We start from the raw sequence: 72,089 nt of genomic DNA, 5'->3' as shown, positions 1-72,089 counted from the left end.
AATTGATTGCCAGGAGTTCTAGAACCAACAAATTGATTTTTTTTCTCACAATACATGATCCACTTGTGGAACTCTCTGCCACAGGACGTGGTGACAGCCAACAACCTGGATGGCTTCAAGAAGGGTTTGGACAACTTCATGGAGGAGAGGTCCATCAATGGCTACTAGTTGGAGGGCTGTGGGCCACCTCCAGTCTCAAAGGCAGGATGCCTCTGAGAACCAGTTGCAGGGGTGTAACAGCAGGAGAGAGGGCATGCCCTCACCTCCTGCCTGTGGCTTCGAGAGGCATCTGGTGGGCCACTGTGTGAAATAGGATGCTGGACTAGATGGGCTTGGGCCTGATCCAGCAGGGCTGTTCTTATGTTCTTAACAGTGGTGGATTAACGGAGAGGCAGAGTAGGCATTTGCCTATGGCGGCAAAATTTGAGAAGCAGAAAATGTTGCCTCTCCTCAAATTTGGCCATCCCTCTCTGTGGGCAGTGGTGGCTGCTGCAAGGGTGGAGTGGGCGAGGAGAAAGTCTCCCCTTTTACCTTAAACAAAAAAGGGAAACCTTTTTTGTTTAAGGAAAATGGGCTGCAAAAGCCTTTTTGCCTATGGGTGGCAAAAAGCTTAATCCACCCCTGAGTAGGAACACAGTGAAATCATGTTATGTGCCAGTTTCCCCCAGGCCTTTTGGCAGATAAAGAGAAGAGAGATGGGTCACAGTCCTTCCGAAGGCCACACCCTCCTCGTACCTTCTAGTGTGAGCCTGTCAGGGTCCTTTATATTAGTACTACTCATGGGAACATGCAAATAACATTCGGGTGCAGCCTTCTTTAAAGGGAAGTTGCAAGTTGACACTAGAGTGTTCAAAATCTTTGGTGAGATCCAGTTGTCCTTCAGGTGTTGGGAGCTGTTACCAACTATTATCGTCATGGAACCGAGGCTCTGGATAAGTTTCCTTTTGGTCTTCCCTACTTGTAAGAGAAATTCCAATTTCCCTCATATAGATAATCCAGTTGGTCCTGTATATTTTTCTTATGTTGTCTCCTTATTTTTGCCCCTTTTCTCTTCTTTTTTGACAAATGCAGGCATTTCCTCCCAGATTACTCTTCAAGAATGGGGTGGAGGCATTAAGAAGCCTGGAGAAACTCTACAACTGACCTGTGCAGTGTATGGATATTCTCTAACAAGCTATGGCACTGGCTGGGTCCGTCAGCCTCCAGGAAAGGGGCTGGAGTGGACGGGAGTTATCTGGGGTAATGGGGGCACAGCTTACAACCCTGCTCTCCAAAGTCGAATCACCATCACAAGAGACACCTCGAAAAGCCAAGTGTCCTTGCAAGTGAGAGGTCTGAAGCCTGAAGACACGGCCATGTATTACTGTGCAAGATGCACAGTGAGGAAAACTCTCTCAAAGGCAGCACAAAAACTCCCCTTCCAGAAAACCAAGCATCCTTCGTGCATGTTTGTGTACTGCAGAGGGAAACCGCCGGGCCCTCTGTCATCATCCTCTCAGTTTCCTGAATCACTCGTGCAGAGCATTAAAAAGATTCATAATCCAGCATTCGTCCTGTGTGCACTGGAAACTGCAAATATATCACTCTTGTATTATCGTGACTTTCAGAGGAAAGGAGGGGAAGTTGTTTAATCCCCACCTCCCCGCTCAGTGATAGAAAGGACTCAATCCTACTCATTACTGATCCAGCACAGGACTAATTGTGGTCTGGTTTGGAGGTTCCAGTGCCAGCACAGCTGTCTCACTAGCAGGGCTGTCCTTACGGGATGGCAAGCAGGGTGACCACCCCGGGCCCCACTCTTTTAACCTTTTAGAATTCATTGGAAGGGGCCCCAGGCCCCGCAACCCTGCCAGGGCTCTCATGACTTGTCCCTTTAGCTAAGCAGCATCTGCCCTGGTTGCTTATGAATGGGAGACTAGAAGTGTGAGCACTGGAAGATATTCCCCTTAGGGGATGGAACCACTCTGGGAAGAGTAGACGCTTCCAAGTTCCTTCCCTGGCATCTCCAAGATAGGGCTGAGAAAGATTCCTGCCTGCAACCTTGGAGAAGCCACTGCCAGTTTGTGAAAACAATACTGAGCTAGATAGCTCAATGGTCTGACTCAGTATATGGCAGCTTCCTATGTTCCTATGTAAGGACAGCCCTGCTCACTAGTGAACCTGCTGTCAACCATGTTGCTCAATAAGCAGGGTTGCTAATACCTTGTTCCAGACATCCGCCCCATATCCGTATTGGCCTCCACAAGACCTAGAAATATGGGTGGGTTAAAAAATGTGTTGTCTTCTACACTGTAAGCTCCTTGGGCCAGAGAGCTGTTCTCTCAGCTGTTGTAAATTAGTGTGCACATTATCCGGCAGCAGATGTATTTCTTTTTAAAACCAGAATGTATGCTACTGGCACTCCTGGCTTTCTCACTCTTTTTATTTATACAATACACATATGCTGAAACAAATGTCTTTCTCCTCCACACATCATATATTTAGGTGTGCACTTAAAAGGGGGATCTAAGCTCATTTCAGATGAAAGATGAGCCAGCATGGCATAGTGGTTAGAGTGTTGGACTAGGACTGGGAAGACCCGAGTTTGAAATCCCATTCAACCATGAAACTCACTGCGTGACTCTGGGCCAGTCATGTAACTCTCAACCTAGCCTACCTCACAGGTTTGTTGTGAGGATGAAAATAAGCATGTACTGAGCTCCTCGGAGGAACAGTGGGATACAAATCTAAAAAACGAAAATGAAAATATGAAACCCGAGGTCCGTTCAGCTCCAGTTTCACTGGCCAGATGTTCAAACCCGGGAACTACAGTTAAAAGAAAAAATGGACCCGCAGTTTCCCTCCCCTAACTCTATTTTGTACCTTCAATTTGCATTAAGGCACACCGCCATAAGCTGTGTTTCAGTGGCAACCGAGGTCCATCTGAGCTGGGGATTAGAGTCAGCCTTGCCAGCTCCTCCCTCGCTCTGGCTCCTATTGGTTGTGCGGGCTGTCCTTCAGGAAAGAAGGAAGCTCCCCTGCCTCTATGCAGTCTAGTTGACTACAAAGAGACTGTTCTCCAGTACATCTGTGCAGCGGTTGCTGGCACACTTGGGAGGGGAGGGGAAATCCCTCTAATGCACCATGCACATGCGTGGTGCATTATTTGGGCTCCAGGGAGTGGGGTGACATGTGGTGGCATGTCCCAGCACCCCGACACATGGAGCTCCCAGGAGAGATGCAGTTAATTCACTGCTCATCTGGGTGGGCCATCAGCCCACCCAGAAATGGACAGTAAATCGTCTGCAGGGAGGGTAAGCGAAACCCACTTTCCCCACAGACTTCCATGGAGCTCTTCTCACAGATCATGAGACAAGCTCTAACATCTGAAGAAGGCCTTGCTTTTTATGTGTTGGCCTGCTGTTAAAGGCAGAAGAACATTTCCGCTTTCAGGTTGCAATGAAAGGCGGAAGAGCCATTTAGTGCCTGCATTCGGACTCCATTGCTTCCCAGCTGCTACACCACCATTTCATTCACGGAACATGGTTTGAATGGACCATTCAAGAGCAAAGAGGATAGATCTTCCTGGCAAATCAACAGTGGTCATGCCTATTTTCTCGGCTGTAGCAGCCCCTAAAGGCAAGGCTAAACCAGGCCATAGGAACTATCTGGCAGCCAGCCGTCTGGCTGGTTCAGTTTGAAACCGGAGTGGATTCAAACTGACTTGGCCCAGTCTGGGCTCAGGCTAGTCTTAACCTGATCTGGGTCAGATCCGCCATCAAACTGGGTTGAAGCAGTTTGCGTGCTGGCTCGAATATCCTTGTAAAGGGGAGTTCTTGAGGATGCAGAAGTAAAGAAAAGTGCGGGAAAGGGATTTCTATGGTTCTAGAGACGGGTGTGAGTGGTGGGAATTGAGAAGAAAGAAGCTGGGTCTGATCAAGCCCTAGGAAAACTTCTTTATCAAGAAGAAGAACCACTTTAACAAGAATCTTGATGAATAACGGTGGAGGTAATAGTCATCACTGTAACAGTAATTGCATTTCTGTAGCATTCTCCATTGTTCAAATTGCATTCACTGCTGATTGCAGGGGCCAGGGAAACCCAGAGAGGAATGGTGTCAGGTCACCCATGTGACTTCAGTAGACAAGGGTGGGAAGATGAGGGGAAATGATACAAAACTGCTGCTCACAGTAGTGGCCACTCATTCTTCAGGCATCCAGCTGGAGCACGTACAGATCTCTTATATGAGAGATAGCCATGATCTCATGCAAATGACTTGCTAGCATGGCCTTATTTAAAAGGAAGCTACAGGTAGAGGGCACATAATTCAAGATCCTTACAAGAAGCCAGATCAACTCGTCCTGGAGTTGGTTGTTGACATATCTAAGTCATGGAACGGAGCCTCCTGATCATTTTCTTACTGTTCTTCCTTGCATGTAAGAAAGGTTCCCACCCTGCCTGTTGTGCAGACAACATCTTGGATTCTGTGCAGTTGTTTCTGTTAACATTTCAACCTTCCTTTTGTACCATGCAGGTGTTTCTTCACAGACCCTTGTAGAGACTGGTGGTGGAGCAAAAAGGCCTGGAGAGACACTACAGCTGACCTGTACAGTGTCTGGATTTTCACTCTCTGGCTACAATGTGCACTGGCTCTTTCTGCCAATGGAAAAAGGACTGGAATGGGTTGGGATTATCTGGGCCAATGGAGCCACTGCGTATAACAGTCATCTCCAAAATCGAGTCAGCATCACAAGAGACCCTTCCAAAAGCCAAGTCTTTTTGCAACTGAATGCACTGAAGCCTGAAGACACTGGCATATATTACTGTGCAAGAGAAGTAGTCCACACTGAAGGGAATGCATTCAGAAGCAGGACAAAAACTCCCCTTCCAGGAAACCAGCCACCAGTCATCCAATTTTTGTGTGTGCAGCAACTGGAAACGGGGCTTGAATATTTCCTGCCCACTTCCTCAGTCAGGAGGTCACACATCTGTCTTCCTGCACTATTAAATCTTGTCTGAAAAGCTCAAATTGAAAACATATTCCCTAACGTGCCATTAAAGTAAAGTCTGCCGTTGAGTCAGTGTTGACTCTTGGTAACCACAGAGCCCTGTGGTTGTCTTTGGTAGAATACAGGAGGGGTTTACCATGGCCATCTCCTGTGCAGTATGTGGGATGCATTTCAGCATCTTCTGATATCGCTACTGCCTGATATAGATGTTTCCCTTCTGGGAAACATACCAGCGGGGATTTGAACCAGCAACCTCTGGCTTGCTAGTCAAGTCATTTCCCTGCTGCACCATTAGGTGGCTGTCTGGTGTTCCTAAATTCCTGATCTTATCCACTAGTGTTCACGTTTACAATAGCATGGGATTAGGTTCTGGAGTTCCATTTCCACCACAGCCACATCACTAGCAATTTTACCACGCCATTAGGTCTCCTCTTGAGGGTCGCTGCCACCATGAGAGGCAGTGAGTAGGGCAAGGGTGAAGCCACAGTTGGGTAGATGTGTTCAATGAGAATGAGCCACCTAAAAAGAGGGGCTTTGAGGGGCTGACTGAGAAAGGGGCACAGAGGGCAGAGGGCCAAGGGGAGGCAGGACGGACTGTGGTGGACTCCAAAGCATGCTTCCACATTGGGCACATGCTGAACATAGAGAGGAGAGCTGGTCTTGTGGTACCAAGCATGACTTGTCTCCTTAGCTAAGCAGGGTCTGCCTTGGTGGCATATGAATGGGAGACTAGAAGTGTGAGCATTGTAAGATATTCTCCTCAGGGGGATGGAGCTGCTCTGGGAAGAGCAGAAAGTTTCAAGTTCCATCCCTGGCTTCTCCAAGATAGGACTGAGAGAGATTCCTGACTGCAACTTTGGAGAAGCCGCTGCCAGTCTGTGAAGACAATCCTGAGCTAGATAGACCAATGGTCTGACTCAGTATATGGCAGCTTCCTATGTTCCTAACATCTGCTTGCCCAGCTACAGATTTATGGCCCATGCAGTCATCAGCACTTCAGAAGGTGGAGCTTTGGCATGTGACTGTGAGGGGAGAGCTAGTCTTGTGGTAGCAAGCATGAATTGTCCCCTTTGCTAAACAGGGTGCACCCTGGTTTGGATTTGAATGGGAGACATTTGTGAGCACTTTATGATATTCCTCTTAGGGGATGGGGCCGCTCTGGGAGGAGCATCTGCACACTTTCATGCTGAAGGTTCCAAGTTCCCTCCCTAGCATCTCCAAGATAGAGAGACTCCTGCCTGCAACCTGCCTGCAACCTTGGAGAAGCCACTGTCAGTGTGTGTAAACAATACTGAGCTAGAGGGATCAATGGTCTGACTCAATATATGGCAGTTTCATATGTACCTATGATTCCATGGAACCTTCCCACTACAGTGAGTACTACCTTGAAGGGGGGGGGGGACAGATTTGGCAGTGGCAATGTTGATGAAAAATGAGAGGAAAAAGAGGCCTGATATTCCCAAGCTGGACATGGGCCCCTTCTGACCCTGTTATGCCTCTGGATTAGGGTTTTCCTAGCTGCAGTTGTGCAAGACTGCAATTTTATTTAAGCAGTTCTCTGAAGAAAATACCAGACAGCAGCAAAATGTGTGGTAGCCGCACTCTTGCAAGCATAATTTAACTCTTTTTCTACACTATTCGTCAGAAATCCCTTGTCTTAGGAAGTATGAATCAACACTCTATTTGTACGCACTTCTCAGGGTGTTGTTGGCTTCCTTTTCATGGCAGCACCTGCCAGCCAGATCCATGAATAAAGGTAGCAATCAGTCCGAATGAATGAATGAATGAATGAATGAATGAAATTGATCCCTGTCCATAAAGTGCTCACAATACAGAGCTGGCCAGCAATGCAAGAGTTGGCCAGCAGGTGCTTCTGAGGAAATCATGCTAGGATCCTGAATTGCAAAAAACAAATGGTTTTGCTTTTGGACCATTTCTTTCCATTAAGAGTTGTTCTCATCAGTACAATGAATCCTTATTCATATATTCATCCATAGTCAATGAATCCATATTCCTCAGCACCACTACTATGAAGCAGGCAGATGTTGAGGTGACTGTGTCCCCTGCAGACTTCTCACTTGACCAGCATCTTCCACAGCCACTCTAGCCTACCTAGGAATGAGTGTCGATTCACACTTCCTAAGACTATGGAAGTCTGCAGAATGGTGTAGAGAGAGAGTGAACCTGCACTTTCAAAAGTCCTGTTCCAGCATGTCTTAGTGCTGCCTGGAAGAACCCTGGCAGTCTGGCAAATGTTTTGTTTCGTATGAGCAGAAGGAGGCAGGGAGAAGAGGGGAGGTGGGAGTGATGTGTTGCACCTGCTGTGGAAGATTGAAGTGGCTGGCCAAGTGAAGCGTCAACAGGGGACAGAATCACCTCAACAGCTGTTGCTTCTGCAGACCTGAAGAAGACCGGCTTGCCTCATGATTGGACTGTCCATGTATTCATTTTAGTGTTGAGAATAAATCTTAATTGGGGGGGGGGATGACATCCAAAAGTAAATGAAACTATTTTTCTTTCTCTGTTAATTAGATGTCTTAGAGCAGGCTGCCCTGGTCAAAGAAGGGTTTCAAGGGGTTAAGGGAGCAGTGAAATGGACAGATTGAAGTTACCGAATATGTAGTAAAAACAGACGGACAGAAAACAGGCAGACAATCCCACCATAGCAACTGTTTTCACTTGGTGTCTGAGACACGAGCGTTGCTCACACTCACACAGAAGTACGGAAAAAAGTGGGAAAGTGTCTTAAAGGAATTTGTAGAGCTTAAAGGCTCTAGAGACTGGTGCGGGCAGTCGGGAGTGGAATGACAGAAGCTAGGCCCGATCAATAGCTAGGAAAGCTTCTTCAACCAGCTCAGCACTTCAACAAGAGTCTTGATGGGTAATAGTGTTAATAGTAGACATCATGGTAACATTAATTACATTTCTATAGTGCTCATTGGTGTTAAAAATGGTAAGTATTATTGACTGCTGACAGGAAAACCCAGGGAGTATTGCTGTCAGGTCAGCCATGTGATTTCAGTAGACGTGAGTGGATAGACGAAGGATAAAAATACAGCCCACAAAAATGTCTTGCTTATAATAAAGTTAGCCATAATTTCATGCAAATGACTTCCGGGCGTGAGCTTCTTTAAAGGGAAGTTACCAGTAGAGGAATTCAGAGATAAATTATTTCTCTTGGAAGTTCTGGGGTACATGAAGACCATCAAAGTCATGGAATGGAGTCTCCTGATCAGTTTCTTAATGCTCTTCCCTGCATGTAAGAAAGGTTCCCTCTCTGTTTGTTGTGCAGAAGGCATCTTGGATTCTGTGCAGTTTTTTCCTCCCACACATCTGTTAAGGTTTCTGCCTTCCTTTTGTACTATGCAGGTATTTCTTCACAGACCCTTGTAGAGACTGGTGGTGGAATGAAAAATCCTGGAGAGACACTACGGCTGACCTGTACAGTGTCTGGATTTTCACTGTCTGACTACCATGTGCACTGGGTCCTTCAGCCAATGGGGAAAGTACCGGAATGGATTGGAGTATTCTGGAATCATGGGGTCACTGCATATAACAATAGTTTGCAAAATCGAATCAGCTTCACAAGAGACACCTCCCAAAGCCAGGTATTCCTGCAACTGAATGGTCTGAAGCTTGAAGACACTGCCAAGTATTACTGTGTAAGAGAGCCACCCCACAGTGAGGGAAATGCTTTCAGAGGCAGCACAAAAACTCCCTTTCCAGAAAAGCAGCCACAAACTACAAATGTGTTTATGTGCAGCAGTTGGAAGCAGGACTTCCATTACTTCCTGCCCACTTCCTCAACCAGGAGGTCACACATCTGTCATTCTGCACCATTAATCCTTGCCTAAAAAGCTCAAAGTAGAAACATATTTCTCTAAGGATTTTCTAACATGCCACTGGAGAGGAAATATCAGTCTGCTGCTCTTAAGGCCCCAATCTTATCCATTAAGGATCAATCATACAACTCCATGGGATTGGCTTTTGGTGTTCCATTTCCACCTCAGTAGTGTTACTTTGGAGTTCTCCTGTTGAAGGTCTGCAGTTGTGCAGCACTGCACAATTATTTAAGCAGTTTTGGGGGGGGCACTTCCAGACATTGTGGGAAATGCCACACACAACAGCACATTTACAAACACAATTTAACTCTCTTTCAACACAGTTCCACAAACATCCATAGTCTTAGCAACCATGAATGAATACTACTACTACTACTATAATATTTATATACCGCTCATCAACCAAAGTTCTCACAGCAGTTTACATAGAGAAATGAATAATACATCGAGAAGATGGTCCCCTGTCCACAAAGGGCTCACAATCTAAAAAGAAACATAAGGCAGAAACCAGCAAGACCACTGGAGGGATGCTGTGCTGGAGTTGGATATGGCCAGTTGCTCTCCCCCTGCAAAATTTAAGAGAATCACCACTTGAAAGATGTCTCTTTGCTTAGTTAGCTAGCAATGGTGAACTAAATACTCTCTTCATATGCACTTGTAAGGGTCCTAGTGCAATTTTCTCAGTGCTAGGTTCTGGCCAGCTCTTGCATTCTACAAAGAACCACCACTCACCACAAAGGTAGTAATCAGTTATGCACGGAATACAAAAGGTGTCAAGCTACCTGTGCAATTTCACCAGGCATTGGTGGGCAGACACAGGAAAGAGATACAAGATGGCTACTTTTAGATGAAGTCACTCCTCAGGAAGTCATTTGCATGAGATCATGGCTACCTCATGCAATCTAGTTGGAGCTCATATATTAGAGGTAGCCATGATCTCATGCAAATGACTTCCTGGTGTGGCCTTCTTTAGATGGAAGTTACCAGCAGAGTACCAACAATTCAAGATCCTTATGAGAAGGTTCTCTTTCAGGTCCTGAGGTTGGTGTCGACCATCCAAGTCATGGAACTGATAAGTTTCTTGATGCTCTTCCCTGTATGTAAGAAAGGTTCCCAGAAGACATCATGAATTCCATTTAATGTTTTCCTCCCATGCATCTTTAAAAGTTTCTATATTCCTTTTGTACCATGCAGCTATTTCTTCACAGACCCTTGTAGAGACTGGCGGTGGGTTGAAAACTCCTGGAGAGACACTACAGTTGACCTGTACAGTGTCTGAATTTTCACTTTCTAGCTGGCATATGCACTGGGTCTGTCAGACTCTGGAAAAAGGACTGGAATGGATTGGAATTATCTGGAACAATGGAAACACTATATATAATAGTAATTTCCAAAACTGAACCAGCATCACAAGAGACACCTCTAAAAGACAAGTTTTCCTGCAACTGGATGATCTGAAGACACTGCCATGTATTACTGTGTGAGAGATTCAACGACCCGCCCACCAAAAGAAAAATGCATTAAAAGGTAGCACAAAAACTCCCCTTCCAGAAAAGCAGCCACAAACTATGCATGCATTTATGTGCAGCAATTGGAAGCAGGACTTCATTACTCCCTGCCCACTTCCTCAACCAGGAGGTCGCACATCTGTCATTCTGCACTATTAATTCCTTGCATTAAATACTCAAATGGCAAACATATTTCTCTAAGAAACCCCTAATGTGCCATTAGTGGGGAATTTCTGTCTAGTGCTTCTAAGGTCCCAACACAATCCATTGGAGATGAATTTTACAACTTCATGAGTTGAGTTTCTGGGTTCAGATTCCACCACAATAAAATCATTAGTTGTTTTACTACACAGCCAGTTCTCCAGCTATGGGCTGGTGAAGCATGAGAGGCAGTGATTAGGGTGTTCCTAGCTGCAGGTGTGTAGCTGTGCCAAAGCATTTAAGCAGTTCTCTGGGAACACTTCCAGATAGCAGGAAAAAGCACCACAACAGTGCATGACTTGTCCCCTTAGCTAAGCAGGGTATGCTGGTTACATTTGAATGGGAGACCACATGTGATCTTTGGCTTCTCCAAGATAGGGCTGAGAGAGATTCCTGCCTGCAACCTTGGAGAAGCCGCTGCCAGTCTGTGAAGACAATACTGAGCTAGATAGACCAATGGTCTGACTCAGTATATTTATTTATTTATTTATTTATTTATTATTTTATACATGTATATACCTCCCAAAATACAAGTTCTCTGGGTGGTTTACAGGACAATAAAAACAGCTAATAAACGATTAAAACATAGCAACAATTAAAATTAAAAATTTGAAACTGTTAAAACACAATTAAAACAGTCTCTGATTAATATGGCAGCTTCCTATGTTCCTATGTTCCTGCCTGCAACCTTGGAGAAGCTGCTGCCAGTCTGTGAAGACGATACTGAGCTAGATAGACCAATGGTCTGACTCCATATATGGCAGCTTCCTATGTTCTATGTTCTATGTTCCTGACTGTTTTCAAAGGCAGTCCCATGTACAATGCATTGCAGTAATCAAAGAGAGGGGTCGCACAGCCACAGCTGATAAAAGGCACTCCAAGCCACAGAAGCAACTTATGCCTCTAGTGACAGTACTGGATCAATGAGCACCCCCAAACTGGTCCTACGGGGGGAGTGTGACCCCATCTAGAACAGGCTGAGCATCATTCAGCCTGTTACAGAAATACATGTGGCACAGAAATATACTAGATAGATAGATAGATAGATAGATAGATAGATAGAGAGATAGAGAGAGAGAGAGATAGAGGTCTGAATAGGACTCTGTTCTATCACACATGCAAATATGGGTTTCGGTAGGAGTTCAGTTTGAATGCCGTCTCCCCAGCCTTCTCCTCCACTCTCCCAGTGGCATGCAGGTCCAGCATAGCACTCCCCATGCAAAACTCATTGTCGGGATCCAAAGTGCACCCCTCTTTTCCCCTCCCCCTACTCTCCAGCAAGTGGGTGGGGGGCACCTGTCTTTCACCTCCCCAGGGGCAGAGCCACCATTGGGCAAACAGGTTCAAAGAACCCAGGCCGCCCCCAATCAGAGGCCATGAGCACGGCCCCGGACATCCCCCTCGCGTCTGACATCAGATGTGGGGGTGTTATTATGGTCCCAAATCAGCTCGTGCTGCTCCTGGTCTCACTGCCAACGCAGTGGGGACGATCAATCTCGCTCTCCCAAATGGGGGCGCGCGGAAGGGATACCACACCCCTGCGTCTGATGTCAGATGTGGGGGGCGGGGCCAGGGGGCCATGGCGGCCGCTGCACATGGGCCACCGTCAGCCTCACTCTGCTCCTGCAACTCTCCCTTGTGCTCCCCTTCTTCCTCCTCTTGCAGCACCTCCCTCCTACTCTACCTAGTCGTACCTGTGCTCCTCTTACTTCCACTACCACCTCTGGCATTTCCAAAAGCCAAAAGGGAAGGGAGCAGAAGAAAGAACAAAGGCAGAGAGGGGAGTGATTGACTTGCCAAGGTTGGGGAGCTGGTCATCTGTGCTGTTATTTTCACACCACACTCTTCCAGTGCCTGACTTCCTGAAGATAACAGAAATAAGAGAAATCCTTTAGGTGTTGGATTTGGGGAAGGAGCTTCAAGTGGCAGAATGGGAGACAGAGAGATCTGCCCAGTGGGGCACCATTCACTAGGAAGCTATTCTGGAAATGCCCCATTGAAACATACAGGAATTGTGGAACTGTGGAAGAGCATACTAATGCCTTGACGCAGTTCACACTCATTGCAGTGATGTTTTCAAGAAAGACTTTTCCAGATGATTGAGTAACATGATAATTAGTGCGGGGAGGGTGCCCATTGAGATTCTGCCAAAAAGACTTGAGAAAGCACCTGTTCTTCATTCTCTTACTTCAGTGAAATACCCTTAATTTCAAAATTAGATATATGCAATAATTGCTGGGACTGAACACATCACTCTCTACAGCAGGGTTCCCATCAGAATGCCTTGTAGTGAATAGCCTAACAGTGGAGTACATGGCTGTCTAGTATCGTGCAAGCGACAAACAGTGATGGGTAGCTTCTCATGCTCATGCAAAAAATCTTCTGCTATGTAAGATAGAAACAGAATTTCCTGCTGGTGGAGCTCATGTTCCATGCCACTGAAAAGGAAACCAAAATAATTTACTGTCATAAAACACAGCTGGGAGGGGAAATAAGAGGGAGATCTCTAATTTTAATACAGGAAGCAGCTGCCTAGGAACTCCTCAGTCAACAACAAATCTCAAGTTAATGAATGGGACACATGAAATGTCCTCAAGTTTTCCTTTTCCTTTATTGAACAAACCCCTTCAACTTCATGGGTTAGAAAGCAAATGCTTTTGAGCGGGATCCATCCAGGCTTTTCATAGGGTGATACAAAGGTGCATCAAGCTGAGACCATCAGACCATCCATCTCAAATGGTCTACAGGGGTTTTGGAGAAGACTTTCACAGCCCTGCTAACTACTGGAATCAACCTGGGACCCTCTGGTTGTACAGCAAGGGTTCCGCCACTGATTCCATCCATACATTATGCAGCTATGGCCCAGTTAATATGTTAAATGGAAACGTGGGTGCTATGGACCCATGGTTCCATGCCCCCCACTTCAAGTGCTCCCATTCAAATTCCAACATTGGGGGAAGCAGCCTCTCTGCAGTCAGCGAGACTACAGAGAGGCCTGAGAACTGGCTATGCAGGCTTACTTCTTGACAGAACAGTCGCCCGGCCTTTCTTCCTCCTCTGCTCTCTGCTTGGCCTTTCCTCTCCCCTGTTCACTGCTCGAGGTTTCCTCTCCACCCCCCCATTCACTCCCCCCCCCCCCCACCGCTACATCTTTCCTCCTCCCCTCCCGCTCGCCTTTCCTCCTTCTGTGAAAAGAAAAGCAAGCATGGAAGAACAGCTTAGAAAGATAGGATAGGTTTGAACATACATCCCCAAACCACACATCCGAGCGGCAACCGGGGGACGCCAAGTGGAGCGGGCCGGGCTTCCATCACCCTGCCAAGTCTCTGGAGTGGGGAAGGCTGAGTGAGGGGTGGGAAGGCCAAGGGCACTAGCACATGCACACTGATGCACTGTGAGGGTTCAGCTTGTAATTAATAATGACATCAAGACATGTGTCTGCTGTCACTAGGGAGTGCTAATACTGTCTTTTATACAGTATTAGGTCCCCTCAAGGCGTCATGCAAATGACTTTTTGGTGTGGCGTTCTTTAAAGGGGAGTCACAGAACAAGGATTGCAAGGTCTTCAGAAAATCAACTTCCCTGTCAGGTGATGGGAGTTGTTACCAGTCATTAAAATAATGGAATTGAAGCTCTTCATAAGTTTCCTGTGCATTTTCCCCACATGTAAGAAATACTTCAATTTTAACTTATTGGGGGGGGGGGGGAATAGTTAAATGGACAGATTTCTCATGTTTCTTCTTGTTGTTTCCCTCTTGTTTTCTGACAAATGCAGATGTCTCATCCCAGATTACTCTTCAAGAGTCTGGTGGAGGCATTAAGAAGCCTGGAGAAACTCTACAACTGACCTGTGCAGTGTCTGGATATTCTCTAACAAGCTATGGCACTAGCTGGGTTCGTCAGCCTCCAGGAAAGGGGCTGGAGTGGATGGGAGTTATCTGGGGTGGTGGAAGCAATAACTATAACAACGTTCTCCAAAGTCGAATCTCCATCACAAGAGACACCTCGAAAAGCCAGGTGTTCTTGCAACTGAGTGGTCTGAAGCCTGAAGACACAGCCATGTATTACTGTGCAAGACACACAGTGAGGAAAACCCTCTCAGAGGCAGTACAAAACCTCCCCTTCCAGAAAAACAGACTTCAATCATGCATGAGTGTGTGGAAACCAGACCCTCTTTCCTCATCCTCTCTGTTTCCTGAATCACTAGTGCAGAACATGACAAAGCATTCATTCTTTATCGCTCATCCTTAGAATGCTAGAACTGAAAACAACAATCCAAAGCAGGAGTTATGGACATGCATGGGAAGGGGGAGGAATTGTCTGAGCCCTCCTGGGTGTGGCATGACCCATCCTTATTGCTGCAGATCCAGTGCAGGACTACCTGTGGTCAGGATCTGGGCATCCAAAGCCAGCACAGCAGGACCACTCATGATTTCACTGACCACTAACTGGCAGGACTGTGATCTCTTTCTTCAGCATGGAATATATTTTTGGGAGGCACAGTAGGATTCAAGGAGAAGGGGAGATCATAAAAAATGCACCCTCTTGCAGCAGTCCAGTTGTAATCTAGATGCCAGCCACTGATATATCAATGCAGGTGCTAGTCTGGATACCTGCTAATGATTTTGTCCCCTTTGCACTGGTATTTATTACTTTTTAAAAATAGTACATTGTATGGTAACGGGACCATTATTAATTATCTGTAGCATCCATAATGAACAGCCTTCCTCTTCCTTTTTTTTAAAAAAAACTTGCTGAGTGGAGATAAACCCTCAAGTGCCCTCTTTGAGATCAATCATATGCATCCAGCATACCTTATTGATTTCATTTTACAATCCATATTTTGATTTTTCTTGTCAATAAATACTGATGCTGTTCATATACAGGCAATCAAGTCCAGGATTGTGCAGCCAAGACTGGGATTGATGCCCATGTAAAGCAGCAGGATCAAGCCTGATCCTGGCACTGCCTAAGGGAATTTACCCCAGGCTTTAACCTAAGTTAATGGGCATGAGGGCGCGCCCAAACCCAGGTTTGGGGTCCTGTGGCAGCCCGTGTCCTCACACACAGAGCAAGGGTAAGAGCAGCAACAGTAGCACAGAGCAGCAACAGCACCAAGCTGAGGGAGGGTCCCTTAATGCCAGCCCAGGCTGTCCTCCCGGAGGCCAGTGGGGGGCTTGGAGGCTGCCCCACTCCACCTCAGAAGGAGACTCTTCACCACCATGGCTGCAGCCCTGGGCTAAAGATAAAAAGGTACTTTCACTCATCCCCTGCCTCGCCTTACGTTAAGGAATCCCCCTGTAGAAATATACCCCGAACCGGTTCAGCCTCGTCTGACAGCCAAACTGAACAGGAGCAGGTTCATCTGAGCCAGAAGCTGGACTAGTCCAGTCCGGATCGAATCCAATCTGGATTGGTACTGAACTGGCCAAACGGGTTCCATGCACATTCCTAGCACAGTGACCTAAAAATACAAGCATAATTGACTATTGTGAGCCACTAAGTGCACTATTGTACTGGAAGAGCAGAATATAAATCGTTTTTGTTGTTGTTGTTGTTAGTAGTAGTAGTAGTAGTAATAGTAGTACTAGAAACACCAGCAATGACATGAAGGCATGTGTCTGCTTTCACTAGGGATTTGAGGGCAGACAAGGGAGGAGATACAGTCCTTCCTCATCCCATCTGATCTGAGCCTATGATGGTCTTTTATACAGTTTTAGCACCCCCATGGCATCATGCAAATGACTTTTTGGTGCGGCCTTCTTTAAAGGGGAGTTACTGAACAAGGATACAGAGTGCAAGGTCCTCGGTAACATCCAGTCCCCTTCAGGTTCTGGGAGTTGTTACCAATCATTAAAATAATGGAAATGAAGCTCTTCCTAAGTTTCTTGTGCGTTTTCCCCACATGTAAGAAATACTTCAATTTTTCTTTATGCGGGGGGGGGGGGAGAATAGGTAAATAAATAGATTTCTTATATTTCTTCTTGTTGTTGTTTCCATCTTGTTTTCGACAAATGCAGATGTCTCATCCCAGATTACTCTTCATGAATCTGGTGGAGGCATTAAGAAGCCTGGAGAAACTCTACAACTGACTTGTGCAGTGTCTGGATATTCTCTAACAAGCTATGACACTAGCTGGGTCCGTCAGCCTCCAGGAAAGGGGCTGGAGTGGATTGGAGTAATCTGGACCGGTGCAAACACTAACTATAACAGTGCTTTCCAAAGTCGAATCGCCATCACAAGAGACACCTCAAAAAGCCAGGTGTTCTTGCAACTGAGTGGTCTGAAGCCTGAAGACACAGCCATGTATTACTGTGCAAGACACACAGTGAGGAAAACCCTCTCAGAGGCAGTACAAAACCTCCCCTTCCAGAAAAACAGACTTCAATCATGCATGAGTGTGTGGAAACCAGACCCTCTTTCCTCATCCTCTCTGTTTCCTGAATCACTAGTGCAGAACATGACAAAGCATTCATTCTTTATCTCTCATCCTTAGAATGCTAGAACTGAAAACACAATAATCCAAAGCAGGAGTTATGGACATGCATGGGAAGGGGGAGGAATTGTCTGAGCCCTCCTGGGTGTGGCATGACCCGACCTTATTGCTGCAGATCCAGTGCAGGACTACCTGTGGTCAGGATCTGGGCATCCAATGCCAGCACAGCAGGACCACTCATGGTTTCAGTGACCACTAACTGGCAGGACTGTGATCTCTTTCTTCAGCATGGTATATAAACCTGTATTTGGGAGGCACAGTGGGATTCAAGGAGAAGGGGAGATCATAAAAAATGCACCCTCTTATGGCAGCCCAGTTGTAAACTAGATGTCAGCCACTGTTATACCAATGCAGGTGCTAGTCTGGGTAGCAGCTAATGATTTTGTCCCTTTTGTACTGTATTTATTACTTTTTTATTAGAACTTTGTATGGTAACTGAACCATTATTAGTTATCTGTAGCATCCATAATAAGCAGCCCTCCTCTTCCTTTTTTTTAAAAAAAACTTGCTAAGTGGAGATAAACCCTCAAGTGCCCTCTTTAAGATCGACCATATGCATTCAGCATAACTGACTGATTTCATTTTACTATCCTTATTTTAATTTTTTTTCCCTTGTCATTTAATACTGAGGCTGTACATATACAGGCATTCAAGGCCAGGCTTGTGCAGCCAAGCCTGGGATTGATGCCCACGTGAAGCAGTGGGATTGAGCCTGATCCCAGCACTGACTCAGCCCCAGGTCCAGGGAATTTACCCCAGGCTTTAACCTAAATTAATGGGCATGAGGGCGCGCCCAAACCCAGGTTTGGGGTCCTGTGGCAGCCCATGCCCTCACACACAGAGCAAGGGTAAGAGCAGCAACAGTAGCACAGAGTAGCAACAGCACCCAGCTGAGGGAGGGTCCCTTAATGCCGGCCCAGGCTGTCCTTCCGGAGGCCAGTGGGGGGCTTGGAGGCTGCCCCACTCCACCTCCGAAGGAGACTCTTCACCACCATGGCTGCAGCCGTGGCCTTAAAATAAAAAGGCACTTTCACTCAACCCCTGCCCCCCCGCCTTATGTTAGGGAATCCCCCTGTAGAAATATACCCCGAACCGGTTCAGCCTCGTCTGACAGCCAAACTGAACAGGAGCAGGTTCATCTGAGCCTGAAGCTGGACTAGTCCAGTCTGGTTCAAATCCACTCTGGATTGGAACTGAACTGGCCAAACGGGTTCCATGCACATTCCTAGCACAGTGACCTAAAAATACAAGCATAATTAACTATTGTGAGCCACTAAGTGCACTATTGTACTGGAAGAGCAGAATATAAATCGTTTTTGTTGTTGTTGTTGTTGTTGTTAGTAGTAGTAGTAATAGTAGTACTAGAAACACCAGCAATGACATGAAGGCATGTGTCTGCTTTCACTAGGGATTTGAGGGCAGGCAAGGGAGGAGATACAGTCCTTCCTCATCCCATCTGATCTGAGCCTATGATGGTCTTTTATACAGTACTGGCACTCCCCATGGCATCATGCAAATGACTTTTTGGTGTGGCCTTCTTTAAAGGGGATTTACAAAACAAGGATACAGAGTACAAGGTCCTCGGTAAAATCCAGTTCCCCGTCAGGTGCTGGGAGTTGTTACCAATCATTAAAATAATGGAAATGAAGCTCTTCATAAGTTTCCTGTGCATTTTCCCTACATGTACGAAAAACTTCAATTTTTCCTTTTGGGGGGGGGGTAGTTAAATGGACAGATTTTCATGTTTCTCCTCGTTGTTTCCCACTTGTTTTCTGACAAATGCAGATGTCTCATCACAGTTTCCTCTTCAAGAGTCTGGTGGAGGCATTAAGAAGCCGGGAGAAACTCTACAACTGACCTGTGCAGTGTCTGGATATTCTCTAACAAGCTATCACACTCTCTGGATCCGTCAGTCCCCAGGAAAGGGGTTGGAGTGGACTGGAGCTATCTGGCATAATGGGGGCACAGTTTACAACCCTGCTCTCCAAAGTCGTATCGCCATCACAAGAGACACCTCGAAAAGCCAGGTGTTCTTGCAACTGAGTGGTCTGAAGCCTGAAGACACGGCAATGTATTACTGTGCAGGATACACAGTGAAGAAAACCCTCTCAGAGGGAGCATAAAAACTCCCCTTCCAGAAAACCAAACTTCAATCATGCATGAGTGTGTGGAAACCAGACCTTCTTTCATCATCGTCTCTGTTTCCTGAACCATTAGTGCAGAACATAGCAAACCATGCATACTTTACTTCTCATCCTTAGAATGCTAGAATTGAAAACACAGCAGTCCAAAGCAGGGGTAATGGACGTGCATGGAAAAGAGGAGGAGTTGTCTGAGCCCTCCAGGGTGTGGCATGACCCATCCTTATTGCTGTAGATCCAGTGCAGGACTACCTGTGGTCAGGATCTGGGCATCCAATGCCAGCACAGCAGGACCCCTCATGAATTCGTTGACTGGCAGGACTGTGATCTCTTTCTGCAGCATGGAATATATTTTTGGGAGGCACAGTGGGATTCAAGGAGAAGGGGAGATCATAAAAAATGCACCCTCATGCGGCAGCCCAGTTGTAATCTAGATGCCAGCCAATGATATATCAATTTAGGTGATAGTCTGAATGCCAGCTAATGATTTTGTCCACTTTGCACTGGTATTTATTTCTTTTATAATAGTACTTTGTATGGTAACTGAACCATTATTAATTATCCGTAGTGTCCATAATAACCAGCCCTCCTCTTCCTTTACAAAAACCCAAAAACTTCCTAAGTGGAGATAAACCCTCAAGTGCCCTCTTTAGGATCGATCATATGCATTCAGCATAACTTACTGATTTCATTTTTATTTTATATATTTATTTAACACATTTTTATACCGCCCAGAACACAAGTTCTCTGGTCGGTTTTATTATCCATATTTTAAAATGTTGGTTATTTCCTGTCAATAAACACTGAGGCTGTTCATACATGGGCAGACAGTTCCAAGATTGGGCAGCCAAGCCTGGGCTTGATGCCCGTGTGAAGCAGCAGTATTTAGACTGATCCCGGCACTGCCTCAGTCCCAGGCCTGGGGAATTTATCCCAGGCTTGATCCTGGTTTATAGGGTGTGAGGGTGCTCCTAACCCCAGATTCGGTCACTTATGTTCATGGGTTGAAAGCAGCCAGCACACACATACAGAGCAAGAGTGGCACAAAGTGGCAAGAGTGCCCAGCTGATGCATCACATTCCTGGCATGTTGCATCGAGGGATGCCAGAGGACTTCCTACTCCATCTCTCTGCTCCGCTGCTCATTGCAGCACTGATCATGTGTTGGCTGAGCAGCTGAACCTGCAGACCAAGAGTGATCATGTGCAGGCCGGCAGGCAGGAGCCTGCATCCCTGCCAGCTCTCTGCCCCATCCTCAGTTTTGGTAGGGTCCACAAACTTTATGCATTTTTATGAGATGTTTTGGACTTCCTGGCCATCAATAAACATGGCTTAATCATATATGAATTATTGATCTCTATAAAATAACACAAATCTTAGTAAGTTTCTACTTTTAAAAAATCACCTATGTGTTCCTGTTTCATGGAATTGCCCAACAGGTCAGGGGAATTATGAAAGCCTGGCTTGCTTCATATTTCTGGTTGGGGTCAACCCCCTTTCAAAACCAAGCTTTGAAAGTGCATGGGGAACAGGGAGGAGGGAAGGTTGCTTGCACAATTCTGCTCATGCTTCTTGCATACTTTGTAAGAAGTGGAGCCTCTCATTGCAAAGTTGGCCAGGATACAATCAGTCCCCAAAGTCTGCTCCAGTGGTTCTGGCAGGAGGATCTTGATGTCCTGCTGCTGCTCCAATAATTTGCCACCTGTAGCTACTGACTAGGGATGTGAACAAAACCGGTTTGCTCGGGTCAGTTCGAATTCGAACCAGGTTCAAACCAGGAGGGGGTGGTTCAGTTTTGGTTTTGCTTGCACCTCCCCCTGGTTCGGTTCGAATTCGAACCAGTTAGAACTGATTCGAACCAGTTAGAACTAGTTAGAACCGGTTTAGACATGCAGAAATTGGTAGGATGGTATCTGGCACCCAGGGGTACCTGCCACCCAAACCCCAAAGCTATCAGACACATATGATTTTTTATGAATTTTTGAAAATTATTTCTATTTTTTCTCATAGGATATAATGGGACTCCAACCAGCCCATTATTCCTTACTGTGGAGCACCCATAGGTGCCAACAACCATGCAAACCCTGAAGCAATCAGACACCCTTATGATTTTTTATGAATATTTGAAATATTTTTAATTATTTTTCTCATAGGGTATAATAGGACCCGAACCAACCCATATCCCCTATTGTGGAGCACCTAGGGGCACAAAAGTGGGGTAGGTGGTAGACAACCAGGGGTGCCTACTATCCACAAAGTTCCAAGGCAATCAGACACTCCTCTGATTATTGGTGAATTTTAAAATTAATTTGGAATTCCTCATAGAGAATAATGAGAATTGCAGCAAATGTATAGCTTCACATCGGGAAGAATGGGGTGTTCTAGAGTGGAGTGTGATGGATGGTAGTTCCCAAGGTGGGCTAGGAAGCTATCAGAATTATTTGAAAGGAATTGGGCAAAAGGCTGATTTTTAAGTGATTTTTGAAGTTTACGGGACTTTAAGGTTTTTCTCCATAAAGAAGCATGGAGGTGTCAGAAAATGTATAGCTTCACATCGGGGGCAAAGGGGTGTCCAAGAGCAGAGTGTGGTGGGTGGTAGTGCCCAAGGGGGCCAGGTAGCTATCAGACTTATTTGAAAGGAATTGGGCAAAGGGCTGATTTTTAAGTGATTTTTGAAGTGTATGTGTCTTTAAGTTTAGCCATGAGAGTGGATTCATAGTTTGTCATTGAAAATCTTATATGCTACCAAAGAATCTACACTCTGAACACTTCAGAAACAACAAAACCCAGTGCCCCATGGGTTAGCAACCCATGGAGGTGGTTGGCACCCTCGCTCTGGGCCACCCCAGCACCCCCCAAGTGCAGTTATGGGGCTGCTGAAACCTCCATTCTTCCCTATGGAGAAAAACCTTAAAGCCACTTGTGGGGTGCTGGGGTGGCCCAGAGTGAGTGGTGGTCTAGTGCAAAGAGGGTGCCAACCACCCCCATGGGTTGCTAACCCATGGGGTACTGGGTTTTGTTGTTTCGGAAGTGTTCTGAGTGTAGATTTTTTGGTAGCATATAAGATTTTCAATGACAAACCATGAATCCACTCTCATGGCTAACCTGTCCAGGGTGCCTGTTTGAAGTAGCATGATCACTCCTGATCCTGGCACTGCCTCAGCCCCAGGTAAATTCAGGTCTGGGGAATTTTCCCCCTCAAGTCCTTCTATGCTGCCTCATCGTGGTGTGTGTGTGTGTGTGTTCCTGGGAGTGATGAGCAAAGTATGCAGGAAAGTATAATCCCAGGAGGTTCACTCAAGGTGTGAAGGTCATCCCAGCTGTTCAGCTAAAGCTAGCAAGCACCTATATTCGGCAGCAGCAATTTAGGAAGGTGCTGGAAGTAAACAGTCACTTTAGTGACAATGACAACAGCATCATTTCATACTGCATGGGGGAAGGCAATGGTAAATCACTCCTGTATTTTACCAAGGAAACCACATGGATAGATAAAATAGAATGATCCTTGTAGTGCCAGATGATGGGCCCCTTACGTCAGATGGCACTCAACATGCTACTGAGGAAGAGCTGAGGATCTCACAAAGTACCGATGGTGTTTATGGCACAGTTAGATTAATGCCTTTTGGACGTCTAGTGGCTTATGCTGCCATTCATGAAAAGAAAATCTGAAGCTGCAAAGACAGAATTACAATGGGAACATGGAACATAAGAAGCATGAATATAGGAAAACTTGACACAGTGAAAGATGAAATGAATTGACTACAGATTGACATCTTGGGCATCCGTGAATTAATGTGGACTGGAATTGGACACTTTCAGTCAGAAAATCATACCGTTTACTACTCAGGTCACGAAAACCAAAGAAGGAAGAGTGTTGCTTTCATAGTCAGAAAGGATATAGCAATGACAGTACCTAGGTATAATACGGTCAGTGACTGACTAATATCAATTAGATTTCATAGACAACCCTTTAACATGATAGTTTTTCAAGTCTCTGCCCCAATGACTGATGCAGAATAAGAGGAGGTTGATGAGTTTTATCCTAAAGTTCAGTCTGAAATTGACAGAACATGCAAGCAAGATGTGCTGCTGGTGGTTGGAGACTGGAATGCCAAAGTTGGAAATGGTAAGGAGGAAAATACAGTCAGACTGTATGGCCTAGGAAACAGAAATGAAGCAGGAGAATGACTTCTTGGTTTCTGCCAGTCCAATGATCTCTTCATTGCTAACACATTCTTCATACAACCAAAGTGGCACATATACACATGGACATCACCAGACGGAGTACACAGAAATCAAATTGATAACATTATTGATTCAAGGAGGTGGAAGAGCTCAGTTATAACAGCCAAGACATGCCTGGGGGCCAATTGTGGAACAGATCATGAACTGCTCATGTGAAAATTCCAAGTCAAGCTAAAGTGGAAAAACAAAGCTATCCAGTTCCCACGATGTGATCTTGAGCATGTACCCACCATTTTCAAGGAGAACATCAGGAACCACTTTGATGTTCTGAACCTCATTGACAGGGAATCAGAGGAACTGTGGAATGAAATCAAAGACGTTGTTGAGGATGAATGCAAAAATAGACTGCCAAAGACAAAGACAAAGAAGAAAGCAAAATGGATGTCAGAACAGACAGTGGAAATTGCCCAGAAAAGGAGAGAAGCCAAAGTCAAGAAAGATAAAGACCTCAGGAAGGAACTTAATAGGGAATTTCATAAAGCTGTTACCGTAGAAGACACAAGAAGCAGTACTACAATGACAATTGTAAAGACCTTGAGGATGGAAATAGGTTCTGGATTCAAAATGAACCAACCAAACCAGTTCTGTGCACATCCCTAGCACAGTGACCTGAAAATACAAGCACAATTTACTTTTATGAGACACTATGAGCACTATCATACTGGAGGGGCAAGGGTAAGGACCTATCTTCTCACCTGTTGTAAGATGCTAAATGGTGTTGGAACAACAATGTGTGTGTGTGTGTGTGTGTGTGTGTGTGTGTGTTCCTTTGAGGATTCTAGTGACAAACCTCTGAGTGCAGGCATAGCCTATCCACTATTCCTCACAAAACACTCTCCCCTAATCTTGTTCCCTAGAACACTGTGACTAAGGAGAAATGCCCCCAGTGCTTCACCTTCATGGCACAAACTTCCTTTATTGAGTTCAATAATATTGCTTCAGTAGCCCTTCCTTTGAATACCATCCTCCCTCCCTCTTCCAAAACTCAATCCAGGTGCAATCCCCTGCTTGCTTGGATTTGCTTTCAGCTCTAAACTACCTAGGGAGCTTTAAGCTTACAAGCATTCAACAACTCTCAGATATAAATAACAAATATGGACCCGCAACAACATGTTGCAGTATATCCCTGGTGTGTGTATTACCTGAGCCTGTGCCTGAGCATGGGGACATTTTAGGCTCTTTTCTGCTGAGAAACAGATGGGGTTGTGACTGTCTCGAGGGAGTATTCTTCAGCTTGAGAAATGTCTGGCACTTTTTGTTCAAGCTCTGCTCCCTCAACCCTCACCACTGAGTTTGTAACCAGACCCTAGCCCAAGAAGACACGGACACCAAGTATTGGGTATAAAAAAGGGCCACAAGTTTATTTCAAATTATTTGATTGATTTGAGCTGAGCAGCAGACACTAGGAGGGAAACACTCCACCCCCCACAACAGTGCAGGCCTCTCAAGGTGGGGTTCAGACTCCACAGTCCTAGTCCATGCCCTAAATGGGTGACACACCCTGACTCTGGAAAGAAGCAGGTGCGGTAACCCATTTCTGTCCCTTCACAGTCAACCCCAAAGGGTCTGGGCATTTCCATGACTTCACACATCCTGGACCGCTGAACCCTAGGATTTGCGGAGTCCTGGATCCGGTTCCATGGCCAACCAGCCTCCCTGGGCTGCACAAACCACAAGGAGCGACTGACCACTGAACCTGCTTAACTGCCCAAGGGTTAACAAAAAACTTAGTTTTTTGGTAAGATGTGAATTGATTTGCTTTGTTTGTACTATCAATAGCCTTGAGAGTCTTTGTAGTTGAAAGGTGGTCTACAACTATAGTAAAGAAATAAACAATAAAGTAATCCAACACCATATCCTGAGTTTCTTTCAATGATGTTGCTTTAAAAGGTAGAGACAATGTAGGAACAATAGTGCTTATTACACTTCATGTATTTTTGTTAATTATACTTAATATGGTAGTTTTGGATGATTGGTTGTAATTTGCAGGGTTCACAGAAACTTTGGGGGTGATAAGAGAATCTCACATGCCTACTTTCAGTCCATATTTACTGACAGACATGGGGCAGCAATGCAGCATTGTTCTTCCAGAAGGCAACAATTCCTTCCTCACAGGTGCCATCTGTATGGGTGGGGCAGGTGGGCAGACAATGAGTCATCCTTACTGATCTCCTCTCCCTGCCCTCAGTGCCTTGCTCTGCTTTGCCTACCCCACTGCTGTATCAACACCCAGGCATGTGAGCTGGTCAGCTGCCCACATCATGCATATGACCTTCTGGTGTGGCCTTCCTTAAAGGGGAGTCACATAAGGTAGATGCGGAATTCAAGAGTATGGACAGAATTCAGACCTGAGAGTTGCTGTTAACAACAGAAACTATGGAATAGAAGCACCTGATAGCTTTCCTAATGATCTTCTTCCCTGCATATAGGAAAAGTTCTCCCCTTTTGCCGATGACCTAATCTTGGGATCTGTTCTGACATGTTCTCATATACGTCTCTTAACTTTCGGCATTCCTTTCCTGCCATGCAGGTGACATTTCCTCACAGCCCCTTGTAGAGACCAGAGGTGGGTTGAAAAGGCCTTGGGAAACTCTACGACTCACCTGTACAGTGTCTGGATTTTCTCTAGCAAGCCACAGAGGGAACTGGGCCCATCAGCCCCCAGGAAAGGGTTTAGAATGGAGTTGATGCATCACAAGTGGTGGGGGTACTGATTATAACAGTGCTTTCCAAGATTGACTTAGCTTCACAAGAGACACCTCCAAAAGTCAGATATTCCTGCAGCTGAATGCCATGAAGCCTCAAGATATGACCATGTATCAATGTATGAGGGATGTAGAAGCACCCACAGAGAGGAAGAAGCTTTCATAGGCAGCATGAAAACTCCAGTTCCAGAAAAGCAAGCTTCAGATTTGTAAACATTCTGGACACCTGTAGACTCTCTCCATAAAATTCAATTCCATGCAAAATGTGAGATACCAGATCACACATACAGAGTCTAGATGCCTAACCGCCTTGGGATAATGTTGTGAAAGCGGGTAGATAAATCTAACGACAAATAAATAATAGCTAGGATATATACAAGTATAGATTCCTTCCACTAAATCTGGTGTATTTGTGGAGGTCAGCAACAGAAATGGTCCACGGATATCAGATTGCCTAAACAGATATACCAGGACACTGCATATCTTATGACGTTTTCACACAGTAGAGAGGACCAACCTTTTGATGGGGAAGCTCAGAAACATTTTGTTCACTTTACTTCAGGAGGATCAATCCAAGAGAATGTGAGGACATTCATAATATAAAGCAGGTCCCATTTATTAGCTTTACATAGATAGACTGTTTCCTGTTGATTGACATGGTGGTAAAAGCTGCAAGGGAGGAGAAGCTGAGAAACAGGAAGGAAGGCCCCATATCCAGCAGCTGCCCACAAATTCAAGCATAACAGAATGGTGTGGAAGACCTAATAGATTTTCTATTGAGCATGGTCACAACCTACAAAGACCTACATGGCTTAGGTCCACCATCTTCATTATGAGCCCTACTGAAAACTGAAGGTTCCAATCAAAATGCCTTGTAGTGGATAGCCTAACAGTGGAGGTCATGGCTGTCTAGTATAGTGCAAGGAACAAACCGTGATGGGGAGCACTCTTGCTCATGCAAAAAAACTTCTGCTATGTAAGATTAAAACAGAATTTCCTGCTGGTGGAGCTCATGTTCCACGCCATTGGAAAGAAAACCAAAATAATTTACTGTCAGAAATCACAGCTGGGGAAGGGAAATAAGAGGGAGATATCTAATTTTAATACAGGAAGCAGCTGCCTAGGAACTCCTCAGTGAACCACAAATCTCAAGTTAATGAATGGAACACATGAAATGTCCTCAGGGTTTCCTTTTCCTTTATTGAACAACCCCCTTCAACTTCATGGGTTAGAAAGCAAATGCTTTTAAGCAAGATCTATCCTGGCTTTTCATAGGGTGATACAAAGGTACATCAAGCTGAGACCATCAGTCCATCCAACTCAGATGATCTACAGGGTTTTGGAGAGGACTTTCACAGCCCTACTAACTACTGGAATCAACCTGGGACCCTCTGGATGTAAAACATGTGTTCCACCACTGAGTCCATCCACACATTATGCAACAGTGACTATGGCCCAGTTCATAGGTAACATGGAACTGTGGATCCAATGGACCCATGGTTCCGTGCCCCACTCCAAGAGCTCCCATTCGCATTCAGATATTGGGGACAGCAGCTTTTCTGCAGTCAGCGAGACTTCAGAGAGGCATAGAAGCTGGCTGTGTGGGCTTCCTACTTGACAGGACTGTCCATACAGCCAATCGGGCTGGAGTGAGGAAGAAGCTTCCTCCCTCAACTCCAGTTCCATTGGCTCCAAACTGCGGTGCCAGCATTCCTATGTAATGCCGATGCTGCAGAAATTGATTTTGCTGTGGTGAAACTCCATTCTGACCCAAGATTTAGAGTCTAGTTTGCGGGGGAAACCACAGGTCCCTTTCCCCACACACTCCGTTTCCCATAAATTGGATGTGTGGTTTGGGAATGTATGTCCGAACCCAGCCTAGCTTTCTAAGCTGTTCTGCCATGCTTGCTTTTCTTGTTGCAGTAACTAGGGTTGTGCGTTTTGGGGTTTTTTCTGTTTTGTTTTTAGCCCGAATCCGAAATACCCCCGTTTTGTTCTTTGTTCGAAACCAGCCAATCCCAAACACGCCAATTTTGTTCTTTGTTCAAAATTGCAAAATCCGAATCTGAAACATTTTGGATTTTAACAAATGGCCCCAGGGAAAAACTAGTGGGTGGGGGTGATAGTGCCCAATGGGTGGAAACTACCACCCAGATTTCAGAGGAATTGGGCAAAGGGCTGGGTTTTGGTGAATTTTTGAAGTATAGGATTTTTCCCTTAGGGAAGAATTGAGGTTTTAGCAAAAGTATATCTTCATGTTGGGGGGAAAGGGGTGGCCCAGAGCAGAGTAGGGTGGGTGGTAGTGCCCAGTGGGGGCAAGGAAGCTGCCAGAATTATTTCAAAGGAATTGGGCAGATCGCTGATTTTTAAAGATGTAATGGAGTTTGGGTGACTGTAAAGTTCTTCCTATGGAAGAATAGGGAATGATGGACCTCCATAATTCCTGCCCCATAACTGCACTTGAGGGGCACCAGGGTGGCCCAGAGCGAGTGGTGGTGTAGACCACATAGGGTGCCAACCACCCCCATGGGTTGCTAACCCATGGGGTACTGGGTTCTGTTGTTTCTGAGATGTTTTGAGTGTGGATTCAGATTCTCTGGTAGCATATGAGAGTGGATTCATGGTTTGTCATTGAAAATCTCATATGCTACCAGAGAATCTACACTCAGAACACTTCAGAAACAGAACCCAGCACCCCATGGGTTATCAACCCATGGGGGCGGTTGGCACCCTATGTGCACTACACCACCACTCACTCCCAGCCACCCCAGTGTCCCCCAGGTGGAGTTATAGGTCTGCTGAAACCTCCATTATTCCCTGGGGGGGGAACCTTAAAGAAGCATAAACTTCCAATAATTCCTAAGAAATCAGCCCTTTGCCCTATTCCTTTGGAATCTGGGTTTTGGCAGGCACCCCTTGGGGCACTGCCACCCAACCCACTGTTTTGCCCCTCAGGCCCCCTTTCTGCCTCGAATCTGCCCCAAAGACATTTCAACTTCAGAAATTCTTTAAAAATCAGCCCTTTTCCCAATTCCTTTGCAATCTTGGTGGCAGCAGGCACCCATTGGGGCACTACTACCTGAACCACACTTCTGCCCCAAAGCTCTCTTTCTGCCCCCAATCCACCCCAAATAACATCAACATCACACATCAACAACAGCAGAGCTTTGGAAAAAATCAGGCAGATTTCCAAAGGTCATGCGCATCCACATCCCCCACCGCCCAAAATGCAATTGATCTACACACAACAGTGTGAAACAACAACAATGAAATGCACACTGCCCCACTGGCCAATGAGGGTAAAATCTACCCTTAAATTTGCTTAAAAGGAATAAGGAGGCAATTGCCAGCAGATCTGCCCATGCTTTCGCTGGCCAATCTGCAGGCTGGAAGGGTTGGAAATTCAAACAGATGTCAAAACTAAAAATGGAGACTGAAGGAGAAAGACTTTGTGCGATTGCAAAATGGAGTTCCAAAACAGTCAAAACAACAAAACATTTTGTATCCGAAACAGGGACGTTTTGTTTTGGCTATAAAATTTTCTGTTTTGAGCATTGGGTGTTTTGTTTTGGCTACAAAACAACCGAAATGGCCTGTTTTGTTCACAAAACGTTTTGTATCCGAAACAAAATGCACATCCCTAGCAGAAACCAAATGTAAGCGAAAGCAAGGAAGATGCAGCCAGCCCACCTGTGTTTGTCTGACTCTCTGGAAAGCTGAGTATATTTCTGTTTTGAGCATTGGGTGTTTTGTTTTGGCTACAAAACAGTCGAAATGGCCTGTTTTGTTCACAAAACCTTTTGTATCCAAAACAAAACACACATCCCTAGCAGAAACCAAATGTAAGTGAAAGCAAGGAAGATGCAGCCAGCCCACCTGTGTTTGTCTGACTCTCTGGAAAGCTGAGTATATTTCTCTGGAGCAGTAAGTTCCTCTTTCCATGGATAAACTTCTGCTCTCTTAGAAAAGTACTGGCATCTTAATTCCCAAGCATCCTAATCAGAATGCCAGGGTGGTTTCAGTAGCCTTCTGGAATGTTGCTTGTTTTCATCCAGCCTTCCAGACACTTTGTCCAAACGTAATCTCTATGTAACGTCATTAGGTGGGTTACCTGATAGGCCAGCCCAGAACACTCACTGTCTGCATCTATAGAACATTTTTGGTGTTCAGAACTCCATTTCATTGCTTGTTTGTGGGGCAATGAAAACTAGCACAGTGACTTGAAAAGGCAAGCATAATTAACTGTTGTGAGCCACGGAGCACTATTTTGGTGGAGGGGTGGGATATAAATACTTTATCACCACCACCACCATCATCATCATTGGTGTTATTAATAACAATAATTAATTAATAATGACATCAAAACATGAGGCTGCTGTAACTAGGGATTTGAGGGCAAATGAGTGAGGAGATACAGTCCTTCCTCACCCCATCTGATCTGAGCCTATGATGGTCTTTTATACAGTATTAGCTCTCCCCATGGGATCATGCAAATGTCTTTAGGTGTGACTATCTTTAAAGGGGAGTTACAGAACAAGGATACAGAGTGCAAGGTCCTCGGTAAAATCCAGTTCCCCTTCAGGTTCTGGGAGTTGTTAGCAATCATTAAAATAATGGAAATGAAGCTCTTCATAAGTTTCCTGTGCATTTTCCCTACATGTACGAACAATTTCAATTTTTCCTTTGGGGGGGGTAGTTAAATGGACAGATTTCTCATGTTTCTTCTTGTTGTTGTTTCCCTCTTGTTTTCTGACAAATGCAGATGTCTCATCCCAGATTACTCTTCAAGAATGGGGTGGAGGCAGTAAGAAGCTGGGAGAAACTCTACAACTGACCTGTGCAGTGTATGGATATTCTCTAACAAGCTATGGCACTAGCTGGGTTCGTCAGCCTCCAGGAAAGGGGCTGGAGTGGATTGGAATTATCTGGAGTGGTGGAGCCACTAAATATAACAGCGCTTTCGAAAGTCGATTGGCCATCACGAGAGACACCTCGAAAAGCCAGGTGTCCTTGCAAGTGAGAGGTCTGAAGCCTGAAGACACGGCCATGTATTACTGTGCAGGACGCACAAGGAGGAAAACCCTCTCAGAGGCCGCACAAAAACTCCCCTTCCATAAAACCAGACTTCTGTCATGCATGAGTGTGTGGAAACGAGGCCATTTTTCATCCTCCTCTTTGTATCCTGAATCAGTAGTGCAGAACATGACAAAGCATTCATTCTTGATCTCTCATCCTTAGAATAATAGAATTGAAAACACAGCAGTCCATAGCAGGGGTAAAGGACATGCATGAAAAGGGGGAGGAGTTGTCTGCGCCCTCCAGGGTGTGGCATGACCCAGCCTTATTGCTGCAGATCCAGTGCAGGACTACCTGTGGTCAGGATCTGGGCATCCAATGCTAGCACAGCAGGACCACTCGTGAATTAGTTGACTGGCAGGACTGTGATCTCTTTCTGCAGCATGAAATATATTTTTGGGAGGCACAGTGGGATTCAAGGAGAAGGGGAGATGATTAAAATAATCCCCATTCTTGTGACAGCCCAGTTGTAATCTAGATGCCAGCCACTGATATATCAATGCAAGTGCTAGTCTGGATACCAGCAAATGATTTTGTCCCTTTTGCACTGGTATTCATTACTTTCTTTAAAAGTACTTTGTATGGTAACTGAACCATTATTACTTATCTGTAGCGTCCATAATAATCAGCCCTCCTTTTCCTTAAAAAAAACCAAAAAATTGGTAAGTGGAGATAAACCCTCAAGCGCCCACTTTAGGATCGACCATATGCATTCAGCATAACTTACTGATTGCATTTTTATTTTATGTATTTATTTAACATATTTTTATACTGCCCAAGTTCACAAGTTCTCTGGGCGGTTTTATTATCCATATTTTTAAATGTTGGTTTTTTCCCCTGTCAATAAACACTGAGGCTATTCATAAATGAGCAGACAGGTCCAAGATTGGGCAGCCAAGCCTGGGCTTGATGCCCATGTAAAGCAGCGGTATTTAGCCTGAAGCCGACACTGCCTTTGCCCCGGGCCTAGGGAATTTATCCCAGGCTTGATCCTGGTTTATAGGGTGCAAGGGTGCTCCTAACCCCAGATTCGGTGTCATGTATGTTCATGGGTTGAAGACAGCCAGCACACACACACGGAACAGGAGTGGCACAAAGTCGCAAGTGTGCCCGGCTGATGCATCGCATTCCTGGCATGTTGCATCGAGGGATGCCGGAGGATGTCCTACTCCAGCTCTCTGCTCCACTGCTCACTGCAGCACTGATCATGTGTCAGCTGAGCAGCAGAGCCTGCAGATCAAGAGCGATCATGTATGGGCTGTCAGGCAGGAGCCTGCATCCCTGCCAGCTCTCTGCCCCGCCTTCAATTTTTGTAGGGTCCACAACCTTTATGCATTTTTATGAGATGTTTCAGACTTCCTGGCCATCAATAAAAATGGCTTAATCATATATGAATTACTGATCTCTACAAAATAACACAAATCTTAGTAAGTTTCTACTTTTTAAAAAATCACCTATGTGTTCCTGTTTCATGGAATTGCCCAAGAGGTCAGGGGAATTATGAGAGCCAGCCTTGCCCCACATTCCTGGTTGGAGTCAGCCCCCTTTCAAAACCAAGCTTTGAAAGTGCATGGGGAACAGGGAGGAGAGAAGGTTGCTTGCGCAATTCTGCTCATGCTTCTTGCATACTTTGCAAGAAGGAGAGCCTCTCATTGCAAAGTTGGCCAGGATCCGATCAGTCCCCAAAGTCTGCTCCAGTGCTGCTGGCAGGAGGCTCTTGATGCCCTGCTGCTGCTGCTCCAATAATTTTAATTTGCCACCTGTAGCTACTGACTCACCTGGCCTCATGAAAGGGCCATCTCTGATTCTAGCCTAGAAAAGAAGGTTTGGAAGCAGAAGTGATCAAGAGGAATGGGGAAAGGGGAGACGCCTGGCAAACTGGAATGAGCGCTGACAGAGGGGAGAGGTGCTCATTCTCAGGAGCCACAGAGTTGAGGAAAGCCATTCACATATTGATTTAAATTATAATTGAAAATATGTATATAGATTTTCAAAATAAACTTCTCAGTTTGTATCACACAAAACACACAACTTGTAGTGTAGAACAGTTATTTTTTCAGGTTGAAAAGACATTACAAAACAAAGCACTTAAGATAATTGAAACAATGAACAAGTATTACAAGTAAAATATTTCTGATATTTGAAACCTGTACTGAATCTATTTGAGTCAAATCCGGCGGGGGTGGGGGGGAGAGATTCCCCTTGACCTCAAATCGGGCCCTCTGTTTTGAGAGTGTTTTGATTTGGGGTCAAACCTGTGAATCACCCCTGATTTCACCCAAATTGATTCAATGGTAAATAGATGTGTACACCCCACAAATAGATGTGTGTGTGAGAGAGAGATGTTTTGCAGCTACCAAGGGGAAACTCAGCCTTCTTGTGAAGTTGTAACCTACTTATCCCTTCACACTAAAGAGTTCCCCAAAGTATGTTCAATGCAGTGTAGTGCAAAAACAGTGTAGTGTAACATCATAAATCATTAAATTAGTGAATTATTAAACCAGTATTCATAGAATACAAATTTGGTATTGCTTCCTCTGGATTACTCCTTCAAATACTCTGAGGTGGATTTTGCGGCTACTGACTTCTTTGACACAGATATTTGACACATTAGCTTGTTCCTAAAGATCAAATGAAGCTGATCTTGGAAAAATGTCACTTATGTAGAGAAGCTTATGCAAATGATTGGACAAACCATTTATTTAAATTTCTGTATTTCTCCTGCTCATAAATTTATCTTACAGTGACCCACTGTCCCCTGGTAATCTATCATCCCATCAAAAATATCCCGTAAAAATGATTATTTGTATCCCTTTAATGTTTACCATCTTGGCATTCTGAGATATTTCTTCTCCACTGTGATATAGTGACAATCCTGTGAGACACCTAACAGAATAATTGCCAATGGGGTATAACTTGCCTCTCTTCCTAGGCATTAAGTCAGAAGTTTCTGTAATAGAATCAGAAAGTGAAGAATCCTGGAGACAACTTCAAATCAATTGCATAATATCAAGGTTTGATATTAACGAGGACTGGATACTTTTGTTCTGTCAGTCCCACAGAAAGGGGCTGGAGTTTGTCTCCTTGATTATAGGGGACCTCATATACTCTGGAGATTCTGTTAAAGGCCAGTTTACAACCTTCACAAATAGCTCCAAAAGGCTGGTTCATTTGCATATGAGAGGCCTCAAAGCAGAAGATATCCCCATGAATGAGAGAGAAAGCTGGTGGTTGCACAGTGAATCTTAGTTTGGAGGGGCGGGCTTACAGTGAGGCCAGTCAGAGGGTCTGGAAGTTCCTGATAGCCATACCAGCAGCTGAGATCTCATTTGGGTGATTGAACAAAAGAAGTCATTTGAAGAAACAGACTTGAAATCAGCAATGCCTGAAAGAATGTCAGATTCCCTGGTGGAACTTAGAAATCCTCAATCCTAAGAACCACCAGAGCTGCTGGTATTTGACTGTCATCCATTCATCCTGAGTTTCTGAAGTCCCCACCCCCACCCACCGGCATTGTCGATTTCACATATCTATTTTTGCAATCTGTTCTCTTTGGGAAAGAAACAGGAATTCACTGCAGTCATTGACTCATTGACATAGTCAAGGGCTGTGTGGCTGATCCTGTGGGCTGATGGGACTTAGGGGGCAGTGCTGCCAACTGGGCACCAACAGAGTATGAGAGGAACAGCTGCTGCTAAAAACCACAGCCAGGGCCAACGGCTCTGTTGCTGCTGCGGCTAAGACACCCTCCTGAGCTGCCGTTGGACTTTGCGGAGTGTGAGGTAGCAAAATAAAAGAGTAAAGAGTAAAGGAAGCAATCTTGTGTCACTGCTGCGAAAGCATAACAGACCATTGCTGCTGTTAACTGATAAAAGTGCTGGCATTCTTGAAATAATTTGGCTCCCTGGAAAACTCCGTATTTCAGCTCCCTTTACATTTTAAGCTTAAAAATCCCTTTAAATGGCCCCTTTAGATTTCGTTCCATCTCTCCCCATTTTGAGCCCAAAGTGCTCAATGGGACAGTTCAGATGATACTCTTTCCTCCAGAAAACGACTACAGTGGGAAGGTGTCAGTTCATCCATTTCAAGAGGGGGTGCACTCTCAGTGCGTCCCCCTTCTTAATCGCATGGGCCAGTTCAGATGTGGAAACTGAACTGGCCCTATCTCAATTGTTCATTTGGAAGGGAAGGTTCATGAGATTACAGTATCTACATGCACAACTGACTCTTTCCCAGTAAAATAACAATTGCAAGAGGAAATCACATAACAAAAAATAAATAAATCTGTTGGCCATTTAAGCAAGGGAGGGCCCCACACTCCTCTATAGGGTGAGGCCTCGTGGGATTCCAGGGCCAGAAGGATTTGTGGAGGAGCTGCAGAGGGAAATTGTCTATCACCTTAGAGCAGGGCTGCTCAACTTCAGCCCTCCTGCAAATGTTTTGCTTGTTGGTTGGTTGGTTGGTTTCATTTATAAACTGCCCCATCCCAAGGCTCTGGGTGGTGTACAACAAATTTAAGAAGACATTAAAAAAAACCATAGCATTTAAGACACAGAGCTAAAAGAAACAATATAAAAACAATTAAAAACCAATTAAAATACTTTCAAAACAATTCAAAAACCTTGGAAGGCCAGGCCAGACAAATAGGTTTTTAAGGCTCTCTTAAAGGCCAACAAAAGGGCCTTCTCTGTAGCTACTCCCGGGCTGTGGAATGCACTCCCAGCAGAAATTCGTAATCATAATTCCTTACTGACCTTCAAGAGAGCCCTTAAAACCCATCTGTTTGGCCTGGCCTTTCAGGGTTTGTACTTAGTTTTAATTATTTTAAAGCTAACCTGGTTTTCAGGGTTTTAATTGTTCTGATAGTTTGTTTTTTAAAGATGTTTTTAAATTGGTGTTCATATATGTATTTCTGTTTTAATTGTTATTGGTTGTAATGATTTCTGTTTTTAATTGTAAACCGCCCTGAGCCATTTCGGAAGGGCAGTATAAAAATCAAATAAATAAATAATAAATGTTGGCCTACAACTCCCATAATCCCTGGCTATTGGCCACTGTGACTGGGGATTATGGGAGTTGTAGTCCAAAAACAACCGGGGGGCTGAGTTGAGCAGGCCTGCCTTAGAGGGATCTCCAGGAGGGACTATCCTTGCAATGCTGGCCAGTAGACCTCCCTCTAAGCCCCCAATAGTGCTGGAAGAATAGGAGGTGGCCATGCTGGAATGAGTCATCTAGATTCCTCTCTATCACACAGATCCCACCCCCGGACCTTGACTTCAGAACCACAGAGAACCACAGGCTGGGTGATGATACTACCCTATCTCGTTATTAATAAAGGATGGCTGACCAGGAGCCTCACCTCTGCATGCTCCTTAATATGTCCACCTCTGGTCCCTTCAACATTAAATCCCCCCTGTGGTTTGAGTGGCAGTCATTCTTGTTTTCTTGTTTGAGCCTCTGATGGTCACTTATAGTCACAGCAGCTCCAGCCTCATGCAAATAACCTTCTGGTGTGACCTCCTTTAAAGGGAAGTTACAGGTGGAGGACACAGAATTCAGAAGTCTGAACAGAACTCAGTTCCCCTTCAGGTCCTGGGAGTTGCTGTCAGGAATGGGAACCATGGAATGGAGGCTCCTGATATGTTCCCTAATGATCTTCCATGCATGTAAGAAAAGCAACATCCTTCTTCAGGTGGAAGTGATGCTAATAGAGAGCCAGCGTGGTGTAGTGGTTAGAGTGCTGGACTAGGACCGGGGAGACCTGGGTTCAAATCCCCATTCAGCCATGAGACTTGCTGGGTGACTCTGGGCCAGTCACTTCTCTCTCAGCCCAACCTACTTCACAGGGTTGTTGTGAAAGAGAAACTCAAGTATGTAGTACACTGCTCTAGGGTCCTTGGAGGAAGAGCGGGATATGAATGTAAAATAATAATAATAATAATTGTTTCACGCACTTCGTTTAATATTTCTCACATGCATCTTTTAATGTTTCTGAATTCCTTTCCTACCACGTAGATGTTTCTTCGCAGTCCCTAGTAGAGACCGGAGGTGGGTTGAAAAGGCCTGGAGAGACTCTACAGCTGACCTGTACAGTGTCTGGTTATTCTCTGACAAACTATCACACTAGCTGGGTCCGTCAGGCCCCAGGAAAGGGACTGGAGTGGACTGGAGTTATCTGGAATAGTGGGGGCACAGCTTACAACCCTGCTCTCCAAAGTCGAATCACCATCACAAGAGACACCTCGAAAAGCCAGGTGTTCTTGCAACTGAGGGGTCTGAAGCCTGAAGACACGGCCATGTATTACTGTGCAAGACGCACAGTGAGGAAAACCCTCTCAGAGGCAGCACAAAAATCCCTTCCACAAAACCAGACTTCAGTCATGCATGAGTGTGTGGAAACGAGGCCTTTTTTCATCCTCCGCTTTGTAGCCTGAATCAGTAGTGCAGAACATGACAAAGCATTCATTCTTGATCTCTCATCCTTAGAATACTAGAATTGAAAACACAGCATAGTGTTACCCCATAGCAGGGGTAAAGGACATGTATGAAAAGGGGGAGGAGTTGTCTGAGTCCTCCAGGGTAAGAAATGACCCCAACTTCTTTGTTGCAGATCCAGTGCAGGACTACCTGTGGTCAGGATCTGGGCCTCCAGTGCCAGCACAAGCATATGTTTTGGAGCTGGAAACATCAGTCTTGTGCATCACCCGTGCACACAGGCACTCTTACGCCTGGACTTCTGGGCTGAAGTCCAGGGCCTCCAAAGCTCTTGGGGCCCCCCAAACCCTCTTTAGTCTGTCCCGTGTGGTGTGGTCCAGTGTTCCCCCAACAGGGATTCCCAGACGTTGTTGACTTCAACTCCCAGAATCCCCAGCTGCAGTGGCTTTTGCTTGGGGATTATGGGAGTTGTAGTCAACAACATCTGGGAATCCCTGTTAGAGGGAACACTGGTGTGGTTACCTGGCCCAGCATGATGATGCTTAATTTGCAGGGAAGAGTGGGCCACCAAAGGCCTTTAGGTCCAGGCTCCAGAATTACCTAGGTGCACCTCTGCTCATGCAGAGCATTACAATGCAGCTGTACTTCAGCATTCATCCCTGTGTGGAAAGCTAACCATGGTAAAATATATTTGTCCCAGACAACGGACTTCATAACACAGTGAACCCCCCACCCCACAACATGAGAAAGAACCACTTGGCCATCCTCAGGTGTAGTTCTGGCCCCTATTCCTAATGATCAACAATTTAACATAGAGCTCTGTGCAATTGGGCTTTCGGGGAACTCAGAGTCTCCACAGCTGCTTATCTAGCAATACTGCATATTTGGCAGTAATCTGACCACAACCTGCTGGTGGAGAGACAATAGGTTATTCAGTAAACATGAGTCCTTGGGACCACAGTTCCCTATAAGAGGGAATCCCAGATGTTGTTGACTACAGTTCCCAGAATCTCTAGCTGCAGTGGGCTTTGGCTGAGGATGCTGGGAGTTGTAGTCAACAACATCTGGGATTTTGTTCCTCTTCTCAAGCTCTACAGTGTTCACTCTCACATAAACCAATGTGCAACAGTCCATGCAAATAACTCTAATGGGGGAGCTCATTTTATATGACGGATGTCCTCCTATTTATTAACCCTCCCTAAGTTAGCAGGGCAACATGTTTTTGAGCTGTGTGAATAAATAAAATAATTTACTGATGGTATCATTGGCAACTGTCCAAAATGATATAGTAACTACTACTTGAGGAGAGGTCTAGAAAGTCAAGAGAGAAATCTTATTTTTCTGCCTAGGAAGTCATTTCTTGTTGGAGAAGTAGATTTTAAAAGTTTAAGAAAGAGATGGCATGTTTCTGGCATTGATGTTGTTTCCACTGCCATCTATATATCTCCAGATCTCTAATTCCATTCTTCTTAGGGCTGCTTGTTCCTTTGTTTTCAGCAAGGATGTGAATTACTGGTATGGATTCACACAATTGTCTGAATCTAGGTTCAATGTGGGTTACTAACACTATCATGATTGTTTGTATTCATGCCAAGGTGGGAATCTCAGGTTTGTCTTCGGCCATAAACCACTTTGGTGTGGATTCACACAATCATACAAATGTCGCTAACCCACATTAAACGTAGTTGTGAACAGTTTTGTGAACCAGGCCAGTGTCTTGCCTAGGGACATAAGAAGTTGCCCAATACTGCTTCAGGCCATTGGTCTATCTAACATAATTTGCATAGCTTGACAGATGGAGGATCTCCGTACTCTCATGCAATGGGCTTTTCTGAACCTGGATCTCCTGCAAGGTGAGCATCTGCTCCACCTCAGTGTTGGGACCATAAATGTTTCTTTGCATTTGCATCAAATTCTCCCACTTCTTTACTGATTTCTAGGTTATACATTTTATGGCTATGCATCATTTTATGGCTATGCATACAGAGGTGGAACAAGGTGTTGATTCACCCCAGACAGGGCTGCTCAACTTTGGCCCTCCTGCAGAAGTTGGCCTAGAACTCCCATAACCCCTGGCTATTGGACATTGTGTCCGAGGATTATGGGAGTTGTAGTCCAAAAACAGCTGAGGGGGCCTAAGTTGAACAGGCCTGATCGAAGGTGAGGTGTCAGACTCTGCATTGCCGCAGGCCCTTGGTGGGCTGGGGGCAGCCCCATTTTAAAATCAAGTTTTGTAAGCAGCCTCCTCTTCTTAGCCCACTGGTAACTGAGTAGAAGGAATATGAGGAGAAAGGCTCTTTGCAAAGCTTCCAAGGGTCAGATTGTTCCAGAGGTGTATCTAGGGAAAATAGCACCTAGGGCAAACACTGAAATTGCACCCCCTGTCCAAACATCTGACACCCATCTTTCAGATAACTTTACTATAATATCAGCTGAAAAATATAAGTAAAGCTCATTAATCTTTTAAAATTTCAAAAACTATTTAGCAGTGGACGTAGCCAGACCAAAAAATGCTGGAAAACTACAAATTTCAGTATGCTGGGGCTCATGAAATACCCTAATACTATGTGGAGGTGTACTTGGAAAACTAAACAGAAGTGTCTGTCTAATTCTCTGCTATGCATTGTAGCATCAATTCTCTGCTATGCATTGTAGCAAGTTTTAAAAATAAATGGAGAATTTGACTTTTCCCAGATACTCTGTAAATAATTAAAGGATATGCAGAGTAAACTGTGTCACTGCTTGGAATATATTCTAGTCTTTCAGAAAGACAGTTAAAATGAGAGAAAGCGAGCAAGAAACTCCTAGTGGGCCTTAATATTAAGGAGTTAACACTGATTCAAAGACAAACTCACCATTAATAGCCATATTATTAAGACCTCACATTTAACTCACTTATCACAAGAAGCAAAGTAAGAGCAAATGAATACAATCCTAGCTCATAAGCGTCAGCTCAGTATTCACAAGCCCTGATTCTCTGTACATAGTGCCAATCTGAATATATGTACAGTGTCTTATATTATATTAAATTTTAATTTTTTTTAAGCTGTAGCCCCTTTGGGGGGCTTCCTAAAGGCTGTGGGGTTTTTTTTTTTGCAAAGGTTCCCCCTCACCCCGCTGGCCTCTAGGGCCTCGCAGGTACCATTTGAGCATGTGCGGTGACCATTTTTAAAAATAATATATATATATTTTTAAATGGCCACTGAAAACAAAATGGCCACTGCACATGCTCAAATGGCCTCTGCAAGGCCTGGCATGACCTAGGGCCTCACAGAGGCCATTTGAGCTTGCACGGTGGCCATTTTGTTTTCGGCAGCCTTTTTTTTTTTAAAATTAATTTTACAAAATGGAGCCCTCCTTCAAGTGGCGCCCGGGGCACATCTGCCCTACCCTAGATATGCCCCTAGATTGGTCCCCAAGTGCAAGAAGATCACACAGCAGCACCTTGTTACAGGAATGTTCTAGACTGTGCCCTTGTGCTCTTGCACAAAAGTTCTCTGCAAAACGTATGAGGTAGGCCATAGGTTGTGTTCCGCTCAAGCACAAATATGTTTGTGCAGCATTGATCAGGATATTGGCCTTAATTTACCAATGAACTGTCTGAACCAGGAAGACCTAGCTGTTGGGAAGCATAGCAGTGGGAATCAAAGGAGCTCTCTCAAAAATCTTGGCCTATAAATGGAAGAGGCTGTAGGTGGCACTCGAGCACTGCAAGATGGGCAATTGAGCAAAATGAACTCTTGGCTGAAACCACAACTGCAATAGAAAGTGGAGAGAGAAATCTCATATTAGTACAGGAAGCAGGTGTTTGAAATTCTTCTCAGGGAGAAGCTCTATTGAGATCTCATTCTTAGCAGATAGTCCATCCACCAGCAATTTTCTGTCCAGGCCCCATTGAAATAAACAGGATATTTATTCATTTCACTTAACCTATATTATTATTATTATTAATCATAATATTATATCAATGAGTCCTGTGCACGGCTCAAATTCATGGTGTTCTGACTCAAACACACACAACAGTAGAGAATATAAGAACAGCCCTGCTGGATCAGGCCCAATCTTATCCAGCACCCTGTTTCACACAATAGCCCACCATTCTGGGTGGTTCAGTTCAAATTTGAACTTAATGCAAACTGAACTGCCGGTCGATGAACCGGTTCATTTAAATGTCCGATGGTTCAGTTCGTGCAGTTGAACCCAGTTCAGTCCAGTTCAGGATGCTTGTAAAGGGGAATCCAGTAAGGAGGCCACCCCACTGCTGTGATTCCTGTACCTGCCACACATGCCTTATCATGACTGGATGCTTAGCAAATATCAGAAAAGAAACAAAACTGCCAGGAAATGGGAATGATCTAGGAATGGGATTGCTTTCAGAATAGAATAGAATAGAATAGAAGTCTCTGTTGAGTATCCCACCACGATCCTGGTGCTTGCAGGGCCGATTGCAGGGCCAGAGATCGCCGCTGACTGAGCGCTTCCTTGCAAGTAAACTCTGTGGGGTTTCCTCCTCAGTCAATGCACGTGTGTGGGGAGGAGGAGGAGAAGGACCATCTGGCAAGAAGAATCACACTTTTTGTTTTGCACAGGGAGGCAGCACCCTTGGGATCAGCATGGCTTACTTATGAGGAGGCCAAAAATCAGCCCTCTGCCTGAATCCTTTGAAAAAATTCTGCTAGCTTCCTCGCCCCCCTTGGGCACTACCACCAACCCCACACCACTCTAGGTCATTCCTTTTGCCCCGACGTGAAGCGATACACCTCCATTATACCTTATGGGGAAAAACCTTAAAGACGTGTAAATTTCAACAATTCACCAAAAATCAGCCCTTTGCCCAATCCCTCTGCAATTTGGGTGGTAGCCTCCACCCATTAGGCACTACCACCCCACCCCACTCTTCTGTCCCAGATCCCACTTTATGCCCCAAATCTGCCCCAATGACAGTAAAACGTCAACAATTCACCAAAAATCAGCCCTTTGCCCAATCCCTCTGCAATTTGGGTGGTAGCCTCCACTCATTAGGCACTATCACCCCACCCCACTCTTTTGGCCCTCGGGCCCATTTTATTTATCCAAATAAATTCATATTCAGATTCAGATTAATGTGGATCTGAACAAAATCTGGGGTGATTCGAATGGGTCAGATTCAGACCCAAAAATGAATTTGGGGTGTTTTGAACAACTTTAGATGTTTTGAGTTGTACTGCTCTGAGAGTTTTTGCAGCTAAAGGCAGTAGTACATAAGAAATTCCCTGCTGGCTCAGGCCCAAGGCCCATCTAGTCCTGTATCCTGCTTCACACAGTAGCCCACCAGTACGCTTTCTAGATTAACCCTTACCACAGTGTCACTAAGGATCTGCAAAGTGTGCTTCTGTATTGCTACTACTTTATTGTACTGTATAATACAATATTATTACTATTACTACTACTGATGGCATCATGCAAATAATCTTTTGGTGAAGCCTTCTTTAAAGTGCAGTGACAAGTCAAGGATACAAGGTTCATGTATCCAGTTCCCCTTCAGGTGGTGGGAGTTGTTACCAATTGTGAAAACAATGGAACTGAGGCTCTTCATAAGTTTCCTATTGATCTTCCCAACATGTAAAAATATTTTTCAGGTTCCTTTTCAGGGGCTGGGGTGTTTCCTGTGCCATTTTTGCCCGTTTCTTATTTTCTCTCTTTCTACTTTTCTTACAAATGTAGACACTTCCTCACAGATTACTCTTAGAGAGTTCACGTGCAGCCTAACCCCAGTTTTTCCTGTGACACTCTATGGATGCAAACGCTGGACTTTGAAGAAGCAAGATAGAAAAAGTATTGACGCTTCTGAACTTTGGAGCTGGAGAAGACTTTTGAGGACAGCCAGGAAAACCAACCAATGGATCATGGAACAAATCAATGCCGAATTTTCACTTGAGGCACAAATGACCAGGTTCAAACTATCATACTTCAGGCACCTTATGCAAAAACCCAGCTCCCTTGAGAAGTCTATAATGCTAGGGAAAGCTGAAGGAAAGAGAAGAAGAGGATGATCAGCAGCAAGGTGGATAGACTTGATTACAGCAGCAATGAATGCACCACTGAGAGACCTTAAAGACCAAGTTGAAGACAGCTCATCCCGGAGGGAATCTATCTTTGTGGTTGCTAAAAGTCAAAACGAACTTGACGGCACTTAATCAATCAATCAATCAACCTGGGTTAGGCAGTGCATGAGAACAGCCTCATTGTATTTTAAAATGAATTTTAATTGGGTTTCCAGTTCTCATCAGTTTTAGTGCTGTGTGATCATTGCCTGCTACTTCATCTTATTGCCTGTCTGTTTTTTATGCTTCTTCAATTCTGATTCATTGCTTTACTCTTTAACCTGCCCTGAGCAATAGTTTATTGGAGGAAAGAAACTGTTGATGCAAACAAAGAGAATGACAACATAAACAAACTGTTAGGTTCATACAGTGTTTTTTTAAATTGTTTATGTATTTAAAATATTTACATCCTGCCCGTCCCCGCAGAACACTTCTGCTCAGGGTGGCTTACAATAAAAGCATAAAACTATAAAATCCATGACACAAGAGTAAAAGAATAGTGTTGCCTTTTAAGATGTAGTTCCATCAGAAGGGAGAGCCAATGTCATGAGGACAATACTTTTTACTTTGCATTTGTGGAGCATCTATGGAGCCCTTTGGGTGGTTAAAGCACTTCTTTTCATTGGTGATTGCATGCAGTGGTCAGGGAAAATATAAGTGAAATGACAACAGGTCTGCTGTCTTTAGATATTTGTTGTCAGAGGAAGGGAGGAGACATTAGTTGCAATCCTTGCTCATACCACACCTTCCTCAGACCATGTAGTGTGAACCTGTGATGGTCTTTTCTATCAGCACTAGCCATGTTATGCAAATTATTTTGGGTACAGTCTTCTTTCAAGGGGAGTTATAGACCAAGGTACTAATTCCTCATACCATCTTGTTTGAGCCTCTAATTGTCTCTTATATTAGTAGTGCCTCTAGTACAACTTCCTAGTGTGGCCTGCTTTAAAGGGAATTAGCAAGGGGAGGAAACAAAATTCAAGAGACTGGACAGAATTCAGTTCCCCTTCAAGACTTAGGAACTGATGCCAAGAATGGAAATCATGGAAAGGAGGCTCCTGATAGGTTTTCTGATTATCTTTCCTACATGTAAGAAAAGCTCTATCCTTGTGCAGATGACACCATGGCACCTGTGTTGTCAGTTTCTCACATGTATCTTTTAACATTTCCTCATACCTTTCCTTCCATGCAGATGTTTCTTCACAGTCCCTGGTAGAGACTGGAGGTGGAGTGAAAAGGCCTGGAGAAACTCTACGAATGACCTGTACAGTGTCTGAGTTTACTCTAACACGCTATGGAGTGACATGGGTCCGACAGCCCCCTGGAAAAGGACAGGAGTGGATTTGGAGTTATCTGGAACAGTGGGGGCACTGTCTACAACACGGCTCTTCAAAACCAGATCAGCATTCCAAGAGATACCTCCAAAAGCCAGGTGTACCTGCAACTGAGTGCCCTGAAACCTGAAGACATTGCCATGTATTACTGTGCAAGATGCACACCAAGGAAAATACACTCAGAGGTAGCGCAAAAATTCTCCTTCCAGAAAACCAAGCTTCAGTCATGCAAGCTTCAGTCTTGTGGTAGCAAGCATGAGTTGTCCCCTTAGCTAAGCAGGGTCTGCCCTGGTTGCATATGAAAGGGAGACTAGAAGTGTGAGCACTGTAAGATATTCTCCTCAGGCGATGGAGCCGCTCTGGGAGACAATACTGAGCTAGTTGGACCAATGGTCTGACAGTATATGGCAGCTTCCTCTGTTCCTATGAGTGTGCACACAGCTGATGGAAACAAGGTCTGATTTCCTCTTGCTCATCTTCTCAGGCAGTGCTGCATTTACTCCCATGTTGATTACTGTGAAATTGCCCACACATGTAAAGTGGACAGAATAAATTCATTGCATATGGTTAATATACTCAAAAATGTGTTTTATTGAACCTCCCTAGAGGTAAGGTGAGCACAACGTTTCTGAGCCTCCTCATCAAAAATTTAGTCCATAAAACTGGGTGAAATCATTTTAAGATACATTTTCCAGGCCAAGGAAGATAATGGACTGGTTATCACAAGCAAAAAGTGGGTTGAAGAAGCATCCTACCCAACCTCAGGAGTTGTGTGTGCTTCCAATTTTTGGCTGTGTGCTTGCAAATACTTCCCCCCTAGGAGGGGGAAGTGACTGTGTGGGAGACAAGTGTTCCCATACCTCTTGGAGAGGAGAGCTGGTCTTGTGTTAGAAAGCATAAATTGTCTCCTTTGCTAAGCAGGGTCCACCCTGGTTTGCATTTGAATGGGAGACTACATGTTTGAGCACTGTAAGATATTCCCCTTAGGGAATGGGACCACTCTAGGAAGAGCATCTGCATGCTTGCATGCAGAATGTTCCAGGTTCCCTCCCTGGCATCTCGTTGCCAGTCTGTGTAGACAATACTGGGCTAGATGGACCAAAGGTCTTACTCGGTAGAAAGCAGCTTCCTGTGTTCCTATATTGTAACCAGCATATTCTCAAGGATGGAGGGAAATCTGTCTGACCTGGTACTTGGCTTCCACACAGTCAATCCTCCCTCCTCCTGCCTAGGTTTTCTGAAAGCACATGACCAAAACTGGGAGCTCTCACAGCTCTGGAAGCTGGGTAGGATGGTTCTCCAAACTACTTTCTCCTTATATCATGAAAACCAGCCCAATAAGTGTCAAATTTGGGGTGACCAGATAGCATTTTTATTGTGCAAGAGACAAACAGCGATGGAAAACCTTCTGCTTTATAAGGTAAGAACAAAATTTGCTGCTGGTGGCACTCATGTTCCATGACAGTGGGGAAAAAGAGCAAAATTTATTTGTTTTGTTTTGTTTATCATATTTCTATACCACTTGATATGAGATGATACCTTTTAGCATCTTCCTATATCGCTGCTGCCTGATATAAGTGTTTCCCTTAGTCTGGGAAACACACAAGCAGGGATTCGAACCAGCAAGCTCTGGCTTGCTAATCAAGTCATTCCCCCGCTGCGCCATTAGGTAGCATAGAGACACACATATACGGTGGTATATAAATATGATGAATGAATGAATGAATGATTGAAGTAGGTTTGAGTAATGTTTTTCCTGCCATCTTTTCCTCTCTTGAACTCGCTTTATCTTCTAGGCTTAGAATGCAAATACTTTCAAATGGTGTCTAACCAGGCCTTCCATATGATGATATGAAGCCCCTCAAACTGAAGCCCCACTGCTCTATCCAACCCAGAAATATCTACTCTGATAGGCAGAGGATCTACAGGGTTTTGAATAGGCTTTTCACAACCATACTACTTATTGCAGTAATATCACTATATTCCAAGGCGGGGGGGGGGGGCACTTTGGCAAAACACATTCAGTGCGAGGACATTTCCTACTCTACTGACCTCTGCAAAGTGCTCCATTTCCTTTCCCTTAAAGGAATCCAATGGGGCTGGGCAAAGTACAGCACTGCATAATAGAAGCAATTGCCACTATATATGCTATCAGAGGGACTGTGTGGAGCCTTCAGATTTGGTCAAGGCTTCACACCGGAACAGTAAACAATTAGTCAGGGAGCCACACATAGGGTTGATGCGGGCAACCACTCTACACACACATACACACACACACACACGGCCTTACAGTGAACAACACTGATAAAGGCTGGGACCTTCTGAATGTAAAGTACTTGCTCCAGTACTAAGTCCATCTATACATTACGGAACATAGGAACATAGGATGCTAGGATGCTGATTTCTACCGAGTCAGGCCATTGGTCCATCTAGCTCAGTATTGTCAATACAGACTGGCAATGACTTAACCAAGGCCACAGGCAGGAGTCTCTCTCAGCCCTATCTTGGAGATGATAGAGATGGAACTCCAAACCTTCTGCATGCAAGCAGGAAGGTGCTATTCCCAGAGCTGCCCCATCCACTAGGGGAATGTCTTTCAGTGCTAACACATAGAAGATATTCTCACAACCAGGGGAAATTGGGCTAAGAGAGCCTAGCCCGATTTTCCCTGGTCATCTGCTGCATGGCTCCTGGCAGCAAACTGCAAAAATCAACCCTCCCCTTAAATGAGGCTAGCGGAGTGAGCACTCCGCTAACCCTGTTTTGTTGATTGTATGCGGCCAAGGCACAGCTCCACGCCATGGCAACACATGAGGAGACCCCTGCCGGGAGGCTGAAACAAACTTCCTGGCCCCGGGGGTCTCTCCAGAATGCCCCGCGCACTTGCACAGTTCATCCTGGAACTTCCAGGGGCCAGCTGGACCCCGATCCCTGCTGCCCCTGCAAGCTCCATAACGAAGCTGGCAGTCATGTGGGCAGACAATCCAGCCACCCAGGGACAGCTCCCTGCACTCCCCCCAAACAGTGCTTCACACCGATTGTGTGAAGCACCTCATAGTCTCCCATTCAAATACAAACCAGGACAAACCCTGCTTAGCAAAGGGGACCATTCATGCTTGCTACCACAAGACCAACTCTCCTCCCATGCAACAGCATGCCCGGTTTTTCCAACCAGGTGTACACCTAACAGGGAGCAAAAATCATTCCTGCCTCTCTGATAAGTGTCCAAGCAAGTGTTTTGCTCATCCCACAGGCAGAGAAACGGGGCAGTAAACAGCAACCCTCCTTCCTTCTGTGCCATTCCATTTGTTTTTCTCCCAGCACTGTTTTGCCCATCCTATGTCAGTTCCAGCAGAGCTTTTGAAGTGAAGGAAGGTCATGGCAAATGTCTCTTCCTCTGCTACGACTGCATCAGTTAAGAAGCAGCTCCAGAGAGGCAGATCACCAGCATGACCAATGTGCTTATCTCCCAATGGCAGAAGCCTGTAAAATGAGAAAGATGCTCTAGGAATCAGCAACTCCCATCTCTACTTTTTGTTTAGCTGCTGTATCTGCACCTGAAAAGGGATATTAGGCATTCAGTACACCAAAGCCTGAAGGCAAGAACCACTAACAGGAGGGCCTTTCCATCTTTCTGCACCACACACCTTATTCACAAGTGGAGAAACCAGAAGAAGCTGTTGGGGAGAATTTGGGTCAACCCATTATTTAGCAGAGAAACCCAGTGTGGTGAGAACAGAGCTCACTGAAGGGATCTGGAGACAATTGCTTAAGGGTTAAAACAAGTACATTAAAGAAGGTACAAACTTGTATAGAAAGCCGGCACCCTTTACTAGCTACCTCATGAAGGAAGGAAGAAGGAGCAGAGAACAAAGGAGAAGGAAGTGCCCTAAGAGTATCAGTCTACCAATCAGAAGATTAAAAGTATAGACCCAGAAATACAAACAGATAGGTTTTAGGACTCTCCTGAAGGCCAGCAATGAATTCAGATTACAGATTTCCACTGGGAGTGCATTCCACAGGCCCCGGGCAGCTACAGAGAAGGCCCGTCTCTGAGTCGCCACCAGACGAACTGGTGGTAACTGAAGACAGACCTCCTCAGTTGACCTTAACATGTGGTGGGGATCATGCAAAAGAAGGCACTCTCTAAAATAACCCAGACCTATGCTGTTCATGGCTTTAAAGGTAATAACCAGCACTTTGTATTTTGCCCAGAAACATATCGGCAGCCAGTGTAACTGTTTCAAGACAGGCATAATATGGTTCTCCTAGGTTTTCTAGCTTATTAGATTCTCTCCCTTCTTTAACGTACAGTGCTACTCCACCTCCAAGGTGCCCCTTCCTGTCCTTTCTATAGAGCTTATATCCAGAGATTACAGTGTCCCACTGGTTCTCACTGCTCCCAAATGTTTCTGTTATGCCCACTAGGCGGATCTCCACATAAGAAGTGGGGAGAGATGGATGGGCTTAGGTGGGGAGTGCGGGCCAAGCCCACTTTCCCCATAAACAAGAAATCATGGAGTCCTTGATTCATGGCTCCATCACACTGCCAGTAGGGTGAGAGTATCGGGGGCCTGCAGGTATCAGGGGCCACCTGCAAGTGCACAGAGCATCCTGGGTAGACCCCCAAGACCAGAAGGCTTGTTTTAGCCTCCTAGCAGGGGTCTCCATACAAGTCGCCGTGGTGTGGAGCCATGCCGTGGTGACTCACGGTGGCCAAAATGGGGTTAGTGGAGTGCTCGCTATGTACCTCAAAAGCACAGCAACATCCTTAACAAGCAGAGATTGCTGCAAAGTCATATTAACACATTAATGTGCATGCAACCTGATGAATCAATATAGAGGAATTAATTAATTATGCAATTATTAAACAACTAACAACGAAGCAATAATTAAGCAATTCTGCTCACTCTACACTGGTATACTTAATCAAACATTTTGCTCAGTCTTGGGAACCTAACTTTTCTGTAAGTGTTCACTCACTGTCAAAATCTGGAAGCATCTGCAACATTGATCCTCAAGGGACCAATGGAGATTAGTCTTCTGATTTGAAAAACAATAAAAATAATGATTTCTTAAAATTTGCTGAGTTGTCTTCCCTGTAATTATGCAAATCACTATAATTTGTGGTTAGAAATCTTCAGTGACTTTCAGGAAGTGCTAAAAAAAATCAACAAGTAAAAATGAATGTGGTTTTATATACTGAGTATAAACAAGTCCTGGGCCACCAAAAGCTGGGCTAGGTAGTGACAGACAGGCACAGCTTTGATCTCTGAGACCCTTGCCTCCACATTTTCAGGTCCACCTGCAGTGTATTGGCAGTCTCAGACGGCCACCTAAGGTCTGCACTTCTAACTTTACTGATTCTAAAGAGCAGGCTGATAAGCATATTGGCAGACTGAGTCACCACCCAAGGATTCAGTTTAAACCAGATCAGATAGAGAATCCATCAGCCTGACAGTATAGATGAAGCCAGGAGAGCTTATGTCCAAAAAGAAGATTTTCTAGTTAAGATGTTGAGACTAGTAATGTTCCTACTTTTGCTGCCCCAAAGCGTGTGTGAAGCAGGTACTTGGAAGTGTTCTATGAAAGACCCCTCTGCTGTTCCACATGAGTCGTATCAGTCCGGAGACTTCCTCGTTGGTGGAGTTACTTCTCAGATCATTTCCATTTTTGACAAATTTCCTTTCAATAAACATCCCTCACGGGAGCTCATTCATTTATCAAGGTAAGGAAGCTCCCTCCTCTCCTGCATTGAATATTTGAGTTTGTGATACGTTTAAAGTATTGTTCATAAAAGAGAAATTGATTGGGTGGGGGGAAGCAGATATAGACATTGCCCTAATGTGGATGTAATAGAAAACTGGAGGTCCCTTTGACTCCAGTTTCCAAAGCTGTATGCCCAAATGCGAGGAACCAGTTTTGACCAAAAATGGAACAATGTGGTTACCCTCCCCTAACTGTGATGTGAACCTTTGGTTTTCACGCACTTTTGCTGCCTCTAACTTATGTTATGTAGAACCAGTGTTACATCCGAATGCTGGCACTGCAGTTTCATTCCTCTGAAACCAGAGTTGAGGGAAGAAGCACCTTCTTGGCTCCAGCTCCTATTGGCTATGCAGGCTGTCATTCAGGAAAGAAGGAAGCACATACAGCCAGTTCCCTTTCCTCTCTGCAGTCAGTGAGATTGCAGTGAAGTAGGTCTCTATTTTGTCAGAATGTGGATAGGAGAGCAGCGGTTCCACATGAATTGCAAAGGTGGTGACCTTTCATCCCTGGAGACCTTTCTAACTGTTAAACATTATGTCCTTTACATGCTCTACCATATTTACAATGTACATGGGCTTCCTGCTCTCAGAATAAGAGAACCCCCTCCCTCCCTCTCTTTGTATGTGTATTGTGCTGTGTTCTTGTGACATGTTTGAACATAGACAGATATGTGCAGATACCTGCTGCTGCTGCTGCTTCAACACCATTTTCCTTCCAGTTATTCATCTGCTCTCTTCAAGGCAGGGGAAGGTAAGAGATGAAGGAAGTGTGGGATCCTCCACACATTTGCTTCTGCTCCATTCAACATCCTCTGCTTTTTTCTCCCATCCTTTCTGGGAGCTGAACCAGCAGGAGGAGGGAAGTGAAAGAGCAGCAGAAAGGGCCGTAGTTCCATGATAGAGCATCTGCTCTGCATGCAGAAGGTCTTAGGTTCATTTCCTAGCATCTCCAAATAGGACTGGAAAGGACCCCATCTAGAGAGCTGCCACATGTCATAGCTGTCAATACTGCACTTGATGGACCAATGGTTTGACTCAAGCAGATTCGTAGGTAACCTATGTAAGCAGTTGTAGTTGCCACCTCTGTCAACAGGGAAGGATGGGAGTAATGGAGGCATGATTGCGGGAGTGTAGATATTGGGTGGGGGATGATTGGGCAGTAGTGTGGAGAAGAGATTTGCTCTGGGTTGGGAGCAACCAGCTGGGGATGCTGGTTGCTGTGTTACAATGGCCAGATTCAGACCTAACACGAAACTTGAGTTAAACAGGGCAGAGTTTGGAACTCCATTATGTCCAAATACATGCAACTGTAGTTTTGAACTGAAAACGACCTCTGGTTTGCCTTGACAAACTTCAGTTTGAACCTTCGATTGGTACAAAGGTTTGCTGCTGACTGAGGTTTGGCCACCAAACTGTTATGTCAAATCCCGGACAATGACATAAATATGGATTTGTGCAGATTTAAAACCATAAACATAATCCTACCCGTGATTGCACCCACTCCATGCCTGTGCTGTTTCTCACTGGCCGCCTGTCCGAGTGCCAGTCTCTCTCTTCTTGTCTTGTCTCCCGTACAGCTATGGAGTTGCCCGACAACCATGCTGCTGCCACAGCCCATCCCAAGCTTGTCAGCCTGTCAAGCAGAAAAGTCACATAGGGCCATTCCTCCTTCATGCTCTGTCCCTAGCTCACCTCGCTCCATCCTGGAAATGAAGAGGGAAAGGGGAAGGGTATATGTAGCATATGTCCATTATGTTCTTGTCCTGTATATCTATTTGTTTGGTGGAACCCTTTTAGGTCCTTTAGCTTGGTAACAAAGTTCTACCAGCATATCTTGGCCTTGGCCTTTGCTGTAAATGAGATCAACCAGAATCCCAGGATCTTGCCCAATATCACCCTCGGATTCCACATCTATGACAGCTACTATGATGCCAGGATGACCTATCGGACCACTCTGGACCTGCTCTTCAAATGGCATAGATTTGTCCCTAACTACAGATGTGACACCCAGAAGATTCTAATTGCTGTCATTGGTGGGCTTGGCTCTGATATTTCCTTCCACATGGCAGACCTCTTAAGGCTCTACAAGATTCCACAGGTAAGATCTGTGCATGGCAGGGTGAGATGTGTATCAATTACATATTTGATGCAATATGCCCTTGTCTTCCTGGCAAAGATTTGGGATTGATGAAGGGAGCAGCGGCGTAACGATAGGGGGGCAGGGGGGGCACGTGCCCCAGGCGCCACTTGGCAGAGGGCACCAAAAAGTGCCCCCGCCGATCCCCTGCTTTTGGTGGGAACATTTTTTTGGTGATTTTTTTCCCCCAGCAGTCCACAAGGAGCAGCATTGCTCAGCTCCGGGAGGCACTGCGTGCCGGCGCCATGGCCCCGGTGCCTAAAGTTTGCAGTGCCTGCTTGCAAGTTGCAGCTTCGGCGTTGCTCACTCCCCGCCCCGCCGCCCTGCCTAGAGAGAAAATCACTCCGCCATATTCACCACAAACTGTCCTAAACATGCACTAGGTGATCTAAAACAAAATGGAATAGGTGGGGCCAAGTGCTGGTCGGAGTCTCTGATTGGCTGAGAGGAGTGGTTAGGTCAGAACAGGGCGGGGATCCCGACGGGGTTAGAGCTGGTGTTGTGCTGACGGCCACGGCCAGGGAATTTCAATTTCGAATGAGACTGAGGTAGACAGGGGCAGCAAGAAGGTGAGACGATCAGGAAAGGCACTAAGGAGAGGAGAGGAAAAAAGCCGCTAACAAGGTAGGAAGCCGGCAGGCGCAGGCAAAGTTAGTAGGACTTCTGTTTTTGGCAGGCTTCGCTGAATTGTGAGAGGCGCAAGCCACCGCAGTATCTTGAGAGCCGGGTTTGAAGCGAAGCCTCCCTCTCCCCTCGGGGTGAAGATTGCTATCTCTGCCCCCTGGACCAGCTCCTGTTTGTTTCTCATTCCCGGTGGAGCTGGGGGCGGCGGGGCGGCGTTGCACTCGAGCTCCCAAGGGAGGAGAGGAAAAGAGATCCTTCTTCTGCAGAACTCCTCTCTTCTTCTCCCCCCCCCACCCCCGCTCCTCTGCCACCAACCCCATACTCCGCCTCCCCTTCCCGCTCGGTCGCACAGCAAAGAAAGAGAGAAACTAAGCTCATTAACAAAACAAACAAACAAGGGTGATGGAATTGATTTACTGCATGCACTGCTGAGGTAAATCTTTCTTGGAGTATTTCTTTTGCTTGGCGGCGGCGGGTGGTGGTGGTGGAGAGACAAGGACAGCTCTGCTTATGCAAATGTTTCCTAGTGATCTCTATCTTGTGTGTATCGTATGTTTGTGCTTTGCAAAAGGGAGGGAGGTGGGGAGGAGGGTCTGCCACAGAGTAACGCGTAAGTGTAAGTGTGTGTGTGTGTGTGTGTGTGTGTGTGTGTGTGTGTGTGTGTGTTACCTGCACAAGGGGACGAGAAGGTAATTTTGAAAAGGCATTTGGGAATTGCTTCTCTTCGTTCTCAAACATTTGGATCTCACTTAAAAAAATAAATCCATATAAACATCAGTTTGATGGCAGCTTTGCCTGTTGAAATCTAAGCGTTATATACTGAGTGTCTTGGAAATGCGATATGCAGTATGCCAGAGAGAGGAATACAGAGGAAAGTATTTAATTTTTTTTAAAGGAGGGGGATGAGGTGAAGGGAAGTGGTTTAGGAGACAAGAAATGAAGCTGCCTGTTTTCCAGTAAGTAATGGAGAAATTCCAGGAGCTGGGGCTAAATATACTTGGCGATCAATACAGAAATGGCTCATTGTGAATAATCTAACTGCTTGGTGTAGTGCAAGTTTTGAAACTAAAGGCAAAAGGGAGCTGGGGACTGGAGAAGGGGAAAAAATGAAATTCTTCTTTTACCTTGAACACCCCCCCCGCCAATTCAATTTCCCACTTAAGAATACAATTGTGATAACTGACCTTTTTACATTTTATTTTATTTTTACTCAAGTGGTAAGTGAGTGGGCGTCATCTAATACAGTTACTTGGGTTTCTGGAAAGTAATAGCTTGCTCTGTGTCAGGCTGACACAGATGATTTTTGGTTGTTTACTGCATTTTTGGTTTTCTGAGCGGGCTCGGAATCCACAGCTGTCAGCTACAGAGGCTTATTGGAAAGTTGGTAGCCCTGTGTGGCTTGTTGTGCTATCAAGTTGGTTTTGACTCCTGGCACCCACAGAACCCTGTGGTGTTCTTTGGTAGAATACAGGAGCGGTTTACCATTGCCTACTTCCACGTAGTATGAAATGTTGCCTTTCAGCATCTTCCTATATCACTGCTGCCCGATATAGGTGTTTCCATTCGAACCCGCAACCTTTTGCTCCCTAGGCAAGTTACTTCCCTGCTGTGCCATTAGGTGTGGCTTGTATTCCTTGTAAATCTAGGAGTATGCAGTTGTGGGGTGTGTGTGTGTGTGTGTGTGTGTGTGTGTGTGTGTGTAGGATTTTGATTATGGAAGTTGGCTGAGTGTCAGGATGGGACAAGTGTCTTGTGTGTGTGCTGCAGTAGTATTTAGGAAGCTGCCATATACTGAGTCAGACCATTGGTCTATCTAGCTCAGTATTGTCTACCCAGTCTGGCAGCAGCTTCTCCAAGGTTGCAGGCAGGAGTCTCTTGCAGCCCTATCTTGGAGATGCTGCCATGGAGGAAACTTGGGACCTAGATGCTCTTCCCAGAGTGGCTCCATCTCCTGAGGGGAATATCTTCCAGTGCTCACACTTCTAGTCTCCCATTCAAATGCAAACCAGGGCAGACCCTGCTTAGCTATGGGCGGCGGCGGTGGCGGGAGGCGCAATTTCAGTGCTTGCCCCGGGCACCGTTTCCCCTAGTTACGTCTCTGGGGCAGAGGCTGGGAAGAGGGGCCGGATTCCTGGGTTCACTTGAGAGGGAACACAACCTGAGCTCTGCTGAGTCAAAGGTTCCATTCAGCCCCCATTCTCTTCCGGGACACTCCCACCAGGGTAAACCGCTGGCTGTTCTGCTCCTTGAGGATCATCCACCCCTCACTTCAGGACTTGTTTTTGTTTTTGTTTTTGTTTTTGAGGCGGGGGAGAAGAAAGATACTTTTTGCAGGGCGGGGGAAGAGAATAGCATGCTTTGAGGAGTGAAAATATGGGAGATTAGATTTTGGAGACAGTTCAGTAAAATTAGGGAGGAGGAATCTGGAACCCTTTTCATGACCCTCCCAAATGTTAAAGAAGCCCCACATATGCTGCTCTGCACCTAGCCCCACACCCCTAGGGATGACCCTGCACTAACATAAACTGCATATTTAAAACAGGGCTTAACTTAGCAAATATTCATTCATACACACACACACACACACACACACACACACACACACACCCCAGTATCTCTAAAATAACTTCATGTTCCCTTTTAGCTCACATATGGGTCATTTGCCCCAGAAGAGAATTATACAACAGAGTTCCCTTCATTTTATCGCCTTGCCCCCAGTGAAGAACATCAGTACATTGGGATTATCCAGTTACTTCAGCATTTTGGGTGGACATGGGTTGGTCTTTTTGCTGTGGACGATGAGAGTGGAGAACATTTCATGAAGACTCTGGAGCCATTGCTTTCCCAGAATGGAATCTGCTCAGCTTTCACACAAAGAATTCCCCAACGACAGCGTATTAATAATAATTGGAGTGACATTACTGATTTGATCTCAAAGATCTATCTGTTTTTTACAGAGAGCAAAGCCAATACATTTGTTCTCTATGGAGATGCATTAACAATGATAGGGCTGCATACTTTAATAGAAGACATAAGCTCATCTTTTGGAAAGGTGTGGATCATGACAGCCCAGATTGACTTAGTAATCACAAGGGCCCACCTCAGCTCAGATCTTCAACAGTTCCAAGGTGCCATTTCCTTCACAATTCCCTCAACTGAGTTGCAGGGTTTTGAGCAATTTCTTCAGAACATAACATCTTGCTGGACACAAGGAGATGGTTTTCTCAAGGCCTTCTGGGAGAAAGCATTTGATTGTTCCTTTCCGAATCCTAGTATGGAAGCCATGATCACTAGAACATGTACTGGGCAGGAAAGCCTAGAGAGCCTTCCCCAAACTCATTTTGAAATGCGCATGACTGGCCACAGCTACAGCATCTATAATGCGGTCTATGCTGTGGCCCATGCTTTGGATACAATGTACTCATCTAGATCTATTTCCAAAAGAATGGTGGGGAGTAAAAGAGTTCAGCTTCAGGAAATCCATCCTTGGCAGGTAATGACTCAATTGTACAGTTTTAATTTTTGATGCATAAATTCCCATTTATGGAATAGGCTCTGCAGTGAGTTTTGCCAGGTAAAGACCTTTTTGTTCACTCAGACCTTTTAAATTCTGATCTGATTTTAACTGATTTTTAGAAATGTCATTTAAATTGTTTTGTATTGTATTTTGTATTTTTCTTTCTCCCCCCCCCCTTTTGGTCTGTCATGATTTAATGTGTTGGGTATGTCTTATCTCATGTTTTAATGTTGTATTGTAAGTTGCCTGGAGAACAATTTGTCATGGGGTGGCTAAAAAAATTAAGTAATTATTAAATTGCTATTAACAGATTAGGACAATCTGAGCCAACATCCAAATTTCTGCTTTAGAAATAACTTCTGAACTACTGTTGCACATTAATTAATTAATTTAAAATACTTTTTTTTACACTCCGGTGCAATGCTGTTCAGGACAGCTCAAAAGAAACAGTAAAAAAGATAAAACAATTAATTAACTAAAAACGGGACCCAGTTAAATACAAATTGTAATGTTGAAAGCTTAAAAGTTAAAAACTTACCAAATATTAGTTGCAGTTAAAACATTAAAACTTCTAAAAAGCTGGGCCACCAATTAAAAAAAAAATCTCCAAGAGAGGAGCATCACGGTGAAGTTCTTCCAAAGGGCATTCCAAAGCCAAGGAACAACAAGTGAAAAGGTTCTGATGTTATTCAGTGACAAATTTTGTGGGCTCACATTTCCTCCCATCCTTCATCCCCCCTGCCAAAAGTATGTTGTGAAATTTCAATCTTCAACCACTGAAAAATAACTGCAATTTCAACCTATGCCTAGGTTAGACTAGTAGGCTGTTCTCATGATTGCAGAAAACCGGGCTAGCCTCCACCAGCCCGATTTTCTGCAGTCGTGAGAACCACTGGGCTCAGCTGCGCTCAACCCGCTCAAGGAACCACTCAAGTGACCCGTTCAAGTACCCCTCCCCTAAAACCGGGTTTGCGGAGCGAGCACTCCACAAACCTGTTTTTTAAAATCATGAATAGGCACGGCACAGCTCCGCACTGTGGCTACTCATGAGGAGACCCCTGGAGGGGAGGCAAAAATCTGCCTCCCAGTTCCAAGGGTCTCGCCAGTATGCCCTGCACGCTTGTGCAGGGCATGCTGGAGCTTGCGGGGGCCAGTTGACCACCGCTCCCCCCAGCCCCTGCCGGCTCCATCACGGAGCTGGCAATTGTGTGGGCGGCCAATCCGGCCACCCAGGGTTCCCGCCTGGATCATCTGCAGGGAGAGCGGGCTTAGCCCGCTCTCCCCGCTCAGCTCCCGAAACGGGTCTCACTGATCGTGAGACCCGGCTCTAGATATTTTTTCTCCAAGAAATATTGTTTCTGAATCTCAACATGAAGATTTCAATATTTCACTATGAGATGCATCCATGGATCAGTGGGAGAGCACGTTTCCCATGTATCTCCAGGTGCAATCACCTTCATCTTACACACTTGTGTAGCAGCACTGGGAAAGGCTTGCTCCTGCAATGAAGGAGAGCTCCTTCCAGCCAGGGTAAACACTACTGAGGTTAATAGACAAATTGTCCAATACAGTATGGCAACTTTATATAGGCCATATTCACTTGTAACACAAAACCCTAGGTGAAGGGACCTCCAGTTTCAAACTCTGTATGTCCAAATGCGGGCAACCACTGTCACAACAGAAAATGGGTCTGTGTTTTCTCTCCCCGGACACTGATTTGTACCTTCAGTTTGTAGTGAGCTACGCCATCTGGACCTCTGCTTCTGTGGTACCAGCATTACATCTGAACACTGGCACCCCAGTCTGGTTACTTTGCAACTGGAGTTGAGGGAGGAAGCTCCTCCCTTGCTCTGGCTGCTATTGGCTGCCTGGGCTGTCCTTCACTAAATAAGGAAGCCCAGGAAGCCAGTTGCCCCTCCTTTCTGCAGCCAGGAAGACTGCAGGGAGGGAGCTCTTCTGAATGTCCAAAAATCAATGGGAGAGTGGGTGGGGATGGGTGCAGATTCACAGGTTCATTGGTGTGGAACCGTGGGCCTCCACTATGTTTCGTGTGAATGTGGTCATAGCTTGAAGCCTAGAGAAATTATATATAATAACAAAGTGTTATTTTGTTTGTTTTACAACTAGCTCCACCCATTTCTTCAGAGTATTATATCTAACAACTCAGCTGGAGAAACTCTGTCCTTTAATGACATAGGGGAATCAGGAGCTGGATTTGACATAATGAACATCATCACATTCCCAAACAACTCCTTCCTTAAAGTGAAAGTTGGAAGATTGGATCCCAATCTTGAAGAAGGAAAAGAATTAATCATTAATGAGGAATCAATTACATGGCCCAAAGGTTTTAACCAGATGTGTATCCTAAGTAATTCTTGAGTACTCCAGACAGGTCATTTGGAGACCAAAAATGGACTTTTCTACACAACCTGAGCTTGCCACGGGTTATCAGGATCTAAGGCTGTTGCTCCTAATCACATGGAAATCTAAAGAGAGCGAAAAGACAGCTTCTCTCAATTTTCATGCTATGGATACCTCCAGGGTGGCCAGGAGTACCAAAATCCATTTTTGTTTCCTAACAGATTTCTTTGAGGAAATCTACCAAGACTGGGGGAGACAATTGGTGAACTGTTGGTTTCCAATATATCAGCATATCTCACATATCCAGAAAATCACCAGTGGATTCACACATCCTGACTCCACTCCAACATGTAATTTCTATCTAGAAAATATTTTGTAAAACCAATAAGCCATTTCCAAATTTCATAGTTGCCCATCGTAGTTAAATCCTCGTTTACAGCGGTAGTCAGACCAGTATTCCTGGTACAGGGCAGGTTCTCATGTCACATTCAGCGGGAGCTCAACCTGCTCACTGATAAACGTTAATCCTTTAAGCAGGACTGCTCAGCTTTGGTCCTCCTGCAGATGTTGGTCTACAACTCCCATAATCCCTGGCTAATGGCCACTGTGGCTGGAGATTATGGGAACTGTAGTCCAAAAACAGTTCGGGGAGAGTATAGTTGAGCAGGCCTGCTTTTAAGGATGGCTCATGCTGGATGTAAGAATAATGCTCTAATCAGGTTAGTCCCAGCAGTCGTCCCCCCCCATCCGCTGCCATTTACAATGATCTTTATGATTGCTCCTTGACAAAGCTTCACTTGTTTGTAGATTGCTTGAAAAGAGTAATGGTTTTGAAAATAATGAAATTATATAATCTTTAACTCTCTTAATTTGTATGGAGACATTCTGCTGCTTTCAGTGTGTAGTGACTCCTGCCATCCTGGTTATCAGAAGAGAAAGAAAGAAGGGGAGAAATTTTGCTGCTACGATTGTCTTCTGTGTCCAGAAGGGAAGGTTTCCAACCAAAAGGGTAGGTGATAAAGTCCACCAAATATTCAAGCATGGAGGATTAAGCAAGGGAAGATTTCAGTCTGGAAGGGTGGGTGATGTAATTTTTCTTTTTCCATCATACAGGGATAATTCATTTGGTGATTAAGACTCCACTTTTAAGATTCAACTTTTTCATAGAATGAGAGTACTATATTTCCTACCTCACAGGATTAAGTGGGGGATGCTGCAAAAGTGCTATGAAGACATTGGACCGGGTCTCACGATCAGTGAGACCTGTTTTTTCCTGGTGAGTGGAAAGAGCGGACTAAGCCCGCTCTCCCCACTCACGAGCGGGCAGGGAGCCCTGGGCGGCCGGATCGGCTGCCCACACAATGGCTGGATCTGTGATGGAGCTGGTGGGGGGTGGGGGGAGCGGGGGCTGCACGGCCCCCGCAAGCCCCAGTATGCCCTGCACGACTGCACAGGGAATACTGGGGAGACCCCCGAGCCGGGAGATGATTTTTCGCCTCCCGTCTGGGGGTCTACTCATGAGTAAGTGCAGCGCGAAGGCACAACGCACCTACTCAAGATTTCAAAAAGCAGGTTTGCAGGAGCACTCGCTCCACAAACCTGCTTTTTAGCAGGGGTTCTCGAGCGGGTTACCCGCTCAAGAACCACCGGGCTCTGCTGCAAGCCCGGTGGTTCTTACGGTCACCAAAAATCGGGCTAGCCTCCAGTAGCCTGATTTTTGCTGATCGTGAGAAGCGCCCCATTAAGTCCCTCCTGGAAAATCCTGTTATTGCATTGTGGTGGGGGGAGGGGAGATCCCAAATCAATCAGAATTGCCACATCATACTCATCTGAAATACAAGTTTAAAATATTATATGGATTTAATATTGAGTGGCAATTTGGATGAATTGCCATTCCCCATGCAATAAAGGGATGTCCTGCAAGGACACCAGGCTATCTTCTAAATAATAAGCATAACAGGGTGTATATTAAAAAGGTATATTAAAGACATATTAAATATGATTTCCTCAACAACTAGAACCAACAGGCAGAAGTCAGCCACAAATGACATTTGGCAGGCAGTAATTTTGCCCTTAATAAGATATAAATTGGCTTTAAACTGGGGCTTCTTTCTGTTTTTCAGACATGGATGACTGCTTCAGATGCCCAGAAGATCACTATCCAAACAAAAACAGATCTGGATGCCACCCCAAACTTATCACTTTCCTTTCTTATGAAGAACCATTAGGGATCACTTCAGCTTTTGTTGCTGCTTCTCTTTCTCTTATCACAGTTTTGGTGCTAGGAACCTTCATCAAGCACAAAAGTACCCCCACCGTCAAAGCCAACAACCGGGACATCACCTATGCACTTCTCATTTCCCTCCTGCTTTGCTTTCTCTGCTCTTTGATGTTCCTTGGACAACCTACAAAGGTGACCTGCTTCCTCCAACAATCTGCTTTCGGCATCATCTTCTCAGTAGCTATTTCTTGTGTGTTGGCCAAAACCATCACTGTGGTTGTAGCTTTCATGGCCACCAAACCAGGTTCCAGCATGAGGAAATGGTTGGGGAAAAGACTGGCCATCTCCATTGTTCTCTCCTGCTCCCTTATTCAAGCAGGCATTTGTGCTGTGTGGCTAGGAACCTCTCCCCCATTCCCAGATGTGGACATGCAGTCACTGAATGTAGAGATTATAGCAGGATGTAATGAAGGGTCTACCATCATGTTTTATCTTGTCCTAGGCTACATGGGACTTCTATCCACCATCAGCTTCACTGTGGCTTTCTTAGCTAGGAAGTTGCCAGACAGTTTTAACGAAGCCAAGTTCATCACTTTCAGTATGCTAATGTTTTGCAGTGTTTGGCTGTGTTTCATTCCAACCTATCTCAGCACTAAGGGGAAATCCATGGTGGCTGTGGAGATCTTCTCCATCTTGGCCTCCAGTGCAGGGTTACTGGGTTGCATCTTTTCTCCCAAATGCTACATTATTTTGCTGAGGCCAGAGCTGAACAACACAAAGATGCTAATAAGGACAACTGGGCAGAAACTGCCCAGGTCCATGTAATTCGTCTGTAGGCCTCCTCCTAAGATAATTGTGGGCCACCATGTACGCTAATGAAATATCTTTTCTTCATATATTCTAATAAATCAGAATGACAGTGCATTGAATTAATAGTAAAATTGAGAATTAATGTGGTGTTATATGATGGCTAATTAGGGTCCCATAATGTGTTTACCTATTTCTAGTAATAAACATCAATTGAAGCTTTTAGTGATGGTCCTGTATTATAGCCTCATTTCCCCTTGATCAAAAATTGATCCTCAGGGGCATGTTTCTGGATGGTGAAGAGCACTCCTGGAGACAGAGGGAATAATCAAATATTGCTTCCCCTTCCCACATATATGCTTTGCCACTAGACACAATTTTGGCTGAGCTGACCAGGTACACAGCTTTTTTACATCTCACTGCTCAACCTGTCAGAAAGTACTCCAAGTGGCGTCTGACCAGCATCGAAGAGAGTGGAACAATTTCTTCTCAGGACTGTGGATGATTTCTTCTCAGCACAAGTTGCCACACACAGCTGGCAACTCGTTCAGTAACATGCTTTGCATAGCCCCAGAATGGCAGTGTAGCAGTGGCTTTGCAACCAAGTTCTTCAAGTGATGTGGAGCATAGGTGTGTGTTGTATTCCATCTAGTAATCTTTTGTGTTTTGTTGTTTAGATGTTTGTCCCAATGGGGATCCTGTGGAGTGAGAAAAAAAAAGGAGAGAAAGGAGTAGAAGAAGAAAAATGAGTGGCTGCTGAACAAACCCTTACTTACCATCTACATAAGATTACTTTTATGTTTATGAGGGAAGCAGTTATAAAAATTGGTTAGAATTGTGTTGGAGGAGTGGTCTCGGGAGGATGAGGGTGGAGCCTCCCATTCACATTATTTTTGCATTTTCCAGGGATAATCTTCAGAGATTCATATGGATGCTTAGTTACCAGCTCTCTTGGGCGGTGGAAGGTCTATCTGGAGGGCAGAGAAGGTGGTGACCCTCAGGATTGTTTTTCTGCAAGTGGCATTGTTGTTAAAACCTTTATGCAGTAAGACTTGTGCCCCTGGACAGCATAAGGGTAGTTGATGTGATGGACATTAGAGTAGGGAAAGAACTACAATTGTGGGACCCAGGAAAACTCCATAGCACTCATTGTGGGGGCTTAGCACTGATATCTCATTTTGTATGGCAGACATCTTAAGTCTCTGCAAGATTCCACTGGTAGGATCTGTTTCTAGAGGCATTGGAGTTTTTAATAGTCTCAGAAAAGATTTGTACTCTGTCCTCCTAGCAGTGATTTTGTGGTTCAGAAAAAGGAAGAGACATGACTGGCAGGAAAAGATTTGCCATACATATGAAAAACAAATCCAAATGGGGAATCACTTCAGACAGATTGGAGAACAAAAAGCCTAAGGTCAAGGGTGCCCAACCTAGGAGCCTCCAGACATTGCTGAACTACAACTCCCATCAGCCCTAGCTACAATTTATTGTGGTTGGGGATGATGGGAGCTGTAGTTCAGCAACATATGGAGGCTCCCAGTTGGGGAACCCTTGATTTATTATTTTATTTATTTATTTATTTATTTAATGTATATACTGCCTGACTTCAAAGGCTATAGGCAGTTATCGGCAGTGGTCATAGATTGCTTTTCAATTACATGGGAGAAGAATCCTGCCCTAATTTGGAGGCTGAGCATGCTGCTAGATTAAAAACAAGGTCGGCAGCAAGGAGTTTGATTATCAGTCAAGTCTCAGCTGGGTAGGATGATTTTGTTCAGAAGCTGGGGATGGAATCTGGGTAGGAATGCACCTGCATTACCAAGCTGGGTCTTGACACATGATCACAGTACCTGCCTCCTACAGTGTTTTTCTCTAGTGGACAGTTGGCAAACAGAAGTGCACACAGCTCCCAAATTCAGGTAGGTGGTTTCTCCTACCCTAATGATGATTATTTTAACTGGCCTATTCTCTCATAAGCAATTTCCCCTCCTCAAGCATCATAGATAAAGCAAAAAAGGGGGAAATATCAGTCCTGCACAAATTAAAGAGTGCATTGGACATCTTTTCCTCTATGTTTTAATTCACTTACATTTTGACATTTGAATGTTATGGGTGTGTGGAACTGCCTTTTATAGAGGCAGAATTTAATTAAGGAAAATGCTGTAAGACTGAAACAATGGGATAGAGCGGGATATAAATCAAACAAATAAATACATGCTAAATCTAGCCCAGTATTGTTTTCTCTGACTGGCAATGCTTATGATGGGTCACAAAAAGAGAGCCCTTTTTGTGAGCCATGAACCCCAAGAGAACCCCAAGAGAAGAGGAGGCATTTCAGAATATGTTAAAAAGAATGAGTGCCCCCTTTCTATCTCCTGCCCTTAAAGGATGGGTGACTTCACGCAAGGGTAGTTTTTGTTTGAGCTTCAAAATCTGTGTCCCTCTCTCTCTTGCACAGTACTAGATGGCTGTGTTGTCAGGCTTCAGGCCACTTACTGCAGAGAAGCCTGAATTCTGGAGGTTTCGTGTGTTATGCTGATGTGGTTTTGGAGAGCACTGTTATAAATTGTGCCTCCACAGCTCCAGATCACTCCAATCCATTCCAGTTCCTCTCCATTTGGTTGCCGAAACCAGCCCACTCCTTGGCTTGTGGATGAATATCCAGACCGTGAGTAAATAAAAATCCACTGCTATCTTGCCCTTAAAGACGGCTAACCCAAGAAGTCATTTGCATGTTGTGCAATTCAGACAGTAAAAATAGGACTCTAAGATATACCCATACCCATAAAGCCATAGATCGATGAATACCAGTCCTCATCCAGAATAATGTTGTGCTAGCTCTGAATGGGAAGAGATACACCTCTAAGCAGTTTACAGCACTCCAAATGTTACATATCAACAGAAGGTGTATTAGCAGTGATGTTAGCACCAGTGCATGACTGGTGCAATTCTTCAATGTGTGTTCACTCAGCTCATGTCGCACAAGAGGACAGAAATCCTTTCCCCAAGTTGCATTCAATGCATGGACAATCTATATATATAGTGTACACACGTACAGATCTGTACACACATGCAGTCATTTATGTTAAGAATAGCTGCTCACAACACTCAAAACATGCCAAGCTTGTTCCACCAGAACAACCAACTTGACTCCTTTCCCCAACAAAATGTTCTGGGGCTTTGCATTTCATGCACCTCAAAAGAGAAGGTTGGGTAGGGTGGGGAAAATGATGACTCACACCCTTCTGCTCATTCCAGATGATAAGTGGATGCTGCTTTTCCTCCTCCTCATCCTGGAAAAGTGACCTTGGCCAGTTGTCATCTTTGTGTAAAAAGAGCAGTCATGTGGATTATCCATTGGCTTTAACTAGGGAACTTTAAAATATTTTATTGATTGACTGAAGAAGGCTCTTTATAATATATTTGAGGGACATCCATGTTAATGAATATAGTTTTCCATGGCTGATCATCATTAATATGTTTAATATGTTTCATTAGTTTTCCACTGCATTTTTCTTCATTTTACACGGGGGGTTTTCCCCCTCATTTGCGGATGTTTTAAAAAGGGCTACCCCCGGCAAAGAGTGTCGGGATCAGGACCAAGCCCAGTACTTTACATGAGCAGCCCTACCTGTGTGAATGTGCTCAGATTCTAGCACAGGTGTATTGTCACCCATCACTTCAAAATATGTTAAGGTTGTTTTCACAACCATAGATTTCTGGTAGGAGAGGGTTCTCCCTGGGAACTCTGGTCCCCTGTGATGGCCATGCTTACCATAAACCGTAAGGCTTGTGAGGCCTAAGAAAGGAACATAAATATAGCATTAAATGTGTGGATGCTCAAGGAGATGAGTCTACTTGTTAAAATTTAATGCATTTTAAAAGAGTTTTTAAAATGCTTTTTTTAAAATGAAAAAATAATAATTAAAAAAAAAATCAAAGGGGGGACCCATCACCATGAACATCCACATATCATGCCCAGAGATGTAAGTTTGGGCAGGGTATAAATTCAATCAATCAATCAATCAATCAATCAATAAATCAATAAATGAAAATATGCTCCTACCATATGAATTTTGAGGACTTTTTGCCCATCCATGCTGGAGGTATAACATGAGGTGCAAAAAATGGGAGTACCACTCCTTTAAAATGAAGGCATGACTGATAGACAGAGTGGGGGATTCACTTCCAGAATGTTTCGTAACTTCCTGCCATGAATCAAAGCAGTTATGAAACTTTTAACCAGTCTGAGGCACTGAGGCACTCCACATGACCTGTGTGAAGTGCCTGGCGGGGTTCTGAAGGGAAAGCGGGCTTAGTCCGCTCTCCCCGCAGAATAGCAGCCACTCGTAGCTGGGCGGCCGGATCAGCTGCCCACACGGCTGCTGGTTCCATCACGAAGCCAGTGGGGGCTGTGGGGATTGGGGACCGTGTGCCCCCCGGAAGTTCCAGGATGCCCTGCGCAAGCACACAGGACATCCTGGAGAGACCCCCAAGCCTGGGAGGCTTCTTGAAGGTGGAAGGCTTCTTGCAGGTTCTAGGTGGAAAGAGCAAGAAGATGTAGATGTGGAATGTGTGACACTGAACACTCTGCTGAACCTCACTCCCCTGCCAGTGAAGGTACGGAGATAATAGATTACATGAGCAGCAGAAATGACAAAAGGTGGTCTACAGCCAATCACTTGCCCACTGCAAGAGACTCCTGCCTGCAACCTTGGAGAAGCCATTGCCCATCTGTGTAGACAATACTGAGCTAGATCGACCAAAGGTCTGACTTGGTATAAGGCAGCTTCCAGTTTTAGTTTGGTGCTGTAGCATGCAACAAAATGCAGCAAGTATCAGGGCAAGTACTTTTCATCTAGAACTTGAAAAGTTGAACACAAGAAGTCCATGAAGCTATTCACACACACATTGAAAAACAGGCTATGGAAGCCCAGCCCAGTTTTCCATGCACGTGTGTATGGGATTGGGATTGGGCCCGATCCTAGAGGCATCCTGGCGGCAAACCCACCTAGGCAGCCACCCACTAAAACAAGGTTCATCCTCTAAAACAAGGTTAGGAGAGCGAGCTCTCTCCTAAACGTGTTTTATTGATGGTCTGCCAGCTGTGGCTGCGTTCAGCCTCAGAGGGCAGATGGCGGAGATCCCAGACAGCTCCAGGAACAGGAGGGAGGATCCCCATAATGCACTGCACACTCATGCAGTGCATTATCGGAGCTCTGGGGGCAGGGTGGCGTGTCCCGTAACCCTCACCCTCGGATCTACCATCAGCAGCTGGTGACCATCTGAGCAGAGATAAGCTTTTTAAGGTTTCCTCCCTGCTAGCCCTCTTACCCTTTCTCACTGGTCATGAGAAAGGGCGCTATGTATGCCTCACCCCTGTAAGATTTATGGACTGAGAAGGATGGAAGTATTTTATGCAAGTAGACTATAGAGAGAGTCAGAACATCATGAGAGAGGAAACAACATTAGGGCTGCCTGGGCAAGCCCTAATAAACTAGGCCTGTTCACACAACCATTTGTGGATGGGTTGGATGGTTAGAGAGCTCCTACTCCAGTGGCAGGAGATGGTCAGAATTACCGTTTGGGTCAGCCATCCCAGGAAACACAAGATTAAACCAGGCATTTTGAAATTGGAAGCAACAAACTTGCAAATGCCTCTGAGGTCTAGCAAGTCTTCCCAGAAATGCTTCACGCTACCAGTTAACTAGAAAGCCTCCTTACATTAGCAGCTGCCCTCCTATTGGCCATGAAGGATCAGGAGGTGAATTTAGCCTTGCTGAAGCAGCCGCAGCTACAGGCTCATGGACTGTGCTTTGCAGAGTGGCACATCTGTGGTTGCCAGCCCCTGGCAACAGGGTATAAAAAAAACTGAGCTACCTTGCTTATAGTAGCCAGGGTTGGAGGGATTCTTGTGAGTTCATACAATCATGCAAACCAGGGTAGGATGCCCCCTACCCTGATTTGGATGGTTTTGTGAAGAGGCCTACTGAGTTCTGACTGCTAGTTAATGAGGCTATTAAAAGATAATTAACAAAGTACTCCTGAATATCTTCATCCAAGTGTGGTTGTATTACCAACTACTGTACTTTAGTTTCATCTTTTCTGCGAGTTGGTCATGAGGAGAAGTCTTCTGGTAGCAAGCATGAATTGCCCCCTTTTCTAAGCAGGGTCTGCCCTGGTTTGCATTTCTATGGGTGACTATATGTGAACTCTGTCTGCTTTAAGATATTCCCCTTAGGAGATGAGGACATAAATCATTTGTAGAGCATTAGCTTGCATGCAAAAGGTCCCAAGTTCAATCTCTGGCATCTCCAAGATAGGGCTGAGATAGACTCCTGCCTGTAACTTTAGAGAATCCGTTGCCAGTCTGTGGAGACAATACTGGTACTAGATGGACCAATGGTCTGATTCAGTATATGGCAGCTTTCTATGTTCCTGTGTACTACTACGAATATAACTTTTTTGAAGAAGAAAAAAGTTCTCAAAGCAGTCTACACAGAAAAAGAAGGAGGAAGTGAATCTCTGTCCCCAAAGAGCTCACTCTCTAAGAAGAACATAAGAGAGACACTAGCAACAGCCACTGGAAGGATTCTGTGCTGAGACTGTACAGAGCCAGCTGCTCTCCCCTTAGAAATATAAAAGAATTAACACTTTTAAAAGTGCTTGTTCACTCGGTTAGCAGGCTCTGAGCTATATCCCACTCCCATTTGCAAGAGTTGGGGGTTGACCCCATTGGATTGAAATCTAACAACGTCTGATCCATGCAGCTGGAATGTTCTAAATGTAGGTAGGTTTCCCAACAATCCTGTGGCTCTAAATATAGGAATAAAATGCCTAATTTCCAAAGTGAATGGACCCGCCTAGAAATCATACCCTGTTCTCTGCTCTAGGAGCTCATCTTTCTAACCCAGAGCGATGGAAATTCCATGTGCCCCAAAGGAAGCATATGTCATGTGCTTCCATGTCTGAGCTTTGGCGCTGAGTCAGAGGATGATAATGGTAAAGCCACAAGAGGGCTGCTTTCCAATGTGGCTACGTTAAAATGTTGACTTCAAGTCATAACAGAAAAAAAGGTCTGCAAATCATTGGCTGAACGTCGTTTACAAGTTGCTGCAAATGTAAGAACATCACATTATTTTAGACATTTCTAAAAAAATGCCATGGGGAGAAAATGTGGAATGGGTGCTACACATTCAGCATGAGCCTGCACTGGCCTTGTATATATGAAGCATCCATGGTGCCATGCAAATTATTCTCCAGTGTGGCTTTCTTTAAAGGGAAGGTGCAAGCTGAGAATGCGGTATTCAGGGTCACTGACGGAACACAAGTCCTAGGAGCTGTTTCTATCCTTCTAAGTCATGGAACTGAGGCTCTTGTTAAGTTTGCTAATGACCTTCCCTGCATGTAAGAAAAGCTTCATTGTGCCCCTTATGTATTTTGGATGTTGTGTTGCCATTGTGTTGCCTTTTTAAAATTTAAAATATCTATATCCTTCCTTGATATGCAGGTGTTTCTCTGCAGACACTCATTGAATCTGGTGGTGGAGTGAAAAGCCCAGGAAGCACTCTGAGACTAACTTGTACAGTATCTGGATTTTCTCTTGCAAGCTACGAAGTGAACTTGGTTCGTCAGCCCCCGGGAAAAGGACTGGAGTGGGTTGGACTGATCAGGGCTGCTGGAAGCACTGACTATAACAGTGCTTTACGAAGCCGCATGAGCATCACAAAAGACAACTCAAAAAGCCAGGTGTTCCTCCAACTGAATGCCCTGAAGCCTGAAGACACAGCCGTGTATTACTGTGCAAGACTCACAGTGAGCAAAACCCTCTCAGAGGCAGCACAAAAACTCCCCTTCTTAAAAACCCGCCATCAGTCACGCCTGTGAGTTTCAGTAGGAAAGAGTGGTGTGTGGTAATGTTTTGCTGAATGTTCTCATTAGGGAATGCTCAGCTTGAATTTGGAGGGGTAGGAGACAAAATCCAGGGCCCACAAGCATGGCGATCCAGGACCCCCAAAAGGGAAATTCACTGACAGATTGGGGGTGGTTTACCGGTTGGGTAATTCTGAATAGAGAATGGCCAGCTTGAGATTGAAAGGGGAAGATATACCTCATGGCCCCCAACAAGTCAATTTTGGGATGTTGTGGTAAAAATCACTGAGAGATTGGATTCACTGACCTAACTTAGAATGACATACCTAATGCAAACAAAAGAATACACAAGGTTTATTGCAAAAAACCACAAAAACTGCAGAGCTCATGTAAATAAGAAAATAAAAAATGTGTTAAATGAAAATAAATGTAAACACAATTTAGAAAACAGCTTCTCCATTTGCGAGGCTCCACCAGATTACAACTCTGAAGGGAATCTATTGATACAGGAACATTTGCTGCCCAATTCGATGTGTGTTTACACAGAAGTAAATCCCACTGAGTTTGGTATGGCATACTCCCAAGAAAGTGTGCATAGGATGCAGCCTTGGTGTTTTATATGTTGAGTGGCATGCAAATACTGCTGGACCTCCCTGTATGAATATTCCTTGTTCAGTGCAGACTCCATTTGGAAGAACAAACATCACCTCTGATCATTCAAGAGGAAGTCCTTGGGCTATTTCTTTTTAGAATATCTTTCAAACACCAGAAGAACAATATATTGGCTCCTTTTGATAGTATTTGTAGCCACCTGGGAAGGTATTTTGCTCCACCCAGAGTTGTGTATTTGGGGTGGCATAGAAATATTCATCACTGATTGATTAAGTGCTGTCAAGTTGGTGTTGAGTCTTAGCGACCACATAAATAGATTCTCTGCAGGGTAATCTGTGTTCAACTTGCCTTTAAGGTCTCTCAGTATTCATAATATGAAAAAAAATAGTACTGTGCTTTCTTATTCTTAACAAGGATCCATTCACAGGTTGTTCTGGCCAAACTGGGTTCAGAATTAGAGGCCTGGAGAATCTGTACAGCTGAAATGTGCCACAAGTGGATTTGTTGTAACTGATTATTGGATGATGTGGATGAGACAGAAGCCAAGGAAGGGTGTGGGATAGCTGGTGAGCTACGGTACTGGAAATCTTCAGAAAGCCATTACTATTTACCTGCCATCCAAGGGCTCTTCTCAGCCTTTAAGGACAGCTCCAATTTTTATTTACAAACGAACAGCCTGAAAGCAGAGGACACAGCCATGTATGACTGTGCAAGAGATACAATGTGAAAGGAAAGTGTCAGTGATCATACAAAAACCCTCTGGTGTGAGTGAGTCTGGCAGATATTTCCTGGTGGTGGAGCCACCACCACTACTATTAAGGTACCACTGGAACCAGCTTCTCATCTGATTCCCAAGGCACTGAACTATGACACAGTGTATGGGGTCTCTTCCTATTTTGTCTCCCTCATGGGAGAACACAGAAAGCAGATGGTCAACACATCTCAACAGAACATAAGAATATATAAAAAAGTTGGGTCACTTTGATCTGCATGGATACCACAATCCCTCACCTCAGTATGGTATTGAGTTATACATAAAGGAAGATGTCTGCTGTTTTCACTCACAGAGAAAATCTAATAAAAACTCAATTTATGTAGTGATGATCAGCCACGGAAAACT

General features: G+C 44.9%; 1 protein-coding gene and 1 gene segment (V, D, J or C); both read left to right on the top strand.

Moving 5' to 3' along the window:
- The first annotated feature begins 50,638 nt into the window (after nucleotides 1-50,638).
- On the top strand, nucleotides 50,639-62,506 carry LOC128329645 (vomeronasal type-2 receptor 26-like). The gene is made up of 6 exons (XM_053261192.1): nucleotides 50,639-50,781; nucleotides 52,619-52,919; nucleotides 56,227-57,075; nucleotides 59,227-59,454; nucleotides 60,343-60,469; nucleotides 61,584-62,506. Exons 1-6 carry the CDS (start codon nucleotides 50,639-50,641, stop codon nucleotides 62,504-62,506), a joined length of 2,571 nt encoding a protein of 856 aa, XP_053117167.1.
- Nucleotides 62,507-69,846: 7,340 nt separating this feature from the next.
- LOC128329637 (Ig heavy chain V region PJ14-like) lies at nucleotides 69,847-70,372 on the top strand. The segment is given in 2 exon segments: nucleotides 69,847-69,892; nucleotides 69,996-70,372. Coding segments are annotated over 2 exon segments (423 nt in total).
- The last annotated feature ends 1,717 nt before the right edge of the window (nucleotides 70,373-72,089 follow it).

Source organism: Hemicordylus capensis, chromosome 6 (genome assembly GCF_027244095.1).
Source record: "Hemicordylus capensis ecotype Gifberg chromosome 6, rHemCap1.1.pri, whole genome shotgun sequence".
Lineage (NCBI taxonomy): Eukaryota > Metazoa > Chordata > Lepidosauria > Squamata > Cordylidae > Hemicordylus > Hemicordylus capensis.
This window is presented reverse-complemented; position numbering and strand designations above follow the sequence as displayed.

Coding starts and splice junctions, on each gene's coding strand:
- LOC128329645 (XM_053261192.1), top strand. CDS start 50,639: ATGAAAGACCCCTCTGCTGTTCCACATGAGTCGTATCAGTCCGGAGAC. Junction 50,782..52,618: donor GAGCTCATTCATTTATCAAG/GTAAGGAAGCTC, acceptor GAACCCTTTTAG/GTCCTTTAGCTTGGTAACAA. Junction 52,920..56,226: donor GGCTCTACAAGATTCCACAG/GTAAGATCTGTG, acceptor GTTCCCTTTTAG/CTCACATATGGGTCATTTGC.